General features: G+C 37.5%; 1 protein-coding gene across 1 annotated transcript; it reads right to left on the reverse strand.

The window, feature by feature from the left end:
• Nucleotides 1-11,683: 11,683 nt before the first annotated feature.
• On the reverse strand, nt 11,684-35,997 carry LOC134474728 (zinc finger protein 431-like). The gene is made up of 4 exons (XM_063243251.1): nt 35,866-35,997; nt 24,105-24,231; nt 23,845-23,905; nt 11,684-22,238 (listed from the first exon to the last, which is right to left on the reverse strand). The coding sequence occupies exons 1-4, from the start codon at nt 35,866-35,868 to the stop codon at nt 20,411-20,413; spliced, it is 2,019 nt and encodes a 672-aa protein (XP_063099321.1). The 5' UTR covers nt 35,869-35,997; the 3' UTR covers nt 11,684-20,410.
• Between the last annotated feature and the right edge of the window lie 36,092 nt (nt 35,998-72,089).

The following is a 72,089-nucleotide window of genomic DNA, read 5'->3' on the forward strand; positions in this document are numbered from 1 at the left end:
ACCGGTTTCCTGCAGGCACACATCCCTGAAAAGTGCTGTTCCCCCATCCACTGACACATTTTAAGGCAGGTGCTGAAAAACAATGGGAAACGCAGAGCACAGCCATATCTCGCAGCTCCCATCAGAGCTCTAAACAGCCTTCCCCAGAACTCCTATGACCAAGAATAGAGTTTTCTATATCACAGAATGCTGCACAAATTTTCAAGAGTTTGATTCACAATACTCTTTGAAGCAGGAATGAGCTGGGATCCTTGCTAGCCTCCACATAGAGTACGCACAAGGAGAGCTGTCTGGACGATGCTGTTCACTGCAGCTGGGGGGAACCTTGGCCTGGCCCCAGGGCAACAGAGGTACAGGGCTAAGGATGACAAACTCATGGCATGACAAGGTTTCCCCAGGGCCAGCCAGTACACTGGGCATCTCCACTGCAATCCAGCACCTCCCAAAGCCAGAGACAACACTGGACAAGGGTATTTGTATACCAGGGTGGCCAGTCAGGTGATGGAGAGCCCTGCCTGACACAGCTGTGCAAAATGTGTCCCTCTGGGGCTAAGCCTGCAGCAGATCCCACTCATTGCCTTCCTCATGTCTGGCAGTGAGGACATCACACAGAAGCACAGCAACATACTTGAAGTTTACTCAAACTAAATCATTTAGCTTCCATTCAAGAATGACTGATGACTTCCCTTCAAGAAATTCCCTTGAAGAAATGACTTCCCTTCAATAAATGCACCAGTCTGGAAAATCAAGGTTGAGAACACCACTCTGCATTTTGTATAAATAAACTGACCCTTTACAAGATATGGTGGTAATGCACGTGGGTGGGTCTGCTATGTCAGAGATGTGGATTTTCATGCATTCAAGTTTCATAACTGCAATAGAAATTTTCAAATAATCGATGCATGTTCATGACTTCCTGGTTTTTTTTTTTAATTTTATTTAAGAGGAAAAAGAGAAAAACACAAAACAAAGCAGTGTAAGGGTATACGCAATACAGAACTACAAAAAAAAAAACCAACATAACAGTAAGAAATCACTTGTTAATAGATTACATATTATCATCGTGAAAATAGTTGCTCAAATCACAGTATCAAAGAATACAAAGTGGACATTCAAACAGGGAGACTGCAAACAGCTGCGTTCAATGATCCAAAAACATTAATATAGTCAGCTATTTAACACCCCTAAACACACTTGCTGTTATATCTGTTAGAGATCTTTTTTCCCCCTCTCTTTTTTACAACAAAATTTACACATTTTGGATTTTGTTACTCCTTAGTTCTTATTACTTTTTTGGGGGGGAGAGAATACAGTCAAATATGGCAAAACAAAGCTATGACTTCCTGTTTGTACTGCACTGCAGGAATGGGGGATCCAGGCAGCAACCTAGATTTACTGAGCTGTCTCAGAAAACCTAGTGCAAAACCCACCACACAATTCCATCACCCAACACTGAAAGGTCAGCAAAGTGGTTCCTGCTTGTTGCAACTGGTAGTTGACAATTTTGAGGTGTTTCTATCTGTGCCAACCATCTCTGACTCTCTTAGCTTCTGTCGGCCAGGGTGTGGATCAGACTATATGTTTACAAGAAAGTTCTGTCATGATTTCAGGACCAGTGGCAGCCTTTCATGTACTGGAAATAATTTTTCAAGTTTGGCCATAGGAAAGCTATAACATGTGCTTCACAAGTTGAGGGGAAATGAGATTGTTTGAAATACATACATGAAACTCATTTTGTCTGTGGCAGACTCACTTGCTGCTGAAGTCCATATTTTTGAGGTAAAAAGCCATGAGTCAGCGGTTGTTGTACGATATGCTAAAATGCACAAAAACTTCCCCAAGTTCAGTTTCTGCTTTACTTCCCTCATTCTACCAAGCTGCAGAATGGATTCTGAGCATTGAAACATAGACGGTTACAATTGCAGTAGAGATCTGTAAAAACGTCAGTTAACTAGAAAGTGAAAAGACAAAGAAAGGTTTTTGGCAAAATGTACCTCTAAATATATGCTTAAAGCAACAAAGAAACCATGAAGAAGACAAAGAAGTCAAAGACAAAGAAGTCCAAGACAAGGACAAAGACAAAGATGAAGAGATGAAGAAGAAGAAGAAGAAGAAGAAGAAGAAGAAGAAGAAGAAGAAGAAGAAGAAGAAGAAGAAGAGGAAGAGGAAGAGGAAGAGGAAGAGGAAGAGGAAGAGGAAGAGGAAGAGGAGGAAGAGGAAGAGGAAGAAGGGGAAAGAAAAACAAAAAGTAATGCTAATGTGCGGGTTTTGTCTCCAATGCCTCAGCCTCATTTACAAAGGAAAGGATCAAACTTTGCAGAATGGAAGGGTCACTGTGTAAAATAGACTTAGCCCCAAGACACTGATGTTGTGTCTGACCCACTATGAATGTCCAACCCAGGGCAGGGCCTGGGGCCTGGTGGAGACTGAGGCCAGGACCCAGGAGTTGAGGCCCCTGGGGCTGAGGTGGCAGAGTCTTTGCTGTACCCTGGTGGATCTGCCTTATTGGGCCTTCAGGGCTGCAGCATGGATGCGGTGGTGGAAAAGGGTGTAAGGCAGGAGGTGCTGGCTCCTCTGCATGCTGCACACTCCCTGCTTGGCCTGAGCACAGGAAGATTCAAGTCTTCCATACTGGGAAAAGAGACAGTGAAGAAGATTCTGGGTGTCATCTACCAGACACAGATGAGCACAGTGAATTCTCAGGTAGGGAGGGCAGGACACCCACCAAAGCGGGATCCACATGGCTTTATGTGTTGGGGATGTAAAAGTTAGTCATGAATGATGTGTTGCATTTCTGAATAAAAAGACTCATTTTATATATCCATAAAGAAATGCTTGAATGTTCTTCTATATCGTTATCCTAGATTACAGATAAAAGAAAATTAAGTCATCCATTTCCACTCACCTATTCAAGAAAATACCAACTATTTATTCTTAAGTGAATTGAACAGGAGAGAAGTAATATTGAGTGGAGCACTATAAATAATGCAGTGGAAAACAAAATGGATAAACCACAAAGGCATCCATCCCAGGATGAGACATCTGCCATTGACCAGCACCTCTCTCCTGTCCTCACCTGTTGTGCAGGCCTGCATCTCTTCACTTCTGGGTGGAGAGAGAGCCAGGACACAAGCTCTCTTCCATCTCAGGAAAGATCAGGGACATGGCCTAGGATATGGTCTTCTTTCAACATTTTCAGTGGCTGTTATTTATAATTAACTCAGCAGCTGTGTTGTGGAACATTCATGGTTTCTAACTGTCCACACCTTAACTGATTAAGAAGAGAATATGGTGTCTATCAATATCATTTTTTATAATGAGCCTTAGAAGTGGAATATCCAGGTTAAATGTATGTAAGATGAATTTGAGGGTCGAAGATATTTCAGCTGAATCCTCAGCATAGAGTTAGAGCCTGGTAGAGGAAGACTGAGTCTGCTCAGATCTCTGTGGAGATCTGAAATCAGAGAGATGGTCCAGGTGGAGGAGCAGGACACCATGGCACCTAGCAGGAACCATGGCTAAAAAAGGCCCAGTCTAGGCTGCCTCATCCATCGCTGAGTTCTAAGGAAAGCGTCACACACTTCACACTGGACAGGAGAGAGCTGAAATAGTTCCAGAGCTCCTCCCCACATGCCTGAGGCCCCCTTTTCTCACTCAGGGGAGCTCTGTATGAGGTCAGTCTGTTGCAGAACTCAAATTGACTGAATGTTTTCCACCCAGCTGCAGATCTGAACTGCCACATGTGGGCTCACCATAGCTATGGAAAAGGAAAAGTGTTTACAGGGTGCAGGCCATCAGATGGAGGCACTGCAGGCAGGTCAGGGTACAAGACCTTAAATAAGAGACCAGGCCCTCACTAGCCCCAGTTTCCTCCAGCAGTAACCAAACCCTGCAAGAGTGTGCATTAAAAACTGAGTAACTGAAAGGAGTTACTCACAAAATTATATATTATGGAGATAGTTTGAAGATACAAAGGTAAATGGTAGCATCCGTAAATAAAATGAAATGTGACCCTTAAAGAATATGTGGTGTCCATTGATGTCCCCAAACCACACGCATCAGAAGTAAACAGTGTGATGAACAGAGCAATAAGGAGCACAGGCAATGGGTAAACATCACAGCTGCTTAATAACAACAACAAAGCTAGGATACAATACGTGCACTGGTGGATTTTATACAGTATGTGATAAAGAATGAATACTGATTGTTTTTCAATTCTTCCATCAAGTTGGAGAAAAAATCACCACCAACTTCTTTTAAGTGACAAGTCATCTTGAGAATGAAGCCAGACAATAATGTGTTAAAAATAAAATAAGTGAAAACACTCTGTTGGCAAATATTCCTAACAAACATACACAAAAGTATTCAGCTAAATGTTTGCCCCATTAACTCACCAGCATGTTCAAAAAAAATTTTTTTTTGTTCTTTTTCATTTTTATCGGTAACAGGGATCGAACTCACGACCACCTGCTTGCAAGGCAGGTGCTTATGCCGCTGAGCTAAATCCCCAGACCCCAGCATGTTCAAAATTAACCAACATGATCAACACTGGGCTCAGTCTCAGTGGTGCAAGAATGTTCCCTCTCGCACAAACTATTGTGTGTGTCACTTACCACATTCACAACATAAGGCACAGCTAACCCCTGAAGAGATTTGGAAAAACAGCTTTGAGAACCTCAAAAGGTCACCATTTTTTCATGATAAAAATCATTCATAGACTATAAGTAGGAGGAATGGACCTCAGCACAGCATGGCAAGCTCCATCCTTGACATGGTACTAAGAGGCTGACAAGCTGCAAGCTTTGCTTCTAGGGTCAGGAAGAAGACAAGGCTTGCAACTCTTTTCAACATACAGTACTCGAAGTCCTGGCCATAGAAGTTAATCCAGAAATAGAAAGCAAAGCCTTCCAAGTCAGAAAGGAAGAATTAAGTGTTGTCTCAGTTTTCCTGAGGGTGCAGCATTCTATATAAGAAATTTAAACTCCATTGACAACCTTATAGAACACATTCACAAATCACTTAAATTGCAGGATACATGAGTAACATGCCCTAATCAGTTCATTACTAGTACTACAAACAAATTGTAGCCTCAAATACAAAGAACACAATTCATTTCATAAATAATCAAAAATAACTATTGATTAGAGAAATTGAAGCAAACTCACATCTTCTTGGAATGCAATAAGTAGAAGAGCACTAACAGAAGAAAAGCCACACTGTGATGAGGGATGGGAAGAATTCATGTTATAATGTACATGCTACCCAGAGCAACCAGGTGTCTCAGTGCCATTCCTGTCAAAGTATCAGTGTGATTTTCCTAGAAACATAAAAAAGTATGAAAATTCACAAGGAAGTACAAAGAGTCATCCTATAGCCATAGAAAGAACATTAAAAGTAGAGGCATCAAAATACTAGTTTCCAGGTACTATAAAGTAACAGTAGTCAAAAGGGTTTTACACTGGAAGAAAAGGACACAGACTAAAACAGCTTGCGCAGATGCACCAAGAGACAAAATCAATAGTAATTTTATTTTACTTCTTCTTTCCTTTCTTTTCCTTTCATTTCCTCCCCTATTTTTTCATTTTCTTTTTATAGGCAGGGTCTCCCTATGTCATTGTAGCCTGAGCTGAACTCAGAATATGTTGCAGGCTTGTCTGGAACTCCCAGGAACCCTGTTGCCTCAGTCACTTGAGTATAGGCATTACAGGCATTTTCATCATTCCTTGCTCAGCCAATATGTTTTTAACAACACTATGATGAGACCAGGTCAGTGGTGTGGCTTGTAATCCTAGCAGTCTGGAAGGCAGAGTCAGGAGCATCACAAATTCAAGGTGAGCCTCAGCAATTTAGCCATTTATTAAGGACATGGCTCAAAACAAGAAAAGTGTTAAAAGGTGAAGACAAAGAAGCCAATGCAAAGCTCTGTATTCAAACCCTAGAAACTGAACAACAAAAAAACAAAAACAAAACAAAACAAACAAACAAACAAAAAAAACCTTGCAACTGACACCAGGAGGGTAAATAAATTTTTACACTGGCCTGGCCTTCTGGAGGGGAGTGTGCTCCAAGGAGCTTTAACCTTCCCACCTTTCTTGTGATTTGACTTCAAACAATCATCAAATTCCATGAGGGATCAAAGAAAAAGAGAATGTGCTTCAAAGACACCAAGCCTCAATCCTAGTGCTGAAGGCATTTGGAGTAATCTTCTGAAGTGCCTGCTGACCACAGTTAGAAAAGCAGAGAATCTACTAACAGTGTTAATGGGATTTTCAGTCCTACTCACTGTGAAAGAAGCTGCAGGCTAGGAAGGTGCGGACAGCTTAACTAGAGAGACTCCCTCTACAAAGTGTCTGAAGACCAAAGCCAAACATTTTATTGCATGAATACACAACATTGCTACCCATTGCCAACTCAGGATAATATACACCTGTAATCCCAGCACCCTGGGAGGGGGAGGAATGATGAGGAAAGGCTTAAGCCAAGCCTGGCACATTTAGAAAATTAGTGAGACCATGTCTTAAAATTTGTACCAAACAGAAGCTTTTACAAATGTATGAAAATATTGATCTTTAAGAAATCTCAGAAGTCACTGAACAAGGTACATTAATCACTATTGATCTATACTTATTTTATCTCTTTATAGACTTAAAAAGTGTATCTTTATATGATTCTTATTATTATTTCAAAATAAAATAGTAATCCTTTGCTCAAATTCTGGTATTAATATATATTTAGGACAGAAAAAAAAAAACAGAATGATCAAAATCTCTTCATACTGAACTACCCAAATCCTAAAAGGATATAGTTAGCAGCATATCTGCAGTCATCTAAGTAAAAAGCATTTAAAAATTGAAAGAGTACAAACACCAGGAAGCACATCAATGTCTCCATGATGATAAACCTTATGCTAGGTGTGCTGACTAAAGTACACATGCAAGAGAACCTCACAAAGATTTCTCACTAGAAAGTCTATTTTTGACTTTTCATTTTTATCATTTTTTTTGGTCTCATTCTTCTTTCCTTTTTCTTCAGACAGGGTTTTTCTATGCAGTTCAGTCTGACCTCGATCTTCCCTTGTAGCCCAGGATGACCTAAAACTCACCACAAACTTTCTGCCTCAGCCTTCGGAGTCCTGGAATAACAGGTGTGCACCAACATCCCTGATTGTGTTTTCCTCTTTAAATTTTCTCCAAAACAAAATTCCTCAAAGATTTGATATTCTCAAAGTTCATCAGGTTGGTTATACAAAACCAAATCAGAAAGTACTGAAAACACCCTGAAGGACTTTCAAAATCCTCACCAACAGATAACATACTATAACATAACAGAGCATAATATAGTATAGCAAAATAACACAAAACAAAATAAAACAGGAACCACATAACTCTGCTTTAAACATCTGCTTCCAAAGATACAGCAAGAAGTTCTAAGTTATTCATACACCAGCAATGTGATGCATTTTCTTTGAAATAAATATCAGTATGCACTCAAATTCTTGTGTAAGAATGAGTGTGGCAGCTTCCTTTTGAAGTCTCACCCAAAAAAATAAAAATTGGCCATCACAAGATGGGTGACAGGTGCATTTGCTTGGTTCAGCCACATAATAGTGGGTGGTTGCAGCACAGAGAGAGCCCAGCATGGAAACACTGCTTCAAGGAGACCAACCAAAGAGTATTACAACTGAAAAGGCTCAGCACCATCACCGCCAGGAAAGGGAAACTACCCATCAGGGGCAGAAAGCCCATGGTCTGATTGGGATGGGATGAAAGGAAGTGACAGCAGCAGCTAGGAGACAAGTTCCCCAGGAGTGATGCACATGTGTCCTTCATCAGTAGGGGGTGATGATGTCACCTCCCCTTGTACTCACCACGTGCTGTCCCCCCTCCCTGGAGGTCAGAGTTTGGAGCACTACAGTATATAGCTGAGTTGAACATCTAAGATTGAATAAATAATCATTCCTAAGCACGTGAGAGTAAAACTGGCTATGAATCCTCCTCCCCTGGATATATGGCGTTTATAACATGAGACCTTCACATTGTTTGGTAAAATTATTATGGGTATTCTGCTTCCTAATGGAACTGAAATGAAACTAATATAAGCCCAAGAAAGGAAGTCTTCCTAACATTTGACAAATCTTTAACAGAAGACAATGTGTCTTTCATCCTCCGAGACAATGGACCCTTTGGATGGGCATTTGTGTTTGGCACCTAGCCTGACACATCTGAAGCATTTACATGTTTGCTGCATTAAAATTTTCAAAGTGCAGCAAAGTCTAAATGTATACACTGTTTTCTAGCATTTTAACTTGTTGTTTTTAAGGAGGACATAGATTTGTTTCACAACAAAAAGAAAGGTGATATCACAGAGGAAGGCCAAACTGTGGACCCCAGTGCATGACCCCACTTCCTTGGCGATAGGTCCAAACAGAACTCTGAAGGCTCAGGTCACCAGGCACCTTGGTCTGGTGACAGTTGGTCTTTACAGACAGTTGGCTCAAGACAGTGAACAGGGAGGAGGTTATGGTGCTTTCCCAGGACACGAGACCCCAGCCTCAGGATCCCGCATAGGTAGACAATGTGGAAATGGCTGAAAAAATGGTTCACTCATCCCAGAGCCTTCAGGATGATTTCGGGCAAATGCCAAATGACAAGGGCATTAAAGGACAGGGCTCACTGTCCCCAGCCTTCTGGCACCCAGAGGCAGGAGAGAGATGAGGACAGGTGTCACTAGACTCAGCCACAAGCCACTCAGACTCACTGAGTCCAGCAGACTAACATTAAGGCCTGACCATCACTGTGAATCCCCCTACACAATTCCTGCCCTAAGTCAAGTGAGACTGGGTCTGACATGCCCTGAGGGCAGATCCTCATGGGCAGGTGCAGGTGCTGGGAGGATGCAAGCCTGGGCCACTGTCAGGTTCCCACCCAAGACCGGGCTGGCGGAGCAGAAGGGCAGCACCCCTGTCTAATCCACAGTCTCCAGATTCCTCTTCTGTCTTCCTGGGTCGAAATATGGGACAGAGCTGTCTGTCTTACAGACATATATTATTATCTGTGTTCACAAAGAAAAACCAATGTTGTCTCAGAGCCTTAGAGCCTCTGGCTTCCTGCCAGAAGCTGTGCTCTGCCTCAGCAGAGTGGCATATAGGACACCAGTCTAGAGGTGGTCACAAAGCTATGTGTTCCATAGCCTTGCAGCAGACTCTGGGACCTACAACAGGTGATGGCTCAGGCACAAAGTGTGTGTACAGACAGGAATATAGAGACTCTCAGATGATAGAGAGTATCTTTGGGTCAGTGCTACACTGTAGTTAACTGTCAGCATTTGCATGAAACTCTAGCCAGGGTTACTGATCCTCTGATTATCCATGGAAATTTTAAAAATGTTTTCTAAGGAAAGTAGAAAAAGAAACAGTTATGTACAGATATGTTTCACTGCAGTACACTGACAGCTCTGAACCCAGCAAACAATGTCATGAGGCTGGTGATATGCACATCACCACCTCAATAAGGCCGAAGTTTCTACAAATGCTGGAGGTAAAATATGGAAATACTTTAACAACAAAAACAGTTGAAATAAAATATCCTGAATATGCACTTAATATACCAAATATAAACTAGGCCTGGTGGCTCTTGTGTGGAGCCCAGCACTTGAGACACTAAGGAAGGAGAATTGTTTGAGACCACTCTGGGTTATAATGTGACCTCAAAGCCAGCCTGAACTTCATAGCAACATGTTTCCTCAAAAAGATAAATATATCAAATCTAATAAATGTAATAGTGTACTAGTGATGGCCTTGTGACATTAGTATGACTATCATATTTATACTGACCTGTAGTCTACTAGGAAAACCTAAGATACAGCCCACTTCACAATAAAATATCACAGTTTATCAAATGGAGTACACTAGTGAGTATTTGTTGTTCATCATTGGTATTTGGTGGTGATGGAGCAGTACTTGCTGCTGCTCTCCACAGAAAAATGACTATTGCTGCAGTAACAGGAATCTGCATGAATCACTGCAATATGTCCTTAACTCTTTGGGGAAGAGACCCACTAAAGGAGGCACTGCACTAATGAGAATTAGTAATTTTAGTCTTTTGAATACTTTAAAAACTGACTTCAGTAGTAGTTGAACTACTTCCCTAGATTTTCACCAACAAGATTAAATAGTTCCTTTTCTCCTGTAGTCTCCTGAATGTTCTTTAGATCTTATGGTGATTAGTTCTCTCTGCAATGAAATGATGTCCCTATTTGCATTTCTTTATTGTGCAAAAATGCTCAATAGTTCTTCAGGTATTTCTTGGCAATTTGTACATATTCTGAAAAATGTGCCTTCCTTTCACATTCCTATTGGTTTTACATGTTAGCTGTCAGGGATTAATAGGCAAAATTTCTCTCATTCTGTAGTTTATTTCTTCATCCTTTTGGTTTGACTTTTTGTGGCTTCTATGTTTATGCAGGAGGATTAATATCTTATACAGTCCTTTTTGCTTGTTTTGTTACCCCATCTTATTTTCTACACAAAACAGCAGCAATAGTATTAAAAAAATATTTTTTAATACCTCTACATTCAGAACATGGAATGCCTGGCTCTTTCATGTTTCACTATGTTTTACTCCAATAGAGGCATATTTGAGACTGCTGCACAAATTACCAAAAAAAGTACACTTCCTGAATAAAAGAAAAATCACTATTTGCAGTAGTGATTCTTTTACACTATCATGCATTTATATTCTTGACCTCAATGTACTTGTTTCCTTAAACTTCAAATGCAGGCATAAAAACAACTGTTTCACAATCTGCTAAACCATCTAGCAATTACCTCCCAAAGTCAGCTTTAAAGCCATTATCATCCCATCTCATTCTCTCCTGATGCTTGAACTAAAGAAATCATCTTTAGCCTAATCTTTATAGGTAACTCCTTACCAATGCAATTATTTAAATACAAAATGATCAAAAATTGCATACTTTTTGTTAGTTTTTATAAAATAACAAGGAATATAAAAGTGACAATTCTACTGTATTCAATACAAGAATGAATGTGTTAAATTGACAACTGCCCAAATGATGCTCATGATGGTCACTGCAAAAACAAATGTGTTTCCCAAGTGATTCTCTGGGATAACTGCTACATGGCCAACCGATAAAAGGACAACTACTGATGTGCAATTGTGAGTATTAAAAAATGTTGATGCTGGCGATGAAAAGGAGGAGATCTAAAGCATTAAGCAACATCTGCAGAACTTGAAGATATATTTTGAGACAAGCCACTCTAATTGTGTAGGTTAGACTCAAATTCCTCTTCAACTAATTTAAACTCACTGAGGTGCTAGGATTACAAGCATGCATCAATAGGACCAGCAAGACTTACTTTCATGGTAAAATGAGAAAGTGCATGTATTCAGGATAAATGTCTTATGGATTCAGTATTCTATTATTAGCTATAATACAAACTCCAAATATTCCCATTAATGCTAAGAAGAAATATGCTGCAGGGAATCTGGCCACATGGTGTAGTGCATAGAGGCCGACAATGTACTTCACAGTGTCTTTTACTTTGTGAAATGTATCAGGTTCTATAAGTACAAAATAGATATAGTTTTAGTGGTGGTTACATAAGAGGTGAGGAATTTATTTTACCAAGGATAATTGAGACTTGGGCAAGCTCTCTTCACTGGCTTAGGGGTATTTAATGCAATGTTCACTTGTGTCTTCATGACACCACTGTTTTTAACAACATAATTCCTAAGCAGATTTTGTATTCAACAACACTGCATTAAACATGTTACAAATTACATGAATGTTAAAATGGAAGTGAAAACCACAGGCGACAGGAAACCAACTGGGACTCGTGGCCCACTGTATGTGTTTAAATATAATCAGTACACACCACAAACATCATGCACTGGTGCTTATAAATAAAGTGATATGCCATTGTATAAATTCACAATTCAGTAAAAGAGAACACAATCTGAAACTTAATTTAGCAAATTTACTTTTTACTGTGTTGACAGCTCAAAATTTAGGTTTCCCTTCATGCCATTACTTCAGTATTTTAGGAAAAAAACAGTAATAATTACAAAATATATAATGCATTCACAGCATCAAGGAATAAAATAAAGGCATTTGCATGATACATCCCAATAACAACATTTTCCCCAAAAACAACTCCATAGGAAAGAAAAACTGATTTCAAAGTATGGTTACTCATAAATCATGCCAAATTTTATAATTTCTGGAGATACTGATATATATATATATATATATTGTGATGTGCTATTGGAGACAAGTTATGATTCTGTCAGTATGGCACAATCAGAAATTCACAGTAGTATGGTTTACATTTGGTACATGTGGGGAAACATTACTAGCAAATAAAGATGTAATATAAACATAACAAGTAAAATTCTGATGGTTAGAAAAACAAAGGTTTACTTAAATGACAAATATTGGCTCCACTGAGAAACAAAATCAGGCAACATAATTTATATGGTATAATATCCAGTGATGTTAGGAAATCAGCAGATGTCTTGTCACAACTTGGAAAACATAACATTCATTAATGTACAAGTTATGTGAAAAGAACACAACTTTGTCAAAAACACATACTCCAAGCCTCTACAAATGTATACCTTAATGCCAAATATTGCCTCAACTTCAGAAACATCATTTATGAAAGAGAAAATGAAGCATGTGCATCAAAAGATTAAAACAATGCCATGTTAAAATTACAATTCCCAAAAAAACTAGAGACTAGACTAATATCACTCTGAACAATGAATAATAGTATTGCTCAATTTTATATCATAATGCTACAGAATTAGCATTGGGTTTCTTAGTGTCACTTCTTCAGAGTATCTGTGCATTACATTATGCATTATATTATTTGTTTAAATAAATAGGTTAGAAATTCTTCCCATGTGTGAATCTCTATGTGTATATCTATCCTTTCTGTGTTATGAGGGAAAACAGATCAAAATAAGACAACAAAACAAATTCCTAGAAAATCCTGATATGAAAGAGACATATAAGAACACAATATTAGGTGATATACACTACTTGCTATGCTTTCTCTTGTTATTTTCAATTGAGTTGTCTACATCATCAGGGACTATACAAGTAAGCATAACATTATATAGCTATTTTTATAAAAATGCAACTTTGAAGATGTTGTAGGATGTGAAAGCAGTTAATAATCAAACCTGATGTAGAACCCGTGGTTTCCTGCCAAGACCAGCAAGTCAAGCCAATAATGATCAGAAGGGATGAAGAAGGTCACTACATAGTGCTTAGGGGAAAACTCCAAGAGGAAGAGAAAACTATCTAAAATTTACATGCACCAAACTCCAGAGCACCCAATTATATAAAGCAAGTACTAACAAAAATGAAAAATCAAATTAGTAGTAACACAATTCTAACAGGAGATCTTAACACACCACTGACACCAATGGACAGATCAACCAGACAGAAAATGAGCAAAGAAATAAAAGAACTGAATCACACCTATGAATAAATGGACTTAATAGACATATACAGAGTATTCTACCCAACAACAACAGAATACACATTCTTCTCAGTATTACATGGGTCATTCTCTAAAATAGCCCATATGTTAATTCACAGAGCATATTTAAATAAATGCTAAAGCGTTGAAAGTATCCCTTGCATGCTACGAGACCATACCACTATGAAATTAGAAATTAATGATAAAAGATACTGCAAAAATCCCACAAACACACGGAAACAGAATAACACTCTTGAGTAATCAGTGAGTCACAGGGGAAATTAAAGAATAAATTAAACAATACCTACAAACAAATGGAAACACAGATACAACCTACCAGAATCTGTGTGATGCAATGAAAGCTGTCCTCTGAGGAAAATTTATTGCACGAGTTCCCACATTAGGAAAACAGAAAGAATACAAATAAATAACCTGATGTTATACCCCAAACATCTAGAAAAAGAAGAGCAAGTCAAGCCCAAAGCCAAAAGAAAAGAAGAAATTATAAAAATCAAAGCAGAAATCAATGCAATAGAGACTAAAGAAACAATCCAAAAAACCAATGAATCAAAGACCTGGTTCTTTGAAAGAATAAATAAAATCGAAAAGCCCCTAGCCAACCTTATTTTAAAAATGTAAGAAAAAGTTCAAATACAAGCAATAAGGAATAAAAGAGGTGAAATTACTACAGACCCTATTGAAATACAGAAGACCATCAAACCTATTTCGAAAACTTCTACTCTCAAAGTTTTATAACACAGAGGAAATAGACAGATTCCTAAAGCATATGAAGTACCACAGCTAGGTCATGAAGATGTAAAACTACTGAATAACCCAAATTCAATTAATGAAATTGAAAACATAATAAAATAATTACCTACAAAGAAGAGCCCAGGCCCAGACGGATTCGCTGAAGAATTCTACAAGAAATATAAAGAAGACCTAATGCCAACACTCTGCAAACTCTTCAATGAAATGGAAAGGGAAGCAATCCTTCATAAATCATTCCAAGAAGCAAATATTACTCTAGTACAAAAACCAGAGGAGGACCCAAGTGAGAAAGAGAACTACAGACCAATCTGCCTAATGAAGGAGGATGCAAAAATCCTCAATAAAATTTTGGCAGATAGGATGCAGCAAATCAACAAGATCATATATCATGATGAAGGGGGAGTCATCCCAGGCATGCAGAGATTGTTTAATATATGTAAATCAATAAATGTAATACACCATATCAATAGAGACAAAAGTTATAATCACATGGTCATTACTATAGATGCAGAAAAGGCTTTTGATAAGGTCCAACATTCATTTATGATAAGAGCCTTGCAGAAAATTGGAATAGATGGTCCTTACCTCAATATAATTAAGGCCGGCAATGACAAAACAACAGCCAGTACCATACTAAATGGTCAAAAATTGAGGGCCTTTACTTTAAAATCAGGCACAAGACAAGAATGTCCCTTATCACAGCTCCTATTTAATATACTACTGGAAATACTGGGCAGAGCAATTAGACAAGAGAGAAATAAAAGGCTTAAATATAGGAAAAGAAGAAGTTAAATTATCATTATTTGCAGATGACATGATTCTTTATATAGAAGATCCCCAAAGCTCTATTGAAAGACTCCTAGATATAATAAATTCAGTAATGTAGCTGGATAGAATCAATACTCAAAAATCAATAGCATTCCTATACACTAACAACAAAGTCACAGAGACAGAAATAAGAGAGGCCACACCCTTCACACTAGCAACCAAAAAATGAAATATTTAGGAATTACTCTCACAAAAGAAGTGAAAACCTATACAGGGAAAATTATAACACACTGAAAAATGAAATTGAAGATGATCTCAGAAAATGGAAAGACATCCCTTGCTCATGGATACGAAGAATAAATATTGTGAAAATGGCCATTCTCCCAAAACTGTTATACAGATTCAATGCAATCCAAATAAAAATACCATCAACATACCTCATAGAACTTGAGAATTCATCCCTAAAATTCATCTGGGATGAGAAGAAACCCAGAATAGCAAGGACAGTGAGAAGCAGCAAAAGCAAGACAGGAGGTTCCACAATCCCTGACTTGAAGTTATACTACAAAGCAACTGTAGTACAATCAACATGGTACTGGAATTGAAACAGAGCCAAAGATCAGTGGAATTGATGAGAAGATACAACCACCACTACAAACACACTCAAATACCTTATCTTTGATAAATGGGCCAAACATGTTCACTGGAAGAATGACATTCTGTTTAATAAATGGTGGTGAAAAACTGGCTCTCCATATGCCTAAAACTAAAACTAGACCCATGCCTATCACCATGTACTAAAATAAAATCTAAATGGATCAAACATCTAAATATTAAAACAGAAACACTAAATCTATGGGAAGACAAATTGGGTAAAAACCTTGAAGACATAGGGGTAGGTAGAGAATTGATGAACACGACTCAAACCGCATGGGAAATGCTTCCCAGAATCAATAACTGGGATCACCTCTTATAAAAAAGTTTCTGCACATCAAAAGAAATCTCCAGTATAGTGAAAAGAAAACCCACAAACTAGGAAAAAGTCTTAGTGAACTGCTCCTCAGACAGAGGACTTCTGTCTATAACATATAAAGTATTTTTAAAAATGAGACCACCAAAATTCAAAGACCCAATCCAAAAATGAGCATCTGAGATGAATAAACAATTTTGAGATGAAGAAATATAAATGACAAATAAATACATGAAAAAATGTTCACCATAAATGGTCATTAGAGAAATGTAAATTAGAACCACACTGAGATTTTATCTCACTTCTGAAAGAATGGCCGAGATCAAGAAAACTGCCAACAACACATATTAGAGATGCTGTTGGGAAAAAGGAACTCTTCTGCACTGTTTGTGGGAGTGTAGACTGGTGCAACCATTGTGGAGGTCAGTCTGGAGATTTCTCAGAAAGCTGGGCCTGGAAGCACCTTTTGACCCAGCTATTCTACTTCTAGGCATATTCACAGAAGAACTGAAAGCATCATTCCACAGTGATATATGTGCACCCATTTTTATAGCAGCACAGTTTGTAATAGCCAGATCTTGGAAACAACCTAAGTGTCCATCAACTGAGTAATGGATAAAAAAGTTATGGTGTTTTTATACAATGGAGTACTACTCAGCTATAAAGAATGATCACATTGACATATAAATAAATAGATGCAGATTGAGACCATACTCATATGTGAAATAAATCAAACTCACATGTATAAATATTGAATATAATCCCTAGTATAAGAAATGATAATACATAGAAGTATGTGGTAATCATGATACCTAATCATATTGGTTTGAATCCATATAATGTTTTCACTCATTATTAAGTGCAATGCAATCCCGATAAAAATACCATCAACATACCTCATAGAACTTGAGAAATCATCCCTAAAATTCATCTGGGATGAGAAGAAACCTAGAATAGCAAGGACAGTTAGAAGCAGCAAAAGCAAGGCAGGAGGTACCACAATCCCTGACTTGAAGTTACACTACAAAGCAACTGTAGTACAATCAACATGGTATTAAGTGCAATGGTTTTACCCTGGGTTTTTCGATTTTAGTATTGGTGATAGTACGAATAGCTATTCTGAAGAAAATAACACATCATAAAAGCTGGTGCTGATTTAATATCATCTTCTTTGGAACTCCCATCAAGCTGTTATACATGTTACCACTGGTTTTAACATGTTGTATCTTAATATATTTTACTGTATGTGATAGTATAAATAAAATTTTTCACAGGCAAAGAGATAATATAGAAATTGTTGTCCATTTTCTGTTAACTGGCTCCAAAACTCTGTAATTCTTTCATTCTCTTGAATGGCTTCACACTGTCTTGATATGATTGATTCTATAGTATACGACATTATATTCAAACAACTCAAGGAAAGAGGCACTATGGTGAAAATATTATGTTAGATTATCTGGTGGTGAAACAAAATGCTTTAATTGTACAGTTGTGACCTGTGTTGTTCTATGACAATGTCTCTTTTATCTCGATCTCCAACCTTTTAATAAAATTATTGTATGTTTTATTATTTTTTTCAAGTAAAATAAAACCAAATTAAAAAATATCGGGATATATTATAGTAACTTTTTTTGTTTTCCTATTAACCTGATTTTAACCCCAGTATTGCTCTCCCCATCTTGTTCTGCCTGATTTTACTGTATTCTATTTTGTTTGATAGTATCGAGTTTGAGGGTATAGGCAACCACTTTGTAGGCAATAAGATTTACTATGATGCCCATTAGGGTTTGAATATTATCTTCTTTTCAAATCCTGTAAGGTCTCCAGTGTAGTTTTTATTGGTCTTGTTCTGTACTGTTTTGATCAATTCTATTATACCTGATGATATAGCAACTTTTTTTAAAAATAGCAAGAGGCACAATGGTAACCATTTTTGATCACCTGATATTCTATTTTTGCATCAAGTACTATGCCCATCCTTATGTTCTAACCAACTCTGTTTTTTTTTTAACTCACTTTAGGTTTTATTCTCTTCAAAAAACAGTAATAAGAACTATGGGAGTAAAAAAAAAAAACCTCAAAAGTGTAAATGTAATTTTGAAGAAGAGAGGAAAGGAAGGTAGTCTAAGAGATATAAGTGCCTGTTTCAGTGTGTAGGAAGGAAAACCATATTACTGAGCTTTGTTGGTTCATTGAATGCAACTGTCTGGACTCTCGCTGTAGGAATGTTCACTTTATATGCTTTAATTTTATAATTTGGACAACTGTTTCTAAGAAGACAATATGTAACCTATTAACTAGTGATTTCTTACTGTATTTTTTCTTGAAATTCTGTATGATTTGTACCCTTTTACTGCTTTGTTTTTATGTTCTTTTTTTCTCTTTAAATAAAAAAAAATAAACCTGGAATTTATATCTTGTATTTATTTTTTGGTACTGGGGATCAAAGTGATGACCTCACACTTGCCAGGCAGGTGCTTAAGCCACTGAGCTAAATCCCCAGCCCCCCAATATATATGTTTCACATCTTATTATCTTCAGAGTAGTGGCCTCTACTCTTGGACTTGATACCAGCAAGCATACCAAATGTGAATAAAATCAGTCAAGGCCAAATAACATTCAAACAAACCTGATTCCAATAAGATCAGTTATAGTACGACAATGTAAGTAATACAGGGTTTCAGTTTTAGTTAATTGGAAATTAAGGACAGTTACCATCATGGTATAACCTGCTATTTTGGGTTACCTCTCTGTGCCCTCAAATCTAATATGAGTAGACAGACCAGAACAAAATATAATCAAACTAAACAGCGCAACAGAACTACTGTAGCTTTTAAATCCTGATACACTTTTAACAATGTCCTCTGCCTTCTTTTTTTAGGCAATTCCTCACCTTTTTCCTTCTCAGGATACTATTATTCACTGTTCAGAGTGATATTAGTTTAGTCTCTTATGTTCAGTTTCAGCATACATAAAAATAAAGAGGTCTACTATGAAGAGAATGAGACACATTATGGTAATCATTATCAACTTCCCCAACATCAGTCTTGAACATCAAAAAAGCCATTATCATCCTGTAATTATTTGATTAGTTCTATAATGTTCAGTATATATTCAATGCTTCTGAAGATGGGAACAACTATTTGGAAGAAAACTAGAGACATTAAGATAGAAAATGAACATCTCAGTGGACTTGCTTTGAAATCTGTTTCCTTAACTTGTTTCCTTATGAACTGTTGTGTTTTGTCATGTTTAACTTTACCGTCTTTAAGATAAAAAACAAGTTTGTAGAACAGATAAGCATATTAATAAGTTTTTTGATCACTGAGGTAAATTGTTCACAGCGTCATTATTTGAATATCACTTTGTATGCTTTAATTTTGTAACTTGAACAATTACCTCTAAGATGACAATATGTAATTAATCAATTAGTGATTTCTTATTGTTTATTTTTCAGAAATTTTGTATTATTTCTACACTTTTTGGATTTTTTCTTTAAATAAAAATTCACCAAAAATATGAAAATTAAGTTTTAAAAACAAAATGTTAAGTACATAGACACTATCCATACTTGAAAGTGAAAAGCCCATTTCAGTTTACCATGTTTAATTACAAGATGCCATGTCGAAGCACAAAGACACATTAAAAAATCTAAAGAGGTATAAGTGATTAACTGAAACCCATATAAAATGTGTACTTGAGTAGAGCTCCACTTCAGATTTGTCATTTCTGGAAAATTCATGAAGAAATATTGACATCAAACTTCTGTATCAATTATTTCTTCAGGTCTACTTGGAATTTTTAAAATAAACTTAGATCTAAACTATCCGAAGAGTGCTGCTTTTTCTATGTATTTAACAACAAACATGGATTGCCATATGTTCCACACTGTTAATACACATAGGATCCAGTGAGCTCTTTCAGATATGTAACAATGATCATGTGTGCTGAGAGTATTCCCATAACACATAGGATTTATCTCTTGTGTGAGTTTCTTCAGGTATTTCACTTACAATTTGGATGCTGAAAGTGTCTCCACTTGCTTATGTAGTGAGTGATTAATCCCAGTGTGAATTGTTTCATCTGTTTTGCAATGACTGTATGTGGTAAAAGTTTTGCCACATTGTTATATGCATAAGGTTTCTCGACTAGTGTGGAGTCATTGATGTATTTTACAAATTCCATGTGTGCTTAAAGCTTTCTCACATTCTTCACATAAACAGGGTTTCTCAACAGTGTAAATCTTTTCATGTATTGGACAATGAGCATTTCTGCTGAAACCTTTCCCACATTCCTTAGATATATAAGTTTTCTGGCCAGTGTGACGTTTTTCATGCATTATGCAATATGTAATTGTGGTCAAAAAATTCTTAGGATGCTTATATACACTGGTTTTATCTTGAATACGAACTTTTATGTTGCTTACCATGTCCATGTTGGGTTAAAACTTTCCCAAATTGCTTACATACATAGGGTTTCTGGCCAGTGTGAATTCTTTCATGTTCCTTACACTGTCCATGTGTGATAAAAGCTTTCCCACATTGCTTACATACATAGGGTTTCTCTCTAGTGTGAATTCTTTCATGTTTCTTACAATTTCCCCGTGTGTTAAAAGCTTTCCCACATTGCTTACATACATATGGTTTCTCGCCAGTGTGAATTCTTTCATGTTCCTTACACTGTCCATGTGTGTTAAAATCTTTCCCACATTGCTTACATACATAGGGTTTCACTCCAGTGTGAATTCTTTCATGAACCTTACAATATGCACGTGTGTTAAAAGTTTTCCCACATTGCTTACATACATAGGGTTTCTCTCCAGTGTGAATTCTTTCATGTATTTTACAACTTGCCTGTGTGTTAAAAGCTTTGCCACATTGCTTACATACATAGGGTTTCTCTCCAGTGTGAATTCTTTCATGTTTCTTACAATCTCCCCATGTGTTGAAAGCTTTCCCACATTCCTTACATACATAGGGTTTCTCTCCAGTGTGAATTCTTTCATGTTTCTTACAATCTCCCCTTGTGTTAAAAGCTTTCCCACATTGCTTACATACATAGGGTTTCTCTCCAGTGTGAATTATTTCATGTGCCTTACATTGTCCATGTGTGATAAAAGCTTTCCCACATTGCTTACATACATAGGGTTTCTCACCAGTGTGAATTCTTTCATGTTGCTTACAATAGTTATGTTGCGTAAAAGCTTTCCCACATTGCTTACATACATATGGTTTCTCGCCAGTGTGAATTCTTTCATGTTCCTTACACTGTCCATGTGTGATAAAAGCTTTCCCACATTGCTTACATACATAGGGTTTCTCTCCAGTGTGAATTCTTTCATGTATTTTACAACTTGCCTGTGTGTTAAAAGCTTTGCCACATTGCTTACATACATAGGGTTTCTCTCCAGTGTGAATTCTTTCATGCTTCTTACAATTTCCATGTGTGATAAAAGCTTTTCCACATTGCTTACATACATAGGGTTTCTCTCCAGTGTGAATTCTTTCATGTTTCTTACAATCTCCCCGTGTGTTAAAAGCTTTGCCACATTGCTTACATACATAGGGTTTCTCTCCAGTATGAATTATTTCATGTGCCTTACAATGTCCTTGTGTGATAAAAGCTTTCCCACACAGCTTACATACATAGGGTTTCTCTCCAGTATGACTTCTTTCATGTTTCTTACAATTTCCCCGTGTGTTAAAAGCTTTCCCACATTGCTTACATATATATGGTTTGACTCCAGTGTGAATTCTTTCATGTTGCTTACAATGGTCATGTCGGGTAAAAGCTTTCCCACATTGCTTACATACATATGGTTTCTCTCCAGTGTGAATTATTTCATGTGCCTTAAAATGTCCATGTGTAATAAAAGCTTTCCCACATTGCTTACATATATATGGTTTCTCGCCAGTGTGAATTCTTTCATGTTTCTTAAAATATCCCCATGTGTTAAAAGCCTTCCCACATTTCTTACATACATAGGGTTTCTCTCCAGTGTGAATTATGTCATGTTGCTTACAATGTCCAGATTTGCTGAACCCTTTTCCACATTGCTGACATACATAGGATTTCTCTCCACTGCAATATTTTTCATGATTCTGAATATTGTGGTGTGTTTCTGCTTCTTTCACATTCACATTACCTTCTGCAGTACAAGGGAATACTTCTTTACACTGATTCCAAGATGTACGTCCATAGGATTTCCCTAGCTTGTCATTTCTGTAAAAAAAAAAAGCACATATCAGATTGATAACCATATTACTAAGTTTTTATTGGAGATTTGAACAAAACTGTTTGCAGTCTCGCTCTCTGAATCCCCACTTCATATGTTTCACTTTTGTATTTCATTAACTATTTCTATGAGTAGCATATGTAATCATTGTCTTTAGATTTCTTCCTGTTTATTTTCACTTTGAAAGTGGTATCATTTCTACTTATTTTGTTTTTTTAGTCTTTTCTTACATTAAATTAAAAAAAAAGAAACACTCACAGTGAAATGGGTCTCAGTTTTATGACTGCATTAATGTCAAGTTCTGTTTTTAATGCCTTCTAAGAAATTCTGACCATGAAGTAACAGAATGGCCTTATAAGACATGTTGAAAACAACCATTCCCAAAAGACTGGCACACATTTGGAAATCTTAAAATTTGGTACGTTTTGAAATGCAGAATCTTTAGCTTCACTTTCGGCATGGGTACATATGTGTATCACATACAGATCAATCTGATTATGTTTCCCCATCACAATCTCCCTTCTGTCCTTAACCTGCAGTTCCCTTTTCCATATGGTCAGTCTTACTTTTCTCTATTAACTCTTTCATTTCATTCCACAATTTATATTTTGGTTTCTCATCTAAAAGGTAACCTGTGAACTTTTAGGTTTTTTTTTTTTTTTTTTTTTTTTTTTGTCTTTTTTTTGTCTTTTTAGTTTTTTATCGGTACCAGGGATCGAACTCACGACTGCCTGCTTGCAAGGCAGGCGCTTATGCCGCTGAGCTAAATCCCCAGCCCCGAACTTTTAGGTTTTATAGCTGAGCTATTTCACCGAATTGATGGGAGAAAGAACCACCTATTTCTTATGGCAAATGACATTATATTATTTATTTTTTGACATTATATAAGACATTTTTTTCTTTTCCATGCTGGGAATGAACAACAGCTATTAGCATAAAATCTATAGCTTTTAAAATGTGTTTTAAGAGATTTTCACTGATCATTAAGCCGTGAAGTTTGAACTTGAATTTGCCATTCTGCAAAATCTGATTCCTAGTGTGCTGGATTTACAAGAATGCACAATCACAGAGAGTTGATTAACATTTTCCTTCTCCACAAATCCAGTGATAGATAGCTAAGCTTCTTCAAGGCCTAATCTATTATAACTTGATTTGCTTTGTAAATGAGTAAGCATGTACCAGTATTTTATGTGCATCTTGAATTTTAAAAAATATATTCAGGACAAGTATGAGGGGGTCAATTTATAGAGACAACTGCACACTGATATTCAGAATGAGTGCACTTAACATTCTACCAGCCTTCTAAGAATTTTAGTCAGAATGGCTGATTCTTTAGAGCATGGCTTGGAAACACAAGAACTCCATTTTATTTCAAATTCTATTGCAATCTTAGTAATGTTTAGATGAGGAATGTGTTGTATTCACATGTATATATGGGTAGAAAAACTGAAGGGAGAATGTCATAACTCCTTATACGTCTTCGGAGAATATTACTGACAATAAATTGAATGGTGCCTCATTTCTTTGGCGGTATTTTTCTGCTGACTCACTAATTACTCAGGAACATTCCTTCTCCTTATGAGTGTGAATTACCTTAAGTATCTCCAGTAAATTTTGCATTCTTTTTCAGCTTCCTGGATCTCCCCAAGTCCTCCTGAATTGTAGATATAGAAATACCAGGGCTCATTAGAATAATACATACAAATTAATAGATTTTGTTTAGAGTTATGATATAATGTGTCCAGGTCTGAGGTATTTTTAAAAATATGTTCACATTGTGTTTAATGAAACAGCACTGATGAGTGACATACAACATTCTGACAGCATGAGTGACAAAAGTAATTTGTCCTTACCTGTTGCAGCCATGTTCCTAAAGGTTTCGCCCATCACATCTCTGTAGAGGTTCTTTTGGGATGGACTCAGCAAAGTCCACTCCTCATGGCTGAAGTTCACAACCACATCCTCAAAGGTCACCACCTCCTAAAGGACGACACATATATTTCTCACACAAAGGTTGAGACACCAGGTTTGGGATATCTTAAATTCTCTCCTACAAATCTGAATCAAAAGCAAAGTGTGGTGGTATATATCTGTAATGCCAGCACTCAAAAGGCTGAGGCAGGATGGTTTCAGTGAGTTCAGGGCAATTCTAGGCTCCATAGGGTATTCAAATCCAGCTGACATACATATAGAAAGCTTGTCTCAATAAAACAAAACAAAACTAAACAAATACAACCAAACAAAACAGCTGAATGAAGACTGATGTCTTCAAATTTAAATCCATGTCTTTGTCAATAATTTTGTATATATACACACGTTTTTGAAGACAGCAAATTTGATGATAGATTGCAACTCACTGCTATCGTAACAGTGAAATAGGAGCACTGATTCTTGTGCTGAGTCACTGCAAGATTCCCTGTGTACTATCTCTAATGCAGAGCTCACAGTGAGAAGCCTGCAGGACCAGCATCCACAAAGCACAGAGACAGATAAATATCCCATCAATCAACTGAGAAACCAAGCAAGCACCTCCCTTCCCTGGTAAGTGGTGGCAGTGTGGCAGACTGTGGCCCATCCAGGGGGCAAACCAGCAGCAGCTCCTGAGATCCATGCCATGCTGGATTTAGGACACTTGGAAGGCAAGCAACCACCACTTCTCCCCCGTAAGCAGTGGTGGTCTGGCAGAATGTGGCCCTTCCAGGGGGAGAACCAGCAGCAGCTCCTGAGATCCACGCCAGCTGTGAAACCAAACAACCAGCCTGTCTCCCTATAAGCAATAGTGAACCTACTGATGCACGGCCTAGAATCAGACATCCCACTTCCCTACCCCTCTTCTCCTGTCACCCCCTGTTAGCAAATGGGGAACAGAAATCTGAGCATCTCCTGGGAAGCAGACCATAACAAATAAGGCGAACTTCCTTCTACTATCTCTTCAAAGGCAAATATTTTTATTACTGTTTTACTCTATTCTGATTAATGGTATTTCTCTATTCAAAATTCTACTTTGATAAGTACTATAATGTTCTGTATTTCATCTCATTTTGATATATGTGTTTGAAAGAGCAACTATTATAAAGATAATAAAATATACTGTGATACCTATTACTGTCATTGCAGTAACCTGTTGTGAAGTTGTATACCAATTTCACTGTATGATCTTAGTTGGCCTTATTCTGCCTTGTTCTGTTTATGTTACCACTTTCAAAATTTGAAAAAAGGAAAAAAATCTCAGCAATCACCTTGATAGGCTGCAGAGAATGTCTCTTCAAATCTCATTTAGGCTAGTGAGTACTTTGTTCTTAATATACTTCAGCAGCGTTTTGAAACACGAATTTGGTTTCATAGAACAAAACATAAATAACCTCCAATATGGAACACAAATAATAACTCAAATGTTAGTGGAAAATGCTGTTTTTTAAAAATATAAGTATATAAAATGGAACCAGGCCAAAGCTGTAATATATAGCTCACTGTCACCAAGCGATCACTTTCAATTTAGATATAAGTAATATATCTTGTGAGGCTGGTGAAGGACTTCTTCCTTGAATTTGGGACTATCCTAAGTTACAGAGCTGTCTAAAGTAGAGAAACCCTGACTGAGACACCCCACAGACAAAGTGAAACTTGAAAAGAGACTGCATAAGACACCTTTAGTTTGTTTTTAAAAATTATAGCCATACAATATGGAAAAATTCCAACAATACTCAACACTTTAGGAGAAACAATGTGGATATCTTCCATACAACAAAGAGAAAGTTGGGTATTTAGCTCAGTGGCATGAACACCTGCCTGGAAAGCATAGGGCATGAGTTTGATCCTTGGTACAAAAAGAATCCAAATTTTACCTGCATGACACTGGGGCATAATTAGAGATAATCCAAGTTAGATTTTAAGTATGGAACACAAAATTCATGGGTTGACAGGGATGTGAAATAGTGATTTTTGCCAGAGCTGGTGTTGATCACCTCAATGAAGCAATCAGAACCCAACTTTAACTTCACGCTTACTCTAAGATCTACCTGAATTTCAGTGAAGACCCTCTCAGTTGTATGTCCTGCTATAAGCTTCCTGAATCCTGTCAGTCACTTGCACATCCTTTCCACACTCCTCTGTTCCATCCTCATCAGGAAACCCTTCATGCCTAACTATTGATATCACTGCAAAATTTCTGTTTAAAGCTTCTCCTTTACACCACTTACTAAATTTCATTGCAGAGCATTTCCATATTTAAACTGTCTATGAATAAGCAAGCCACTAAATCAGCTCTTAATTCAGAGATGACACACCTATTCCTTTCCATTCAGAAGAATATCACGTGTATATGTCCTTGCAAATGCCTAAATTTCAGCATTTTTTGATGAGAATTTAACAGATAGCCCTTTCTGGAATTTGTCCTTCACAAAATTTTACCCTGTCCTTGATAACACTTTCATATTTGCTTTATCTTTCTCAGACTTCAAAACTCTATGGCTGTGCTCACAAACTTAGTCTGTGAGCAAGGGTGCCACCTAAATAATTAAATATGTTCAGAAATTATTTTGCACTGATCTGTATAATACACAGGAGTTCATGTGTTGTTTGGGAAGCCTTTTTCCACTGAGGCACACTACTACACTTCTCTGAATTCTCAGGACCTTTGCCACTACCTGTCATGAGGATGGAAATATGAGAACATACTATAAATTGAGGAGATCACTATGAATACAAAAAAGCCCAAGTTTAAGTTGAGCCATTGTGGCTATGAAGCCCTGCATTACAGACACTAATAAACTCCAGACATTCTAGATCTGCTACTCTGAGGAAAGTGAGATTAGACCTAGCTCATTACTGTTCTACAAGCCACAAATCATCATAGTCAGAGTCATCCCAAGCTTCTTCCAATGCCTAAGATGGTGGATTTTCCAGGCCAGCAGTGAATTTTAAAGATGATACTTGAGTCTGCTGCTGTCATAGTGAAGCCATGGTTCTGGGGACCCCAAATCACCCTTGCCAACAGCAAAAGGCAAAAGGGACAGGGAATGACCCATGGCCAATGCTGGAGGACCTCAGGAGCTGAAGCTAACTAAATACCTGAAGCTCCAGACACAGGAATTACTTCTAAATACTTGTAACTGGTTTCGCCCAATCCACCCTATCTCTGGGCTCCCATCCACAACCTCACCATTCCATGGCTCCAGGATCTCTCAGGTTCTTTGCTAATCAGGCCACAGGACATCGAAAGTACTAAATGAGATGCAATAAGCGTTTTGCTACCAGTATTGTACTCAGAAAAGATAAATCATGCTGAGACACCAGAAGAGACAAAAGTCACAGCCAGGAATGGCCTGAAAATTGGACAGTTCATATAGCCTGCCCCTTCATCACTGATTGACTCCTGCTCTACAGCTCTCCTTCTGAGTCAAGAATCAACAGGGAAAGAAACCCCTCCCTGCAAGAGAGGATCTCAAATGATAGACTGTAGTGCAGAGACTTCTGGAGCTGCCGTTCTTCTACAGTGGTGATCTCAGCTTGACCAGAGGAGTGTTTGTACTGAAGATCTTTACCTCAGGCTTTTAATTTTCAAATCCATTCTATTTCACTGAAAAAAGAACACTTGTAGATACCATAACCAAAATTACAAATCATTTCAGTTTCAGAAAACAAAAGTAGCACTTAAAGTCAGGGATTAAATTAAATTAAATTAAATTTCAACTAAAATTAAATTTCAAATTAAAATTAAATTTAAAAACATGTCAATCAGGGGGCAACACTGGTATATACACTGAACACTGTAATCCCCAGATCATTCACCCACAGCACAAGACATCTGTAATCAATTATCCAAACAGTACTGTTACAGGCACCTGAGTTATTTAAATAGTATTGGCATAAGGCAGGACTAGGTCCTCCAAGGAGTCCATGCAGGAGAGGAGATACTGTGCAACTATGGGGAAGGCTGACACCTCATGCTATGGGCCAAGTCTCAAGACAAATGATAAGCAAATTCATCCATACATAAAAGACTGATATTCTAAATAGTCCCATAGCACTCTGAGGAGGTCAGGAATCATTCAAAGAAAAGTATGCTTATCCTAAAAACTGACATTTTAAATATTTCCTATCATCCTGACGAACTCAGGAGTCACCCTACTAAAACCCTAAGGGAAAAGACACTGCTGCCTAAGAATGCCTGCTTTCTTTGTGACTCCCTTTCCCCTTTTTTCCCAAGTTAATCAACTTTACATGAACTTATAATCTTAGGGGCTACCATAGCTCTGTCCCGTCTTATGGCCATCTGGATTGTGAGTTCTGATTTTTCCCCACCTTAAACTCATCTCACCACATGATTTTACTCTATAAATGTCCCTAGAAGGACAGCGTTTGGCATCCCACTCAGGACCCCTTCTCTCTCTCAGGTAGCTTTCTTTCTCTCAATAAGTATATTGTGCTCTTAATTTCTATTGTTCCTAAAATTCATTCTTTGACTTTAGAGAACACAAACTCATACCAGACATATTAGACCAGGAGATTCTTACTCTATAGGAGTATCATTATAAATTTTTCTCTTTCCTGAAGTCAGATAAATCAGTAGTAGTTTGTATTCTACAATGTTGATCTCACATTTCCAGGGATGCTTGCCCTGAAGGGCTTTATCCCTGACTTTAAGTGCTACTTTTGTTTTCTGAAACTGAAATGATTTGTAATTTTGGTTATAGTATCTACAATGCATTAAGGAAATGACTAACAGTATTTCTTATGAATGGTTTACTACCAGCAATAGAGGAAGACAGGTGGCAAAAATTCATTATTCTGATTTCTTCCTTGAAACTGAAGGATGTACTTGAAAGAGTTTTGCCCTACAAACAATTACAGTAGTTCAAGGTGGAAGAAGGCAAAATCAGGGATGCTTACTCATATGGCCACTTCCTCTTTTTCCTTGATTACAACTTCCTCTTTCTTTCCCAGGGCCCTAACGAAAATTCCCATCAGCTCCTTGCATGACATCAATGTCCCCTCCAAGCACCATGTCCACTCAAAAGTCACATATACCTCTGTCGTACTCTAGAAAAATGCCTTCGTTATTTTTGTATCATAGCAAAACCTGTAACTTGGCCTTACTGTATATGTGTTTTTCCTTCCCCCTCTGGATGACCTAATTAATATGTTAATCAATGCTCTCCTGTGTAAAGAACTGTAAATACCTAATTGATATGTTAACCATTGTTGCCCTCTACAAATCACACATGTGATGCTAAGATAAGCTAACAGAAATTGTTAATCACTGCTAGACTTCTAGGCTCTGCTGAGGAAAACAGGATTTCTTATTATCTAAACTTGCTTGTTTACAGGAAAACTTGCTTGTCACCCAAATCTTGCTCTTCCCATAAAATGTAAGGCACCCATGTTTCTGTTTTGTAGTGCACCACACCCCATCCCCCTCCTTGCATTGTGTGACCAGCAGCTGTGTGTTGATGTACAAGATAAAAGCCCTGACTTATTTCTGTCAGGTGCCCAGTCTCCAAATTGGCTCCCAGAGACTCCTTGCCAGGTCTGGCCTACAATAAAACCTTTACTCCCTAAATTTTAATTTCTTGCTTCCTTGGATTTTATTCCAGGGTCTGAGTTATCACAACCACAAAACCCCATAGTTAGTCCAGGGAGAGGGGAGCCAAACCCTTGGTTGCTGTTGGCTCCTCTCCACATTGTTTGAATAAAAGGCCACTTTTACATTTCTTATATTCTGCTTCTCTATTGTGCTAATTTACCTCCTCAGTAACCTCAGTAATCTAACCCACTTTAAACCTATCTCACTGTTGTAACTTAGTTCTAACCGATCTGCCTCCTTCCTGTTCTATATGCACCATTTCAATAGAGATTAAATTTCCATCTCCAGTAAAGACTTAAGTTTCAGCTCCTTGTAAATCTCCCTCCCCTCCCCATTCTTAGGTTGTCTTCATTTCCCATAAAAGCTTTAAGTTTCAGTTTCTTGTATTCCCCCCCTTCAGCCTATCTGCAATACAATGTACTGTCCCTAAGAAATGTTTAACTATAAGAAAGTTATCAAACTGGGTCAAAGTTCACAACATTCCTGTGGTTTTCAGCTTTAAAACCCAATCTTTTTAGCTGTAAGGCACACAATCTCCAAATTGGCTCCCTGAGATTGCATCACCTGGCCTGGCCTAAAATAAAGTATTTGCTCCCCAAATTTTAATTTCTTGCTTCCTTGGGAAATATGCTGTGGTCTGAGCTATCACACTCACCACATGATTTTATTGTATAAAATCAGAGTCCTTTGCTACTGGCTCAGAATTCCTCCTGTTTTTCTCAGACAGAAGCTTTCTGATACAATTTTTGGTGTAGTAAAGAAGAGAATATAAAGTCAAAATGGCCTTTATTCTAAGACCATGGAGAGAACCCCATGAACACTGGGGGTCTGGCTTTCTTTTCTGGAAATGTGTGGGCAGCACACATAAAGTTTTTGACTTGGGTGCTGCTTAAATTTGGCATTGCCAATATGCAAGTACCTGATTGAGATGCTTTTCTGGCCACAGGTAGGTTGAATAAGGGAGAGGAAAGTGACTTCAAGGTAAAAGTCCTCTGGTTCCACCTCCCACTTTCAAAATATCCTATTTAGAGCAAAATACTTTCATTTTCTTTCTCTCAATATATATATTCTGCCTTTCAACTCTGTTGTTCCTAAAATTCATTCTTGCATTTTAGAGAACACAAACTCATACCAGACATAGAAGGTCAGGAATTTCATTTCTCTATATCATGGTATGGTTGCCTCTCTTTCTAACTAACTCAGCGGCCTGTAAATTTAAGAATTGTTTATCAATTTGATTTGGAGTAACTGTAGTAAATAAAATGTTCTTAATGAATATAGGGAAATATATCATTAAATTGAAAAAATGATTATCACAGTTTTTCCACCTAGCACCAGCCAACATTTTCAACTTTCAAATATGTGGGAAAACAAAAAATAAAAACAACTCAGAAAATAGCAATCCTATAAGGGACAGTATATCATTCACTGTAATTGTCATGTTATCTGCAGGTTTTTCATATACAACAAAAGAAATATTGAGCCTATTAAATACCAAGTATCCATTTCAATAAATGTGCTCACAGCACTGCATCGTTGACAACTGTGATTTTTTTCTGTATGAGGGATTGAACTCATGACCTTGTGCTCTCCAGGCAGCTCCTTGTATACCTCAGCTCAATCCCCAGACCCAACAAATTTAGATACTAAATATGACTATTAACAATGTTTAATTTGTCATTGACATATTTAGTTATAAATTTTATAAGCCTACATTTTCACAAATGAAATTATTTTCTTTTCCTGTGGTTTAAATTACTTTTTTTTTTAGGTACCAGGGATCAAAGATACAACCTAGCACTTTCCAGGCAGGCGTTTCTGCCTCCTGAGCTAAATCCCTGGCCTGTATTAATGAATATTTCAGTTTATTCATTCAAATAGAACTGTGATTTTAGCAAAGGATGTCAAGGTAGACAGAAATTGATATACAATCAGAGAGGAACTGGAACCTCAAATAGTCAATGCAAAATACTAAATACAACAATCACTGTTACAGGCACAGCTGAAGAAAGCCTGACCTGAAGGTGAAGATGCAGTGACTAGGTCTACATGCTCCTGAAGAGAAAAACAACAGCTTGAAATGTACCACAGTTACCACCACCCCCTCCAGGAAGTCCTGAAAGGCATCAATTAACATACTCAATGACCAGAACAACTGGACTATTGTTCCCACAAAATGCCTTGGCTCTTTCCACATACCTTTTCTGGCTGACTTTTTCCTTGTTGAATAACATTAGTTAAGCAGCTATAAGCTTATAGGTTGATTGTAGTCTGAGACCCACACTGTAATCACATTGTGACTTTCCTGTATAAATGATCCCTGACAATAGGTCTATGGCCAAAACACCAAAGACCACTCCTGATAATTCAGGGCTATAGGTCTCTCTTTTTTTCTAAGAAAATTTTTGAAATTCTTTTGGTTTATGACTTCATTTGTCAATGTTGTGAGCCATTAAACTTGATGTATTTGATATCAAACATGGCAGGATTATATTTCTCTTATCTCAATTTAAATATGAAATGTCTGCAAAAGGCATTGTTCCAAAGCCAGAATTTCAAGCTGCTTGTTTGCCCTGAGTTTAAAATTTCAATGAGCTTTTAGAAGTCCTCAGTCTAATGAACTGCATATGTATTGGAGGAAGGAGGTCACTGTTGTCCTGTAGCACAATAGGTGCCATTCCTAAGTATGTGTTTGTCACTGACTCCTGGATGCCACTACATGGCCTTCTTTCCTCTGCAGCATCAATCAATAATTCCCATTTTACATAAGTCAAATTTCACTCAGCTCTATTATTGTTTGTTTTCAATAGTCTTTCTGTCTAATTGGTTGTTTTTTTTTTTTTTTTCATTTTAGTTTTTTGATTTAAAGACATGGTCTCACTTTGGAGTTCTGGGCAGCCTTGCACTCACTATGTAGGTTAGCCTGTCTTTGAATACAGGGCCATTCTCCTGTTTCAGCTTCTTCATTGCTGGGGAAAAGAGGTGGGCATTATAGCACATGGCATTTGTCTTTTTCTTCTCTCCTTTTCACTACTATTCTTTCATTTCAGGGGCACTGTCATTTAATCCTGAGGTTTGCTTGTGTCAGTAAGGTTTCTGCAGCTCGAGGTGATTTTGTGAACAATAATATAGGAAGCCAAGCAACCCAATTGAGAAATGTGGAATTTCATCAGCTGGGCTCAGCACCACTTGTATACAGAAACCCTAACCCCATTTCAGGATCTAAACAAGAGGCTCTGAACTGGAATGTTAGAGATGTTTTAAAGATAGAATCACAAAAAGATCCTGTTGGAAATCATTTAGCTAGAATCTTATACTAATTTTTGGATGACAACTGTATTCTGCTTCTTTTGTTGAGCAGGTTAATTTTTTTCTTTGGGTACAGCTCATTTTGCTTTTCTCCTGGGACTAATACCCTCAGTGATTTTCCATTTTTCTGAGTGAAATACAAGGGCACTAGTTAAATGCAAAGCTCAAGATGGCATCTATTAAGCCAACCTACAACACAGCTAAGTTACAAGTCTCAATATTTTTTAGGGTAAAAACACACATATCTATAATCCCACACTCAAGACGCTGAGATAAGAGTGCTGCTTTGAGGTTAGGGCAATTCTGTGCTCCATAAAGGGTTCAAATATAGCTCATATACATAGAGAAAACTTGTCTCAATAAAACAAAACTAAACTAAACAAATAAAACCAAACAAAACAGCTGAATGGAGACTGATTTCTTCAAATCTTAATTCCACATCTTGGGGATTAATTTTTGTATATACACATTTTTTGAGACAGCAAATTTAATGCTATATTGCAACTCACAGCTAATATAACAGCCAAATAGGAGCACTGATTCTTATGCTGTTTCACTGCAAGAGTCCCTGTGCACTGTCTCTAAAGCAGAGCTCATAGTGAAAGCCTGCAGGACCAGCATCCATAACACAGAGGTAGACAAATATCTCATCAATCACTTTGATGTACTAACAATGATATCTCTTCAAATCTCATTTAGGCCACTGAGTCATTTGTTCTTAATATACTTAAGCAGAATTTTGATATTTAAATTTAGATTCATAGAACAAAACATAAATAACATCAAATACAATACATAAATAATAACTCATGTTTATTGAAAACTGCTGTATGTAAAAAATGTATAAACAATGAAACCAGGTACAAGTTTCAAATTATAGCTCAGTGTCACCAAGTGATCACCAAGTGATCACTCTCCATTCAGATATAAGAAATATATCTTGGGAGGCTGATGCAGCAGGAGACCTTCCTAGAGTTGGGGCTAGCCTAAGTTACAGAGCTGTCTGAAATATAGAAACCCTGACTGAGACACCCCAAATACAATGTGAAACTTGAAAAGTGACTGCATAAGATACTTTTGGTTTGCTTTAAAAATTATATCCATACAATATAGAAAAATTCCATAATATTCAACATTTTCTGAGGAACAATGTTGATATCATACATAGTATACAGAAAAAACTTTCAGAGCTGGGTATTTAACTCAGCAGCATGAACACCTACCTAGCAAGCTTGAGATCATGAGTTCGATCCCTGTTAAAAAAATTCAAATTTCACCTTCATGACACTGGGTCATAATTAGAGATAATCAAAACTAGATCTCAAGTGAAGAACAAATAATTCATGGGTTGACAAGGATGTGGAATAGTGATTCTCACCAGAGCTGGTGTTATCCCCCTCAAGGAAGGAATCATAAGCCAACTTTAACTTCATGCTTACCCTAAGAACTACCTGACTTTCAGGGAAGACCCTCTCTGTTGTATGTCCTGCTATTGGCACACTGTGTCCTGCTAGTCACTTCCACATCCTTTCCAAGCTTGTCTGATCCACCCTAAGCAGAAAACCATTCATGGCATAACTACTGATATCCCTGCACAATTTCAATTTAGGGAATCTCTTTACATGAATTAGTAAAGTCCATTACAGAGCATTTTCATATTTAAACAATGTATATGATCAACCAAGCTAGTAAATCACCTCTTAATTCAGATATGACACCCATATTCCTTTCCATTCAGAAGGATATCACATGTACATATATGTTTATGCAAATGACTAAATTTAGGCATTTTTCAAGGAGAATTTAACAGGCAGCCCTTTCTGGAATTTGTCTTTAGTAAACACACTTTTCCCTGCCCTTGATGACACATTTATATCTGCTTCATTTTCTCAAAATTTAAACCTCTATGCATGTTCTCCCAAACATCGTCTATGAGCACATGTGTCACATCAAGTATGTTCAGAAATTCTTTGCATTGTTCTGTATAATACACAGGAGTTCATCCGGTGTTTGGGGAGCATTCCTCCACTGAGGCACATCACTACACATCTTTGAATTCTCAGAACCTTTGCCTCCACCTTTCATGAGCATGGAAATATGAGAACATAGTATAAATTTAGACAATCACAAAATACATAAATGCATAAGTTTAAGGAGAGCAGTTGTGGCTATGAGGTCCTGCAGCACAGACATTTATAAACTTCTGGCTTTCAGATCTGTTGTTGACAGGAATGAGAGCAGAGACCTAGCTTATTACAGCTGCACCCAGCTTGAAACCACTTCGGAATCAGGGTCTCCTCATACCCTGTCCTGGGTCCAGACTGTTAGAGGAGCAAGGGCAGCAGGCGATTTCAAAAATGGCATTGTGGCCTGGTGGTATCACAGTGGCAATAGCGTTCAAGGGACCCAGAAATATCCTGACCCCAGCTAGAGGTAAAAGGGACACAGGATGACTCCCTTCTAGCACAAGAGGACCTCAGGGTCTGAGGCTAAGAACACAGGCTCTAGACAGCACAGCAGCTTCTCACCACTGGTTTTTTTTTTTTTTTTTTTTTTTGGTCTTTTTCCTTTTCATCGGTACTGGGGATCAAACTCATGACTGCCTGCTTTCAAGGCAGGTGCTTATGCAGCTGAGCTAAACCCCCAATCCCTTCTCATCACTTCTAACTGGTCTCATCCAGATTCCACCCCATTTCACTGCTCCCATCCCATAACATCACCATTGCGTAGTTTGGAGGTCTCCCAGGTTCTTTCTAAGCAGTCCACGGAGAACAGAAGCAAAAAACAGTTGTCTAGCAAACATCTAGCGCTCCCTTTTTTGCCCTGGCCTTGCAATTGATGCCATGACACCGGAAGAGACCGCCTACGTTGGCCCTCCTGATTGGACAGTTCTTACAGCCCGCCTCTTCATCACTGATTGGCTCCTGCTCAAAATCAACGAACCTATGAATTTGAAGCTTAGCTAAAGGAATGCCCCTACTGTTTAACAAAGAGGAAATAACTTGTTCAAAAAGTTCCCGTTCTGATGATTGGGAGTTACCCATTCTCAATCCCTGCTTATATGCCACTCCCTGCTACTTTCACTTTTCACTTACCTGGGTCGTCTGTAGCAGCGGTCTTCTCGCAACCCCTGATTCTCCTTCCACTAGAAAAACGCTCCGAATGCTTATATTCCAAGCCCCAAGTTTGGGCGCCAGGTGCCAGGTGCCGCGGCCAGCTGCGGGGAAGGAGTCAGGCGAGAGACTGAAGACACAGGGAGACCAGTTGCTCAGGAGGCAAAAGGCAATTTATTGAAGGACTACAGAGTTTTTATAATGTTTCAAAACAAAGAGCAGTACAAGTCACTTCAGGACACATTCTTGTGCACACAGCAAAGGTAAACATGCTCCTGGGCCCATGAGAAACTTCTATGTTGTGCAGCCCAGGAGGTAAACATGTTCTTGGGCCCATGAGAAACTTCTATTTTTTTATGTTATGAAGCTATTCCCAGGTTAATATCAGCGCGATGCTTTGTCTAGAAGGCTGAGGTTACTGCAGGACCCCTGGCTCCCGCTCCCAACAGTGGTCCAGGGATTTAGCTTAAGCACCTGCCTCGCAAGCTAGAGGTCCTACATTCCATCCAAGATCTTGCTACCACAAACTGTGCTGCTATAAACATGGGTGCACATATATCACTGTGGTATGATGATTTTTATTCTTTTGGGTAGATACCCAGAAGAAGAATAGCTGCGTTGAGTGGGTCTGTAGACCTAGTTTATGTGAAACCTCCACACTGATTTCCACAGTGGTTGCTTTACCACCAACAGTGGAGAAGAGTTACTTTTCCCCCCACAACCCCTCCAGCATTCGTTATTGTTTGATTTCTTGACAGTAGGCATGTTTTCTGGGGAAAGGTGACATATCAGTGTTATTTAATTTGCAATTGTAAAGTGATAATTTATGCAGAACAATTTGTCATGTATTTATTTGCTGTTTCTATTTCTTCATCTGAGAACTGTGTATTTCACCTCAGATGCACATTTTGGGATTGGGTCTTTAAATCTGGGAAGACTGAAATTTTTTAGTTTTCCATACTCTATTATAGTAACACTTTGTCTGAGGAACAGTTGGCAAACATTTTCTCCCACGTTGTGGGGTGTCTCTTCACTCTGTTAGTGATTTCTCTTGCTGTTAAAAAGTTTTTCAGTAGGGTGAATTCTCACTTAATTCTCTTTGATTTTTGCTGTGCAATCCAAGTTTTCTTCATAAAGTCTTTGCTTACATCAATGTCTTCAAGAATTTTACTTACTCTATCTTGCAGCAGATTTAATGTTACTGTTTTAATATAAGATCTTTGATCTATTCTGATCTTAGCTTAATACACTTTGAAAGATAATATTCAGAACATATAGAGCCAGTTTTTCCAGCACCATTTATTAAGGAGGCTGCTTTTCTTCCAATGACTCTGTTTGGCACCTTTGTCAAAGATAAGATGGTTTAGTGGTCTGGGGTTGTTTCTCCATCTTCTAATTTGTTCCTTTGATCTTTGGGTCTGGTTTTGTCTGTTTTGTTTTTTGTCAGTACCACACCTTTTTTTAAAATCACAATACCTTTATAGTATAATTTCAAGTCAGGTATTTTGATGAACCCTATCTTTTCTTTGTTGCCCAGGATCACCTTTGATACTGTAGGTCTCTTCTGGTTCCAGATGAATTTTAGGATTTATTTTGTGTAATTCTTTGAGATATGCTACTGGGTTTTGAGTGGGATTGCACTAAATCTGTACAATAGCTTTGGAAGTATGGTCATTTTCACTATATTGAATTTCCCTACCCAAGACTATGGGATAGCTCTTCATTTTAGAATATCATCTTCAATCTCCTTGTTGAGAGTACTGTAGTTTACAGTATAGAGGTCATTTACATCCTTTGTTAGATTGATTCCTAAGTATTTCATTTTGTTGGATGCTATTGTAAAAGTTATTGTTTCCTTGATTTCTCTTTCCATGAGTTTTTTATTCTTGTTTAAGAAGTCTATTGATTGTTGAGTGTTGCCTTTGTAACTGGCTATATTACTGAATTTCCTTCTTAAACTAGAAGTCTTTTGGTGGAATTTTTAGGGTCTTCTAAGTAGAGTATCATGTCTTCTGAAAATAATGACAGTTTAAGATTTTCCTTTACTATCTTTATACCTTTTATTTCTTTCTCTTGTCTAATTGCTACAGCTAGTTTCCAGGACTATATTGAGTAAGAGTGGAGACAGTAGACATCCTTGTTTTGTTCCTGATTTTAGACTGAAAGCTTTCAGTTTTTGCCCACTTAGTATGAGGTTGACTGTTGGTTTTTAATAAAAGGGTTTTATCAGATTGAGATATAGATCATCTCTCCCAATTTTTATAGGTTTTTTATTATGAATAAGTGATGGACTTTGGCAAAATGTTTTTCTGCATCTATTGAAAAGATCAAATGATTTTTGCTTTGGATTTGTCAATACAGTGTATTATATGTATGGATTTATGTATGTTGAACCACCCCTGCATCCCAGGGAATAATTCCACTTAATCGTGTTGTAAAATCTTCTTAATGATATTCTGCAGTCTGTTTGCTCATATCTTATTGAGGATTTTTGCTTCAATGTTCACTAGGCAGAATGGTCTGTAATTCTCTTTCTTATTTGGATTGTTCTCTGGTTTTGGTATCAGGGTAATGCCTGCTTCCAGGAATGAATTGAGTAGTACCATTTCCCACTCAATTTCATCAAATTTTGAGAAGTGGTGGTGTTAGGTCTTCTCTAAATTTCTTATTAATCCCTGCCATTTCATGGCTACCCCTGCTTTATTTCAAGGATCAGTGGACTCTTTCCATAATGGGCTGCAAATGTTTTCAGGATTCAGGTTCAATCCTCCAGGAATAAAAAATCCCCTGATGTCAGAAAATATTCTGAGAACAGGCCAGGGCAGGACACAACAGAACAGAGTCAGAAGTCTGTGTTAGAGGCAGCAGACTTTATTTTAATGATTTTCACTGATTTCTATTAATTTTCCACCTAGAAACCCAGTATGTGAACACAAAAGGAGCACAGTTACTGTGTAAAGGGAAGACATTACATTTAAATGATAGTAATGGTCTGCAACAGAGTAAAGATGAAATAAAAGCAAGCCTCGGTTCTCGAAGACAAGCTTGCTACTCATTCAGACTCATAAAAATGCTTAATTCTGAAAGTCATCATGTTGCCAAGCATGGGGGTGACAATTATTGCTGAAATGGAACAAAATTCCTAATCCAATTGAACATTTCCTTCTGATGAGACAGGGATACCCGAGGACTTCACACGCTAAGTTCCCTTTGCCATATAGTTCCCTTGTCACTAATCGGCACTCAGCTGTTCAGGATTTTAACATTCCTAGGAGTCATATATTTCCTAAAGCCTGGGGATCCATTTTTAACACCTTTTTGGCTTCAGAAATCTGTAGGATATTACTATGATCGCTTCTATATGTATACACTGCAGCCATGTGTGTTGGGACCCATGTACCAAATCTGGTCCCTGGATCCTTCCTCTCAGGTTCTGAAACTGTTCTCTGGCTCCTTGACCTCAAAAAAAGTTGCCTTTTCGTTTTCACTTTTTTCCAAGATATTTATGCTTTGGAAACACTCAAAACCAAACTTCTCTCATGGAAACAATGAGATAAAGAATATATTTATTTTAAATTCTGTAAGTCAGGTATTTTGTACCTGTATAAAAGTAAAGAAATAAATATCTAATATAATTCAGCTAGCTGTAGGTTCTGAATAATCTTCCAAATGCATCAACTCATTCTTCAACTAATTATGTAAATGAGTTTTTAATCTATGAAAACCCTCACAGTTTTTTAGCTTTTACCTGTTTCAGTTTGACTCCAGCAATTCTTTGGAGATCAAAACCACATAATTTCCTGTACAATCCATTCTCTTTCAAGCAGGCATAACTGGCATCTGGTGAGGAATTCATGGTTAAAACAAATGAACTGCTAGAAACTCCGAGACTCATGTTACATAGTACTTAGCCAGTTGATGGAGGCCTCCTTTATTATCTACCAATTTCACGTATAAGTACTGACTTAGAAAAGTTATGCAGAATACTCACAATGATGTAAAGAGGTGTATAATCATGATTTCTGAGAAATCACTATAATACCCCTCAATATGTTAATGAGGTAGCATATGTTGATAACTTAGCAATATATTTGTTGATAATAACACTTCCATCTACAGGTAAATAAAATTTACATGCAACAAAATCTTCAGGAAAATGACAGTTATCCTATCTGAAAGTTAATTTTCTGTTGGGGACTATGCCTAAATATCTAGCCCCCCAAAAAGTGCACAGCAAAGGACCAAAAGAATCAGAAAAATGGCATTGTCTTGAGGGCAACAGGAAGAGTGAAATCTTCTTTAGAACTCATAAATCTGCTAACCAGCCAGCCACCTGTCACTAGGCAGTCCATATTTAATCAGAACAAGCAGTTTGAGTCCTGTTCATGAATTCTCTACCTACTCCTATGTCTCCAAGGTTTCTACCCAATTTGTCTTCCAATAGATTTAGTGTTTCTGTTTTAATATTCAGATCTTTGACCCATTTAGATTTTAATTTAGTACATGGTGATAGACATGGGTCTAGCTTTAGTTTTCAGCAAATGGAGAGCCAGTTTTTCCAGCACCATTTATTAAAGAGACTGTCGTTCTTCCAGTGAACCTGCTTGGCTCCTTTATCAAAGATAAGGTGGTTGAATGTGTTTGTAGTTGTGGTTGTATCTTCTAATCTATTCCATTGATCTTCAGCTCTGTTTTGATTCCAATATCATGTTGATTTTACTACTGTTGCTTTGTAGTATAATTTCAAGTCAGGGATTGTAATGCCTCCTGCTTTGTCTTTACTGCTTAGAATTGCCTTTGCGATTATAGGTCTCTTCTGGTTCCAGATGAAATTTATGAGTGATTTCTCTAGATCTATAAGGTATGTTGATGAATACCGAATTGTTTCCCTAATGTAAGTAATGATTCAAATGTATAAAAATATGGGGTAATCATGATTCCCCATTATGTGGCCTTGAAGCCTAATAAAATTTTCACTTATTAATTTGAAAGGCTTTATTCTGGGCTTCTTGATATGGAAATATTTGAAGCTATAGTATATGAAGTTTTACCCAACTATTTCAAGGAAAAAGACAGACACTATGGTAACTACTATTCTTTAAAAAAATTATTTAGTTATTTCTTATGTTTATTTTAATTGAGGGAAAATTTTTAAAAAATAGGATATATAATAGTAACTCTTTTTGATTTCCTGTTAACTAGTTTTGAAGTCCTGTAATACTCCCACGATCTTGTTTTGACTGATTAGACTCTGTTCCGTTCTGTGAGGGTATAGGCAACTACTTTGAAGGCAATAAAATTCACTAAGATGCCCATTCTGGTTTGATTATTGTCTCCTTTGGAAATCCTGTAATGTTTACAATGCCTAACTTTTATTGGTCTTGTTCTCTACTGTTTCGTCCAACTTTATAATATCTAATGAGATAGACAATTCTTTTTAAGGAAACAAGAGACAACGTTGATAACCATTGTTAATAACCTTGTACTCTGTTCTACACCATGTGCTATGTTTATACTTGGTTTTGACTGACAGCTTTGTTTTGCCATATTTGACTTTATTCTCTCCCCCCCCAAAAATTAATAAGAACTAAGGAGTAATAAAATCCAAAATGTGTAAATTTTGTTGTAAAAAAAGAGAGGGAGGAAAAAAAAAAGAGCTCTAACAGATATAACAGCAAGTGTGTTTAGGGGTGTTAAATAACTGACTATATTAATGTTTTTGGATCATTGAACACAGCTGTTTGCAGTCTCTCAGTTTTAATGTCTACTTTGTATTCTTTGATACTGTGATGTGAGCAACTATTTCCAAGATGATAATATGTAATCTATTAATAGGTGATTTCTTACTGTTATGTTATTTTTTTTGTAGTTCTGTATTATGTGTACCCTTACACTGCTTTGTTTTGTTTTGTGTTTTTCTCTTTTTCCTCTTAAATAAAAAAAAAAGAACAAGCGAGGAAGTGAGTGGACAATGGTAAAAACCTGAGCAGACCCCTTGTCACAGGTTCAAGAAACCCACAGAGCTACAGATGATTCTAATTAAGAAAAATTTCCCAGGAAGTCTCCAGGTGGCCTCAGCTGTAGCCTATCTTGTTCCTTACAGTGTCTCCTCATTATCAATTCAATCATGCCCAGGCCACATCACAGCCCTGCACATGTATTCATCTTCAACCCTTTCCAACATCTCTCTCTTTTTTTGATTTGTTGACTCCCAGGATGGGTAGCCAGCTTAAGGTGGGTAGGCATTGAGGAGAACTCCAATTTAAACTATCATAGTCCATCAGTTCATATCAGTAGTCATTTACCAGTATAGCCAGCAATTGTTCAGAAGATGTTAGTGATCCTAGATTATCCCACAGCCAAGCTTTTACATTGCACCATATCTTCAGAGGCCAGGCTTTTCTGAAGGACATCCAAAGCCAAGCTAACATGAGACCTGCATTAACTACTGTCTTAGTTAGTTTTTACTTGTTTCTGAGACAGAATACCTGAAGCCCAAGTTGAGAAAGGAAAGGTTTATTTCTTCAATTTTTGGAGGTTTCAGTCCACACTCAGATGGCTCCAAGACAGTTGTGCATGGCTAGGCTGAAGTTCATGGCAGCTGCAAACAGCAAGCAGGAACCAGCAAAAAGCAAGACACACTTTCTTCCTGCTATTATATTGCACCCTGGCTCCACCCCTATGTGGTTGTAGCACTAACATTATCAATCCATGTACTACACAATGAACCATCACAAATGCACAATGCAAACTCATGAAGCCTGGGGGACACAGGCATAAACGATGACATTCCACCCCTGGCCCCCAGGACTCATGTACATCCATTATACAAAAGACATTTAGTCCACATCCAAGAGCTGCCAACGTCCTATGTTTCAGCATGGCTGAACAGTCCAATTGCCAATCTCCTCCAAGATGTAAGGCAAACTCTTAACTGTAACCCCTGTACAAATGAAACAAGGTTAAACATTTCTCAAATGCAAAGGCACAAAGTAAACATTACCATTCCAAAATTTACAAGAAGGGGAATATAAAGCATTGGAAACAAAAGAAGTCCAGCAGGGTGAACATTAAGTCCTAGAATTCCATGTTCAGCATCAAAAGCAATCTGGTTACAAACTCCAATAGGCTTGGGTAATTCCACCCCCATGGCACTCCAGCAATTTTAACTCCCGCAGCTTTTCTCTTAAATCTTCTCTTCTCTCTTTTTGCAGCTTCCCTTGAATCATCCACATTCCTGCCTTTTCCAATCTTCTGCAGTCTCCATCACACCTTTGGCTTCACCCTTATTTCTTCACAAATTGCCCTCTCAGGGGCACACTTTTTGGCCTCCCATGCAATTTGCAAGTGAGGTGGATGCTATCTTGCCTCAGAATTTGTGCATTTTACTTGCACCTAAAATCAGCACCTTGTGGATGCTACCAAGGTTTGCTGATGACTGGAGCAGTACCTAGGCTTTTCTGTCTTTTGGCTATAGGGGTCAGTTGCCTGGATTGCAGGACTCTGTTTACCTGTTTTTTCAGGAAAAGCTTCTCTAAGTTGCCACCATTCTGGAACCTCAAGTGGTCTCTCTCGCCTTTCTGGAACATGACACTCTGCGGCTTTTCCCTCTGAGAAAATTCTTTCACTTTTGCAGTGAGGCTGCACAGGGTGATGACCCCCTTCTTATGATGCCCTGGGGCCATCTTTCTTATCTCGTTTCTCCTCAGGAATCAAAATCTCAACTCTGTCTTTGCAATGCACAGTCGTTCTGGAATTTTCCTTCTGGCCAAACTTCCAGCATTGTACACTATCCTGCTGATCTCTTTGCTTTTGATATGCAACATAAATCTGGCTAACAGCCCCCAACAATAGCCATGCCACAGCCTCAAGGTTTGATTGCTTTTTAATTTCTTTTTCAAGATTAATCAGTCCATTGTCCTTTGTCTCAGCCTCAGCAAAGGCTCTGGGCAGGAGCAAACCTTGAGGTTTGCAGACAAACCTTCTGCCAAGCCATAACACACATCATGTGGAGTCCAACAACAAATGCAGTCCTTCTTCCCAACAAAAACCTCCCAAGCCTGTTCTTTACCATCAGGCCCTCTATCAGCCTTCTGGTCTCCAGAGCTCTGACCAGAATCCCCTCTGCAGAACAGCCTAAGCTGCTCCAACTCTACCCAGCCAGGCAACATGTCCAAACTTTTCCAAACTCTGCCCACAAGCCATTTCCAAAGCCTCTCGAAAAACATGGTCAAGTATAGTCACAGCAAATGACCCCACTCCTAGGTACCAAATTCTGTCTTAATTACTTTTTACTTGTTGCTGAGATAAAATACGTGAAACCCAATTTGAGAAAGGAAAGGTTTATTTCTTACAGTTTTTGCAGGTTTCAGTTCACACTCAGTTGGCTCCAAGGCAGGCAGGTATAGCTGGGCCACAGTTAATGGAGGCTGCAAAGAGCAAGCAGGAACCAGCAAAAAGCAAGACACACCTTCTTCCTGCCATTGAGTTACATCCTGGCTCCACCCCAATGTGGGTATAGCACTGACACCATCAATCCAAGTACTAGACAATGAACCATGACAAATGCACAATGCAAATGTATGAGGCCTGTGGGACACAAGCATAAACCATGACAACTGCAGTCAGTTACTTACTTCCTATCAAGGTCACTTGGGTCTTCTCAGGAGTTATCTTAGAACCATGCATAACACCTCATGGCTCTTCTGTCAGTGTCAGCCACTTAGAAGAGTCATAATCATTGCTTGACCACATTGCTCTCTGTGAAAGCTTGGGAGATTTTTCTCCTGGTGACTCTTCTTAGGCACAACTTGCATTGAAGGTGACTTTCTACTGTGGTCTCATCATCTTCTTGATGAGACAAACAGGGACTCACTGAATATCTTAGGATGATGCAATCAGAGGTTATTTTATATCCTGGGTCTCCACCACCCTTGAAGACCTGGGGCCAAGATATTGGCTATCCATTTAGCCCGTCACTGTCTCTAAGTTTTGGCTTTCGAACCTTAGTTGTCAAACATCCAAAAGAAGTTTTTGGTAACAATAGAGTATATTAGAGGCAGTAAGTTTAACATTACTATTTTATCTAAACATGAAACAACTTAGAACATTAAATGAATCCTATTTTCTTCTATCCATGGACATTTTAGCATTTGAATACCTACAGTATTAACAGTTTCATATTTTACATAATATATCAGAAATCAGAACCATACATAGTATTGCATCATGACAATCATGAGATTCTTTTAATAATCTAAATTCCTGTGTTGACATAAAATATCCCTTTTAGTCAATCACCCTTATCTAATACACAAGAAGTTTTTTTTTGTATTATTGAACAACGTATTGATCTTTAGTTGAATGTGAATCTCACAAGTCTTTGTTATCAGCAAAGGTGTGCACATGAGACAAAAGTCTGTTACCATAAGTAATCCCCACTTTACAATCATGGGGTCTTATGCATCCAGAATTACCAATATATGCAATACATCATATAGTTGATTACAATCAACTGTCATAACCATGTGAAACCTTTATATAGGCATCATCAAACCAAAAATATGTATTATTTCCCTTGATAATGACCAATGTCAACATTTAGGAATACATTTCATAAATTTGTTTGAGGTGTCTCCTATAATGCTCTGGAGATCATTGAGGTCTCTAATCAATGGACAAAAACTGGTTAAAAATGTTACCAGAGAGTTGCTTTCTTATTTATCAATCAGAGCTTGGTCCCTCAGTCTCACTGCTAAGGAACTTTGTTTATTTATCTTTGTAAATTTATTTTTATTTAAAGAAAGACAAAACAAAACAGAAAGCAGGCATAAATAGTACATACATTCAAAGAAAAGAATAAACAGTGATAAATCACTAGTTTGTGTTTACATATTTTCCTCTTACAAATAATTGTTCAAGATACAAAAGTGGAACATATAAATGGGAATTCAAACAGGGAGACTGCACATAGTTCTGTTCAACTATCTATTAAAAAGTAAGTAATATGGCAATCAATTCTATACACTTAAACATGTATGTATTTATCCATACCTTCATTTCTGTTGAGTTTAAACAAACCAAAGCAGATTAAAATCACTCTAATTGAAGATTAATATTATTGCTTGATCTCACATCATAACACTATGTAATCAGCACTGGGTACTGTAGTCCCTTTTTTTCTCCTTCAAAGTACTTGTTCATTTCATCATGTGTCATAAGTTCTTGTAAATTGTTGATAGGTTTTATGGAAGCATGCATCTTAACATGTGTTACTATCCTTTATATATTAGAGGGAGAAACAGAACAAATAAGGACAGAGCAAAACATAATCCTAGAGATACATAAAACTAAAAAGACATATAAAACTGCTGTACAAGGAAGGTGTGGTTACTGTGTTGTCTCTTGTTATCATCAATAAAAATGGCTATATCATCAGATAAAGTATAATTGAATATATCACTCCATAACAGTATTAACAGATATAGAACTTTGTAGATAGTGTAGAGCTACAAAAACAGATATTAATCAAGTCAGAATTGGTATTATAATGAATAATTGCTATTTTCAGTATAGTTGTCTACACTCTGACAATACTACCAAACTAACAGTTTGGAATAAAATAGGCAATAACAAGAAGCAATCAAACAAATCAGATTTAACTAAAATCAGTAATGATATAACAGTATAAGTTATAGAGGGATCCGGTTTAAGTTAACAGGAAATTAAGGATGATTACTGTACTATATCCTGATATTTTTGGGATAGCTGTCTGTGCCCTCAGATCAAGTGCTTGTATAAAAACTGGGATGGAATAAATTCTATCTAAGCAGAGTGGTACAAGTAATATGGGTTTTAATTCCTGATACACTTATAGCAATATCTTCTTCTGTCTTTTTAAAGACTGTTCTTCCCCTTTCACTCCCCTAGGGTGTACTGTGTATTTTTGGGTCTCCCCAACACGCTCGGCTTTATATTGTGGAGGGCAACCTGCTATTTATCTAAGTGTTTCTGAACTTTCTCGCTCCTGGACTTGATCTCTCTTTGTATTTTTTTACTTATTAAAGCCTGTCTTTCCAACCTACCCATAAATACTGGTCCAGTTGCCCCTATCACTCTCTCATTCCCTATCACATCGAATTCTATTGTATCATATTCAATTTTGGTCCAAATACCCTTTCTCAGGTCAATTATATTTCCTATAAAGATCATCTCGCTTGGCCCTATTTTTTGATCCACTCTGCCTGTGGTTCTCGCTTTTTTTCCCCTTAATTTAGTGTATATAGAACATCTGCATTAGAAATTAAATCCAACTTTCTCTGTCTCATTTCTGCTCTTGTCTTTTTATGTCATCAGTTGTCTATTTGTCTTCTTCACTTTGCTTTTTGCTCCATTCATTGTGGCCTCTCTACCACTGTTCCTGAAATCCTGGTGATTTTCTTTCTCTTTTGAATGTCCTATAGTATTCTCTGTAGGGCTGGATTGGTGGTTGTTAATTTTCCCAGTTCCTCTTTATCTTGGAAGCATCTTGTTTCTCCATTAATTTCTAGGAAAATGTTTCAGGATACATCAATCTGGGCCATAGGTTATTTTCTTTCACAGCTTGGAATGATTCACTCCATTTTCTTCTCGATTTGATGGTTTGTGCCGAGAACTCTGATGTAATTCTGATGGACTTTCCCTTATAAATGATCTATTTCTTTTCTTTGACAGCTTATAATATTCTGTTCTTATATTGGATTTCTGGGATCTTGATTATTATATGCCTATGTGTAGTTCTGTTTGGTTTAGGTGGCTGGAGTTCTGTATGTCTCATACACTTGAGTATCTTTTCCTTTTCCTAAGCTTGGGATGTTTTCCTTATTTTTGTGAATAGCCTTTATAGTTCCTTTGTTTGTACTCCTGCTTCTTAATTAACATTTGTTATTCTTAAGTTATACATCCATTTGTCATCATCCAGCCTTTGTATTGTTACTACTTGTGTCCTTGTTATTTTTAAGAAATTTTTTATTTCATGATCCCTCAGTGCAAACCTGTCCTCTAGTTTGGATAATCTATCCTTAGTTTCTTGCAGTCAATTTTGCCAGGTTTCAAAGGAGTTTTTAAATTCATGGTTGTCTCTTTGAACCAGCTTCTTTCTTCTATTTTTTCTCTATTTTCCTATGAAACATTCTCCCATTTATTTGTTTTCTTCCCTTTTTCCATGTTTTTTCTTGAGAGGTGCTTAGCATTTCTTAAATTATCCTATTTATAACTTGCATTACTCAGTTCAATACTTCACCTTTCAAATTATCTATGCATTCCTGAAGATACTGCTTTATGTTTACTGGGGCCATGTCTGATATTGCATGTTTGCTGTCTTCATTTCTTATGTATTTACCTTTCCTGGATCCATGTTCTCATGATTGGGGAATGGGAACCCTTTCTTGTTCCTTCCTCTTATTATATTTTGTTCCTTCCATACAGGTGTATATGGGAGGTCCAGGTTCTTTCTTTGTTGGTTACAGTTTGTCTGAAGTGCTGATTGTATGTTCCCACCAAGTGCTGTGTACTATGTAGATACAGACCAGGGAAGCCTATGTTGGGCCAGCCCCTCTGGATTAATCAGACTGCTGAAGGCTTCACTGCATTAAGTTGAACTTTCAGGCATTGTGACTGGTATGGGCTAGCCTATTAGTCTCAGCCTTAGGCATGACATAGGTCAGGTGTTCCCCATCAATCCCACTTGAGAAGGGAAAAGCTGACTGAAGTCACTGCATCCCATTGTTCTGGCCAATTTGCCCTATCCCAGAATGTCATGGCTTGGAGCTCTATGGAAAGGGTTTATTCCCGTCACTCACCACAGGTCAATGCAGGGTTCCCTGCTGTTGGGAGCAGGAACCAGGGGTCTGGCAGTGAATGGGTATGGAAAACCACACACTGAAGCTGGACCTCAACCAGTTCCTCATCCTGCAGTAACCTCAGGCTTCTAGGCAAAGCATCACGCTGATATTAACCTGGGAATAACATAAAAAGAAGAAGTTTCTCATGGACCCAGGAACATGTTTACCTCCTGGGTTGCACAACATAGAAGTTTCTCACGGGCCCAAGAACATGTTTACCTTTGATGTATGCACAAGAAAGTCTCCTGAAGTGACTTATACTGCTCTTTGCTTGAAACATTATAAAAACTCCTCAGCCCTTCAATAAATCGCCTTTTGCCTCCTGAGCAACTGGTCTCCCTGTGTCTTCAGTCTCTTGCCTGATTCTTTCCCCGTGCTGGCTGCAGCACCTGGCACCGTGCCAGCTCAGCTGTCAGTTAAGAGCACCGACTCCCCTCTTCAGTGTGAATGCATCTCCAGTGACATGAAACTGATGAGCTTTTGTGTAGTTCCATAAATCTTGGCTGCATGAAATGAAGTGTAGGAGTGGCAGCAAGTTCAAGTGGCAGCACCGAGACTGTAGTTGCTTCAGTAGTATCACTGGGACTGTATTTTTAAATGGTTTCTCTCAGCTTAATTTGTTCCAGGCTTGGGAGGGTCTGTCTCCTGCCTGGGTCTCACTATGCTGTATTATTTTTGGAATCTAGGTTGACATCTCAGAGAGTCTCTGTAGTGTGCTGTTACCTATCACCATCTTTTCTCCTCCAGGACTTTGTTTATTCATCCTAATAATATAATTTCTAAATAATGAGACTATAAATCACTGATGAATAACAACATATTGCATTCATATACCCAGTCTTTGTGACATTTCGAGCAGCTGGAAACCAATGTGAAACCATGCTTCGTAAATTCACAACCCAATCATATCTTTGATCAAACAATGCAAACTTGGAAAAAGAGAAAAGTTAGTGAGCTTAAAATGAAAGGAACAACTGTTCACAGAGTCGACAAATGGACAAACAGACAGATGATCATTGTGGATTCAAACAAACACAGAAATCAGCACACAACTTTTTGGGTCTGTGAGAATATTTAAGTTCCCCAGAGGCCATTTATGTACTTGTACCATGACTCTTTGTTAAACTAGCTGCCTTCTTAAACCCCATGCTCCCAGTGCTGGAACAACTGTTCACCTCAAGCATTCCATGCCCTCAGCGTGTTTCCCAGATGTTCTGTGCCATTGAGCACGCCTGTATTAGTATTTTTGTTTTCTTCTTTACAGGTGTGAACAATCACTAGCTCAGCAACTCCCAGCAACTGCTTAAAAACGGACTGGGCAAATAGACAACTGATATATGGACAGATTTATAAACATCTTACAAATTCGGAGTGCACTCAAGCATATCCTTAATCAAGCCAAATTACAATACCTTCTTACAAATTTCAAATCTACAACTATGAATCAACCAGTTGGATTTGCTTTAGACCAACTAGCAGAGATCTTATAAAAAGGATCAAAGGCCTGATTCAGGGAGAGTTGAAATGGTGGAATTACTCTTTGTAGCTTGTGATGCCAACTCATTCCATACAGGGCAAACACAATTAGCAGAAATCCACACAAGACCTTAGCAAAAACACAGAGGATGCCCCTTCCCTAGATCAACAGAGGCATCAGCCCTCGGCCACATGGATCTTGGGGAGTTTTGTATCATACAAAAAAGTTTGTAAGAGGTATATATTGGCAAGAATGTATTTGAATCAGGGAAGAAAACAGCCTCATTGGGACAGACACCTGACCTAAAGTAAATAGCACCCTTAAGAGAATAGTAAAACCTGTGCAGGTAGTGCATTTTTCTTTTTTAATTGTTTAAAGAGAAGAGATATTCTTTTATTTTTTATTTAAAATAGACTAAACAAAACAGAAAACAGGAAGAAAAGATATATGCTTTCAAAGACAAATGAAACTATAAGAAATCACTGGTTGTTGTTTACATAATGTCCTCTTACAAATAAGTGTTCAAGATACAAGAGTGGATTATATAAAGTGGGGATTCACATGATTCCCCATTATGTGGCCTTGAAGGCTTACAAAGTTTTCACTTATTAATTGGAATGGCTTTATTCTGTGATGCTTAATATGGAAATATTTGAAGCTATAGGATATGAAATTATACTCAAATATTTCAAAGAAAAAGACACACACTATGGTAACTACTATTAAGTCGGGTTATTTGTGCTGAAGCACTAGGTTGCTGAAACTGTCATGCTTTGACTTGTATTGTTATGTTGTTATATCCTCTTTTATCTCAATCTCTCTGTTATTCATTAAAAATTATTTAGTTATTTTTATGATTTTTTAATTAAGGGGAAAAATTAAAAGAAATTAGCAAGAAATATTAGAGTAACATTTTTGATTTCCTATTAACTTTATTTGAAGTCCTGTAATACTCCCACTATCTTATTTTGACAGATTAGACTCTGTTCCATTCTGTATGATAGTATCAAGTTTGAGGGTATAGGCAACTACTTAGAAGGCAATAAGATTCACTAAGATGCCCATTCTGATTTGACTATTATCTCCTTTGGAAGTCCTGTAATGTTTACAACGTTTAGGTTTTATTGGTCTTATTCTCCACTGTTTAGTTCAACTTTATAATACCTAATGAGATAGACAATTCTTTTTAAGGAAGCAAGAGGCATTATGATAACAATTGTTGATAACCTTGTACTCTGTTTTACATCATGTGCTATGTCTATCTTTGGTTTTAACTGACAGCTTTGTTTTTCCATATTTGACATTATTCTCTTCCAAAAAAAGTAATAAGAACTAAAGAGTAATAAAACTCAAAATGTATAAATTGTGTTGTAAAAAAGAGTGGGAAAAAAGTGCTCTAAAGGATACAACTGCAAGTGTGTTTAGCGGTATTAAATAGATGACCATATTAATGTTTTTGGTTGGATCATTGAAGTCAACTGTTTACAGTCTCACTGTTTCAATGTCCACTTTGTATGCTTTGATACTGTGACTTGAACAACTATCTCTAAGATGATAATGTGTAATCTATTAACTGGTGATTACTTACTGTCTTTTTTTTTGTAGTCCGTATTGCGTGTACCCTTACACCACTTTGTTTTGTTTTTTCTCTTTTTCCTTTTAACTAAATTTGTTTTTTAAAGTGGGGATTCAAAGAGCAATGGATCAAAATCATGACTGCACTTTCAAGGCAGGGATTCATGAAACTGAGCTAATTCTACAGCCATGTGTTTGCAGAGGAAACAGCAGATGACAGCAAAAAGAAAAGTTAGCCTTGGTAAGCGGCAAGATAGTAGTGATTAAATGAATTCTAAGGACTATAGGGGTTCCAGTACATCTCAAGAGATGAGAGGGAATAGCATTGACAATGGAAATAAAATATCACCAAATTAGTGAAGTAAAAGAGAAACATCAGCTCCAGTAGCAAACATGAAAAGGAAACGTTGTCAATAGTTAAAGAAAGGCTTCGCCATGCATCTCCTATGGGAATAGCAGCAGACACCAAATTGCAGTCAAATCCTTGATTTCCACAAATAACATGGCAAGCTTTAGAGGAGACATAAGATAAGACAGTTGAGCTACATATTCAGAAACATTTATTTGAACTGGTAAGAGAGATCACAATTGAATCAACAATATGCCTGTATAAGCAGAATCAATGACATCAGGAATCACAAAAGTGCCTAGTTTTGATGCACGTGAACAGGAAAGAACCAGGCCAGCTGTCCCAGGAGGTAGGGGATCATGAAAAGTAGTAGGGACCTTACCAAACTTATCAGGGATTTCCAAAGTAGAGTCAGGTTTCATAGAAATGTCTTTCTAAGCATTTTTGTAGTCTGGTTTGCATTTTTGTATGTTAATTGCTTTAACAAGATAGACACTGCTGCTGTGTTGTCCACATGGCATTCACTAGCTTAATTTATCATTCTATAAAGCTAAGGCAAGGTTCAGTGGCCTCCTGTTTAACAGTGCTAAAGGAACCTTGTGTGTGCACTGCTTCAGGGATTATTTTTAAAGCCTTTAAAACAATTTAAGCCATTTGAGGGTAATAGTTTGAGGGTGGCAATGAATTTGTTGGCAAATTTCTGAGAAAGCTCTCTCCCCATAATTCAGTAACTCCTATAGCAATATTGCAATCTAAATTATTTGTAGCTTGCTTGACCACAACATCAGTATATTCTTAGAGCCACACCTGATGTTGGGTTTGAGTGACAATAGCATGCATTAAGACTTTCCACTCCAAAGTGGTCATTTCATAGCCATGACTAATATCCCTCAATAATGCCAATTACAAAAATACTTTTATATCCATATTCCGGACAGCCTTTTAAAAGGTCTTTATCTTTTTTTTTTTTTTTTCTCCTTTGGAAGACGAGATTCAATTTATAATCTTGAAGTTGCCAGGCAGGTGCTTATGCCGCTGAGCTTAATCCTCAGCCCCCTTTAACTCTTTAAACAGTTACTGAAAATCTTCAAATTGTGGCTTTTGTCACTGATGCAAAACAGGACAAGCAGTTAATTCCCCATGTTGTTTGGCTTCTTGAGCCACCTTTTGCATAGGGGTTAGAAAAGGTAAGGTGTTTCCCAGAGATTTTACAGGGCTTGCATCTTGTGGAGGCAGTGGCGAATGTCACCTCAGCAAAGATACCAGGTGTGCAAGACACAGATCAGAGCTCGAGAGTCCTCAGTGCAGCAGTTTACCTGTTTTTTCCCAATCTCTCACACTGACCACACCCACCTCAAACACAGTGATCATGAATTCCCACAAAAGCTGCACCAAAATATCACTGGAAGTAACAGGGCTCACCTTCCTAAAGAAAAGCAGTTCTGTATTATGTTTCTGTTGTATTTCAGATATAGGATTCATCATGACCTCACAGGTGAAGGGATTTTTTTTTCAGAAAATGAGGTGGTTTTCCAAATAAAATGAAATAGACATGCTTTTGGGGCCGTTTTCTACCCCAGGAGCACAGCAATGATAAGTCACCATCCACAGCAGCAATCTGCACTTCAGAATACCTGTTTAGGTAGCAAGCTGTTGGCATCCATGCCTAGATCCCCAACCCTCAAACATATGCATGGTGAAGGCCCAAAAGGATGAAACAAGTAACACAATCTTTAGGGATGCAAGAGGATTCAATCCTTGGCAGAGGTCATGACTCTTCTAGCTGGCTGGCTGACTGATGCTGAGCAGCCCATATTTAATCAGAACAAGCAAAGAGTTGAGTGGACAATGGAGGAAACCTGAGCAGGGTCTTGGGATGGTTTTAAGGAACCTTCAGAGCAACAAATGATGCTAATTAAGGAAAACAATCCAGAAAGTCTCCAGGTGGCTTCAGCTATGACCTATCATGCCCAGTGAGTGTCTGCTCATTCTCAGATCAATCATGCTCAGGCTATGCCAGAGCCCTGCACATGTTCTCAGCTCAGCATCAATGGCTCCAACAAGTTTCCAAACAACTGTATGAATCACAAGTACACATCACTCGGGTCTCATTCAAACACTGTTGCCTTCTCTCACTCCTAGACATAGCCTTTCTATTTTACTGAAAACTGATAGATATTTGCCCTATCTCATCCCATTCATGCTTAGTCACCATGCTCACCAGAAAAGAATATGGCAGTCTAAGCCATGAGATGCTGAGGACAGAGTAACACTTTTCTTTTGGTCAAAACTGTTCATACCAAATGAGTATGAAACTCACCGTTGTGATAATAATGAAAAATTAAAAGTAAAAGATGCTGTAAGCAAATGAGAAAAGGAAATGTGAAACTCATTACCTTAATTGAAGAAATGACATTTTACCTACAGTTGTTTGAATAACACAAGGAGGTTACCTCTACAATGTTAAAGCAGTATTGATGGAAGAAGCAGTAGTTTGAAGCAAAGACATGAGGCTCTGTTGAGCACAAAGACAGGGCATTGTTATGCACTGTCCAAATGTGAACTGAAAAGGAGGATTGAAGCTCTGAGAAACTTATCTCTCTTGTGCTTGTAGAAGTCTAGTAAAATGTTGCAGAGCCACTTAGGTTCAAGGCAAATCCTTGATGGAATAAGCCAGCATATAGATGAATTTTCATGAGTTTGGATAAGTCTATACTGCTATCATAATTATTTTTGGGAACTCAGGTTGTGCAACCTACATTTTTCTTCACACCAGAACATCAGTAAAAGACCTGAGAGACTTGCAAATTATTTGCCAATATAAAATGACTGCCTCTATGAGTGCATCCGTTAGTGAAAATTTAGGTACACAGAGGCCAGACAGCATAGGCTGCAAAGGCTCATGTTAGGGTGACTGGAAGCACCATGCAGGTTCCTAACACACCTACTTCTTGCCCTTGCAACACACAATGTAATGGCATGATAGTGCTGGAGAAGCTATCAACAGTCCTGAAAAATCAAGCTATTGATATAGGTGGGTTTCTCTCCAAGAGAAAAATGGCATATAACATTAGGTTACTAAAGAAATTTCTCCTATCTCAAAAATGTCACATCTTATCCTTTCCCATCTGTTGAAGTCAGGGTTTGTGAGGAAAAGACTTAACATGGAACTTATAATTGATAAGATAATTTAAAAATATTTATCCCAGAATGTCAGATTTAGAGAGATGTAGAGCTTTTCAGATACTACAGACCAAAAAATCCAACTGAGTACTTGAATGCTATGACAATATCCAGCACAAGTACAACTGAAGAATTCGAGCCCATTGCAAGGACAATCAAAAGTTTACCTGGAGACTTAGCAGCATTTACAATGTGACATGAAAGTCTCTGTTAAGGTTGTACACTAGGAAGGCTCAAAGTTCAGTGTTGGAAGCTAGAAACTCTGTTCCTTTGGCCATAGAATCTGTGCCACAAATTTGAGTGATCATTACTGGAGCCAAGGCATGAAGCTCAAGATAAGAGCCAGAAATCCACAAAAGAGAACAGTAGCCATGCACAGCAATAATGAGGACCTGAGCTTCTTTGATGATGATGATGATGGCTGAGTTCATATCTGGAAAACCAGTGCTACCAGCTTCTCCATGAGCATCAACATCCCAGCTCCTTTCCCTCTAGTTCTCCTTTAATGCTGTTTTAAACAATCCATCAATGGATATTCTGTCCCAAAACCATAATCACTTCATTAACTGGGTAATCCAAGTTGACCATTACTAAGCAGGCCACAGCACCAGAGCAGTTCTTTAGATACTTAAAATTTAAACAGGGTTTATATCACTTCATATATTAAAGTGGTCATTTGGTGTGCTTCACATAACCAACAGTGAGAAAACCTGAGGCTCATTCTAATGAAATAATCAGGAACACAAACCTTCACAAAGTAGTCTTCACATTTGCTTTGACAAACCTCTCACTGGAACTATGTGATATGTTTCTATCTGTGTGTCCTACACACTACATAACTGTGGGCATTTGAATGAAACTATATTCAGGGTAATTGACCCTCTGATTATCCATGGAAATTTTAAAAATCTTTTTTAAGTAATGTATAAAAAGAAACAGTTATGTACATCTATGTTTCACTGTAGTACCCTGACAGCACTGAACCCAGGAGAGAATGTCACAAGGCTGGTGGTATGCACATCACCACCTCAAAAAGGCTGAGGGTTCTTCAGATGCTGGAGGTAAAATAGTGCAAATACTTTAAAAACAAAAACCGTGGAAGTAAAATATACTGAATGCACTGAATATACCAAATCTAAACTAGGCCTGGTGGCTTGTGCATGGAGCCCATTACTTGATACACTGAGGAAGGAGACTTGTTGAGACCACTCTGGGCTGTAAAGTGATCTCAAAGCCAGCCTGGACTTCATAGCAACATGCTTCCTCAAAAAGATAAATATATCAAATCTAATGAACATAATAGTGTACTAGTGATTGCCTTGTGACATTAGCATGGCTATCATGTTTTTACTGACCTATAGTATAGTAGACCTATAGTCTACTAGGAAAAGCTAACTTACAGCCCATTTCACAATAAAATATCACACCGTTTACCAAATGGAGTACACTGGTGAGTATTTATTGTTCATCATTGATAATGGTGGTGATGGAGCCGTGCTTGCTGCTGCTCTCCACAGAAAAATGACTATTGCTGCAGTAACAGGAATCTGCATGCATCACTGCAATATGTCCTTAACTCTTTGAGGAAGAGACCCACTAAAGGAAGCACTGCACTAATGAGAATTACTAATTTTAGTCTTTTGAATATTTGACAAACTGACTTTGGTAGTAGTTGAACTACTTACCTACATTTCCACCAACATGGTTAAATAGTTTCTTTACTCCTGCAACCTCATGTACATTCCTTAGATCTTGTGGTGATTTCTTTTCTGTGCAATGAGATGATGTCCCTATTTGAATTTCTCTATTAGTCAAAAATGCTCAATAGTTCTTCAGGTATTTCTTGGCAAGTTGTACATTTGCTTAAAAATGTGTGTTCCTTTCATGTTCCTATTGGTTTTACATGTTAGCTATCAGGGAGTAACAGGTAAAATTTTTCTCATTTTGTAGTTTATTTTGTAACTTTGTTTGACTTTTTTTGTGGCTTCTATGTTTATGCAGAAGGATTAAAATCTTACAAAGTCCTTTTTGCTTGTTTTGTCACCCTATCTTATTTTCTACACAAAACAGCAACAATAGCATTAAGAAAAAATGTTTTTAATACCTGTACATTCAGAACATGGAATGCCTGGCTCTTTCATGTTTCACTGTTTTACTCTAATAGAGGCATATTTGATAGTGTTGCACAAGTTACAATAAAAAGTACATTTCCTGAGTGAAAGAAAAATCACAATTTGCAGTAGTGATTCTTTTGTTCTATCATCCATTTTTATTCTTGACCTCAACTTACTTGTTTCCTCAAACTTAAAATGCAGGGATAAAAAGAAATACATCACACTCTGCTAAATCATCTAGCAGTTGCCACCCAAATTCAGCTTCAAAGCCATGATCATCCCATCTCATTCTCTCCTGATGCTGGGACTAAAGATATCACCATTAGCCAGTCTTTACAAGTAACTTCTTAACAATGCAATTATTTAAGTACAAAGTGATCAAAAATTACATACTTTTTCTTAGTTTTTATAAAATAACAAGTAATATAAAAGTGACAATTCTATTATACTGAATACAAGAATGAATGGGTTAAATTGACAACTGCCCCAATGATGCTCAGGATCGTCACTCCATAAACAAATGTGCTTCCCACGTGATTCTTGGGGATAACTTCTAGGTGGCCAAGTGATAAAAGGACAACTATTGATGTGTAATTGTGAGTATTAAAAAATGTTGATGCTGGGGAGGAAAGGGAAGAGATCTAAAGCATTAAGCTACATCTGCAGAACTTGAAGATATATTTTGAGACAGGGTCACACTAATTGTGTAGGTTTTACTCAAATTCCTCTTCCACTAATTTAAGCTCCATTAGGTACTAGGATTACAAGCATGCATCAACAAGACCAGCAAGATTTACTTTCATGATGAAATGAGAAAGTGCATGTACTCAGGATATATGTATTATAGATTCAGTCTTCTATTATTAGCTGTAATACAAATTCCAAATTTTCCCATTGATGGAAGCAGAAATGTGCTTCAAGGAATCTGACCACATGCTGTTGTACATATAGGCTAACAATGTAGTTTACAGTGTCTTTTACTTTATGAAGTATGTCAGGTACTTCAGGTACAAAATAGATATAGTTTTAGTGATGATTACACAACAGGTGAGTAATGTATTCTTCCAAGGATAATTGAGACTTGGGCAAGCTATCTTCACTGGATTAGGGGTATTTAATGAAATGCTCACTTGTGTTTTCTTAACACCACATATTTTCAAAACATAATACCATTGGAACCTAAGCAGATTTTGAATTCAACAACACTACATCAAACACTTTACAAATTACATGAATGTAAAAATGGAAGTGAAAACCACAGGCCACAGGAAACCAACTGGGACTCATGGCCCAGTGTATGTGTTTAAAGATAATTGGCACACGCCATAAACATCAGGCACTGGTCCTTATAAATAAAGAGATATGTCATTGTATAAGTGCACAATTCAGTAAAAAACAACACAATCTGAATCTTCATTTAGCAAATTTACTTTTTACTGTGTTGACAGCTCAAAATTTAGGTTTCCCTTCATGCCATTACTTCAGTGTTGTAGGAAAAAGCTGTAATAATTGCAAAATATATAATGCATTCACAGCATCAAGGACTAAAATAAAGGCATTTGCATGATACATCCAATAGCAACTTTTTCCCCCAAAACAACTTCACATTTAAGAAAATTGATTTCAAAGTATCATTACTCATAAATCATGCCAAATTTTATAATTTCTGGAGATATTAATATATTTTGTGGTGTGCCATTATATACAAGTTATGGTTATGTCAGTATGGGCCAATCAGAAATTCACAGTACTATGGTTTACTTGGGTACATGTGGAGAAACATTACTGGCAAAGTAAAAATGCAATATAAACATAATAGCTAAAATTCTGATGGATAGAAAAACAACAGTTTAGTTAAATGACAAATATTGGCACCACTGAGAAAGAAAATTAGCCAACATAATATACATGATATGATGTCCAGTGATGTTAGGGAATCCGCAGATATCTTGTCTCATCACCACAAGGAAAACATAACATTCATTAATGTGCAAGTTATGTGAAAAGAACACAACTGTCAAAACCACATGCTCCAAGCCTTACAAATGTATATCTTAATGCCAACTATTGCATCCACTTCAGAAGCATCATTTATGAAAGAGAAAGTGAAGCATGTGCATCAAAAGATTAAAGCAAATGCAGTGTTAAAATTACAATTCACCACCAAATAGGGGACTAGACTAATTAATAGTATTGCTCAGTTTTATGTCACAGTGCAACAGAATTTGCATTGGGCTTCTTAGTGTCTTTTCTTCAGAGTATCTGTTCATTACATCTTTTATTATATAACTTGTTCCCATAAATAGGTTGGAAATTCTTCACATGTATGAATCTCTATGTATATATCAATCCTTTTTGTATTATTGGGAAAAACAGATCAAAACAAGACAACAAATCAAATTCGTATAAAATCATGATATGAAAAAGACATATAAGACCACAATATTGGGTGATGTATAGTATTTACTATGCTTTCTCTTGTTATTATCAATAGAATTTTCCACACTATCAAGCATTATATAGTTAAGCATAAGATTGCATAGCTAGTTTTATAAAAACAACTTTGAAGACATTGCATGATGTGAAAGCAGTTAATAATCAAACCTGGAATGGATATCTTTTATTTATTTATATTTTTGGTACTGGGGATCAAAATCATGATCTCACACTTGCGAGACAGGTGCTTAAGCCACTGATCTAAATCCCCAGCACCCCAATGCATATCTTTTACGTCTTGTCATCTTCAGAGTAGTTACCTCTACTCTTAGACTTGATACCAGCAAGCATACCAAATGTGAATAAAATCAGTCAAGGCCAAATAGCATTCAGACAAACCAGCTTCAAATAAGATCAGTCATAGTAAGACAATGTAAGTAATACAGGGTTTCAGTTTAAGTTAATAAAAAATTAAGGATAGTTACCATGGTATAACCTGATATTTTTGGGTTATATGTCTGTGACCTCAAATCTAATATGAGTAGACAGACCAGAACAAAATATAATCAAACTAAACAGAGCAATAAATCTACTGTAGCTTTTAAATCCTGGTACACTTTTAACAATGCCCTCTGCCTTCTTTTTTTAGGCAATTCCTCACCTTTCTCCTTCTCAGGATACTATTATTCACTGTTCAGAGTGATAATAGTTGTCATGGTTTCTGTTTGTGTCCCCCAGGCCTCATAAATTTGAATTGTGCATTTGTTATTCGTTCAGTGTCTAGTGCTTGGATTGCTGGTGTCAGTGCTCCACCCACAAAGGGGTGGAGCCAGGATGTGATGTAATGGCAGGATGGTGTCTCTTTCTCTTTTCTGGCTTGAGCCTGCTGTTGGCAGCTGCCATGAACTGTGGTCCAGCCATGCCCGCCTGTCTTGGAGCCAACTAAGAGTGGACTGAAACCTCAAGGAATTGTATGAAATAAACCTTTCCTTTCCCAACTTTGGGCTTCAGGTATTTTGTCTCAGTGATGAGTAAAAAGTAACTAAGACAGTAGTCTGGTCTCTTATGTTGAATTTCAGCATACGTAAAGATAAAGACAGCTACTACGAAGAGAGTGAAAGTCCTTATTGTAATTATTATCAACTTTCCCAAAATCAGTTCTTGAAGACCAAAAAAGCCTGCATCATCCTGTAATTATTTGATTAGTTCTATAATGTTCAGTATATATTCCGTGTGTTTGAATATGGGAACAACTATTTAAAAGAAAACTAGAGACAGCAAGATAAACAGTGAACATCTCCAGTGGACCTGCTTTGAAATCTGTGTTTCTTTAACTTGTTTTCTTATGAACTGTTCTGTACTGTTTTTTCATGTTTAATCTTACCCTCCTTAAATTAAAAAATAAGTACGTAGGACAGATAAGCATATTACTAAGTTTTTATTGGATCATTGAGCAGCACTGTTCACAGTGTCATTATTTGAACGCCACTTTGTATGCTTTAATTTTTTAACTTGAACAACTATTTCTAAGATGACAATATGTAACTTATCAACTAGTGATTTCTTGTTAATTTTATTGAAATACTGTGTTATTTCTACCTTTTTTCTGTTTTTTTCTCTTTAAATAAAAACATTACAATTCACCAAAAAATATGAAAATTAAGTTTTAAAGACAAAATATTAAGTACATAGATACTGTTTTGCATTAAGAACTGGTGGTCAACTTAATGTCAGCTGGATTACATCAGCATGGCATTCAGCAAAGATGTTCCACCTGAGGTAAGTTGCCAGGATAAATACGAGGAGAAGAAGGGAGGTGATGAGGGTTGAGGCATTAAGGAAGCATTGTGGGTTGTCCTATGAGTTGCTGTCTGAGCTGTTGGTTCTCCTGAAGAAGCCTTGGTCCTCACACTGAGCATTACTTCTTGGCTGGGAAGGGCTTGGATAGGAAGACATGTGCTGCTTGGTCTCCAGAATGAGCTCATCACACTGCTTCCAGGAATGTACTCCACTGTGCTTCTCATCGGAGGAGCCCTGAGTCTCTGTGTCACTGAGGACGGCTGTGGTGCCTTTCAGAATAGACCTGTTCTTTGTGAGTTTGACTTCTCAGCTCCAGCATAGAACACTCATTCCACTAGCACAGCTCCATCATCCAGCTGGCATAGACTTTCTAGCTTCCACCGCTGACCCTTGAGTCTTTCCAGCATAAATCCATAAAAGACAGTTCATGAATCCTTCTTTTGTGCTCTGGACCTCCAGTTGGACTAATAGTAGGCATTGTTCTGAGCTCTGGATTTTTATCTGAACTCATGTGGGACATTGCTATGGGGTTTAGGCTCTTGACTAAATAATATATGTCTTTTAGCAGTAACATTCATTGTCAAATACATGAAAGAATTCACACTGGCAAGAAACCCTATGTCTGTAAGCAATGTGGAAAAGGTTTCACCCAACCTGGAAATTGTAAGCAGCATGATAGAATTCACACTGGAGAGAAACCCTATGTATGTAAAGATTGTGGATAGACTCCCTGCAGTTTTCTGTGCTAACTCCCGGTGACTATTATAAAAATAATATTATAAATATTTGTCTTGATCCAGTTGTTCTCTGTGCACACCCCTGACTACAACAGTAACTATCCATACTTGAAAATGAAAAGCACATTTCAGTTTAACATGTTTAATTACAAGATGCCATGTTGAAGCACAAAGACACTTTAAAAAAATCTAGAGAAGTACAAGTGATTAACTGAAAACTTTACAACATGTGCACTTGAGGAGAGCTCCACCTCAGATGTGTCATTTCTGGAAAATTTGTGATTATTTCTTCAGGTGTCCTAGGGAATTTTAAAGTAAACTTAGATCTAAACTGTCTGACCAGTGACACTTTTAATAGGTATTTAACAACAAATATGGATTGCTAATACATCACACATTGCTAATCCACATAGGATCTCAGCCCACTGAGCTCTTTCAGATATGTAACAATGATCATGTATGCTGAGAGGATTCCCATAACACATAGGATTTATCTGTTGTGTGAGTTTCTTCATGTAAGTGAAATACATGGCTCTGGCTGCAGAAAGTGTCTCCACTTGCTTACATAGCCAGTGGTTCTTCCCAGTGTGAATTCTTTCACATGTTTTGCAGTGACTGTATGCATTAAAAGCTTACCACATTGTTATATACATAGGGTTTCTCACCAGTGTGAAGCATTGATGTCTTTTAAAATATCCACATGTGGTGAAAGCTTTCTCATGTTCTTCACATACATAGGGTTTGTCAACAGTGTAAATTTTTTCATGTATTGGACGATGAGTGTTTCTGCTGAAACCTTTCCCACATTCCTTACACATATAACTTTTTTGCCCAGTGTGAAGATTCCATGCATTATGCAATATGTACATGTGCTCAAACCATTCTCATGATGCTTATATACACTGGATTAATCTTGAGTGTCAACTTTCATGTTGCTTACAATGTCCATGTAGGGTAAAAACATTCCCACATTGCTAACACACATAGGGTTTCTCTCCAGTGTGAATTCTTTCATGTTCCTTACAATGTCCGTGTTTGGTAAAAGCTTTCCCACATTGCTTACATACATAGGGTTTATCTCCAGTGTGAGTTCTTTCATGTTGTTTATACCCTCCACGTGTGGTAAAAGGTTTCCCACAGTCTTTACGTAGATAGGGTTTCTCTCCAGTGTGAATCCTATCATGTTGCTTACAATTTCCAGGTTGGGTGAAACCTTTTCCACATTGCTTACATACATAGGGTTTCTCGCCAGTGTGAATTCTTTCATGTATTTGACAATGAATGTTACTGCTAAAAGCTTTCCCACATTTCTTACATATATACAATTTCTGCCTGTGAAGTTTTTCATGGATTGCACAATAAGTACATGTGCTGAAAGCTTTCTGACAGTGCTTGCATTTATAACGTTTGTCTCCAGAGTGTAGACTTTCATGTGCTTAATAATATGTACATGTTGTAAAAGCTTTCCCACACTCTTTACATATGTAGGGTCTCTCTCCTCTGTGAATTCTTTCGTGTTTCTTACAAATTCCATGTGTGGTAAAACCTTTACCGCATTGCTTGCATACATAGGGTTTCTCTCCACTGCAATATTTTTTTATGGATCTGAACATTGTTGTGTGTTTCTGTTTCTTTCACATTCAAATTACCTTCTGCAGTACAAAGGAATACTTCTTTACATTGATTCCAAGGTGTATGTCCATAGGATTTCCCTAGCTTTTCATTTCTGTAAAGAAAAAAAAATCACATATAGGATTGATAACCATATTACTAAGTTTTTGTTGGAGAGTTGAACAAAGCTGTTTGCAGTCTCGCTGTTTGAATCCCCACTTCATATGTTTCACTTTTGTATCTTGATTAACTATTTCTATGAGCACATAAGAAATCATCAACTAGTTATTTCTTACTATTTATTTTCACTTTGAAAGTAGCATTATTTCTACTTATTTTGTTTTGTTTAGTCTTTCCTTACATAAAATTAAAAAAAATCACAATGAAATGGGTCTCTGTGTTAATGACTACATTAACGTGAAGTTCTGCTTTTAATGCTTGCTAAGAAATTCTGACAATGAAGCAACAGAATGGCCTTGTAAGATATGTTGAAAACAACCATTCCCAAAACACTAGTACACATTTGGAAATCTTAAAATTTGGTACCTTTTGAAATGCAGAATATTTAGCTTCACTTTGGGAATGGGTATATATGTGTATCACAGAGAAATCATTCTGATACATTTCTCAATCATAGTCTCCTTTCTGTCCTTAACCTGTAATTCCCATTTCCATACAGTCAGTGTTACCTTTCTCTATCAATCTCTTTCATTTCATTCCATAATTAATATTTTGGTTTCTCATCTAAAAGAAACCCTGTGACATTTTAGGCTTTATATCTGAGCTATTTCACTGAATTGATGGGAGAACGACTCACGCATTTCTTATCATAAATGACATTATATTATTTATTTTTTACATTATGTAACACGCTTTTATGTTCCATGCTGATAATGAACAACAGGTATTAGCATAAAATCTCTAGGTTTTATATTTATTTTAAGAGATTTTCACTGATTATTAAGCTGTGAAGTTTGAACTTGAATTTGCCATTCTGCAAAATCTGATTCATAGGGTGCTGGGTATACAAGAATGCAGAACCACAGAGAGTCTATTAACATTTTCCTTCTCCACAAATCCAGTTATAGTTTGCTAAGCTGCTTCAAGGCTTGGTCTCATAACTTGATATGCTTTGTATATGAGTAAGCATGTATCTGTATTTTATGTGGATTTTGAGTTTTTAAAAATATATCCAGGACAAGTATAAGGGGATCAACTTCTAGAGATAACTGCATACTGATATTCAGAATGAATGCACTTAACATTCCACCAGCCTACTGAGAATTTTAATCAGAATGGCTGATTCTCTATAGCATGGCTTGGAAACATGAGCACTCAGTTTTATTTCAAATTCTATTGCAATCTTAGCAATTGTTAGATAAAGAATGTGTTGTATTTGAAGTATATATGGATAGAAAAACTGGAGGCAGAATGTCATAACTCAAAGTGTATGCCTTTTGCACACATCTATAAGCAATGTCATACATTTTTATTATTTAATTCCCTTATTATACATACCCTGGCTTATACATCTTGGGAGAATATTACTGACATTAAATTGAATGGTGCCTCATTTCTTTGGCTGTCATTTTTCTGCTCACAAACTAATTACTCAGGAACATTCCTTCCCGTTGTGAGTGCGAATTACCTTAAGTATCTCCAGTAAATTTTGCATTCTTTTTCAGCTTCCTGCATATCCTGAAGTCTTCCTGAATTGTAGAAATAGAAATACCTGTATTGATTAGAGTAATATATACAAATTAATAGATTTTTTTAGATTTATGATATAATGTGACCAGGTCTGAGCTATTTTTCAAAATATTTTCATATTCCTTTTAATGGAACAGCAGTGATGAGCAACAAACATTCTAACAACATGAGTGACAAAAAGATGTCATGCTTACCTATCACAGTCAAGTTCCTAAAGATTTTGCCCATCACCTCTCTGTAGAGTTTCGTTTGGGATGTACTCAGCAAAGTGCACTCCTAATTGCTGAAGTTCACAGCCACATCCTCAAAGGTCACCACCTCCTAAAGGATCATACATATATTCCTCAAAGAAAGTTGAGACACCAGGTTTGGGATATCTTAAATTCTCTCCTACAGATCTGTATCAAAAGCAAAATGTGTTGGTCTATATCTATAATCCCAGCACTCACAAGGCTGAGACAAGGGGGCTTTGGTGAGGTCAGGAGATTTCTAGGCTCCATACAGGGTACAAATTCAGCTGATATACATACAGAATGCTTGTCTCTATAAAACAAAACTAACCTAAACAAATAACACCAAACAGAACAGCTGAATGGAGACTGATTCATTCAAATCTTAATTCCATGTCTGGGTCATTAATTGTGTGAATATACACAACTTTTGGAGACAGCAAGTTTGATGCTAGATTGTGACACACTGCTAATTTAAGAGCCAAATAGGAGCACTGATTCTTGTGCTCAGTCACTTCAAGATTCCCTGTGTACTGTCTCTAAAGCAGAGCTCACAGTGAGAAGCCTGAAGGACCAGCATCCACAAAGTACAGAGGCAGATGAATATCTCATCAATCAACTGGGAAACCAGGCAAGCACATCCCCTCCCTGTTAAGTTGTGGCAGTCTGGCATAATGCAGCCCTTCCAGGGGGAGAACCATCAGCAGCTCCTGAGATCCATGCCATATTGGAACTTAGGACACTGGGGAGCCAAGCAAGCACCTGCCATCCCTGGTAAGCAGTGGTGGTTTGGCAGACTGTGGCACTTCAGCGGGAGAACCAACAGCAGCTCCTGAGATCAACGCCATTTTGGAACTTAGGACGCTGTGAAACCAAACAACCACCCTGCCTCCCTGTTAAGCAATAGTGAACCTACTGATTCACAGCCTAGAATCAAATATCACACTTCCCCAACCCCTCTTCTCCTATCATCCTACTGTTAGCAAATGGGAACCAGAAAAATGAGCGTCTCCTGGGAAGTTAACCAAAGCAAATAAGGGAGACTTCCTTCTACTATCTCTTGGAAGGCAAATATTTTTATTTTGCTCCATTCTGAATAATGGCACTGCTTTATTCAATATTTTGTTTTGATAAGTTCTATAATGCTCTGTATTTCATCTCATTTGGATATATGTGATTGAAAGAACAACTATTATAAAATAATGAAATATACTGTGATACCTATTATTATTATCCCACTAACCTGCAATAAAATTCTGTACCAATTTCACTGTATAATCTTAGGTGGCCTTATTCTGTCTTGTTCTGTTGTATTTCATCACTTTCAAAATTAAAAAAAAATAAAAATATATCATCAATCCCTTTGATAGACTACAGATGATGTCTCTTCAAATCTCATTTGAGTACTTTGTTCTTAATATAATTAAGCAATATTTTGAAATACAAATTTGGTTTCAAGACAAATGATAAGCAAATTCATGCCTATCCTAAGGATTGATATTCTAAAGAATATCCTCTGACTTCCTCTGAGGAAGTCAGGAGTCACCATTCAAAGAAATGTATCCTTATCTTATAGGCTGACATTCTAAATAGTTCCTATCATCCTGATCAACTCAGGAGTCACCCTCCCAAACCCCTAAGGGAAGAGTCACAGCTGCCTAAGAATGCCTGCTTTCTTTGTGACTCCTTTCCCGCTTTGTTCCCAATTTAATCAACTTTACCTGAACTTATAATCTTATTGGCTACCATAGCTCTGTCCCATCTTATGCCCATCTGCACTGTGAGTTCCTAGATCTCCCCACCTTAAACTCATTTCCCCACATGATTTTACTCTATAAAGTCCATAGAAAGAACAGTGTTTGGCAACCTCCTCAGAAACCCTTCTGTCTCTCAAGCAGCTTTATTTCTCTCAATAAGTGTATTTTTCCCTTAATCTCTTTTGTTCCTAAAATTCATTCTTTGACCTTGGAGAACACAAACCCATATCAGACATAGTAGACTGGGAGATTCTTTCCCCTATAGCAATATCAGTATAAACTTTTCTCTTTCTTGAAGTCAGAGAAATCAGCAGTAGTTTGTATTCTACAGCGTTGATGTCACCATTCCAGTGATACTTGCATTGAAGGGCTTTATCCCTGCTTCAAGTGCTGCTTCTGTTTTCTGAAAGTAAACTGACCTGTAATTTTGGTTATGGTATCAACAATGCATTAAGGAAATGACTCAAAATATTTCTTATGAATGGTTTACCACCAGCCATGGAGGAAGACAGATAGCAAAAAAAATTTTTTTTTGATTTCTTCATTCAAACCGAAGGATGTACTTGAAAGAATTTTGCCCTAGAAACAATTACAGGACCTCATGGTTGTAGTCCAAGGTGGAAGAAGGTGAAATCAGGGATGCTTACTCATATGGCCACTTCCTCTTTTCTCCTTGATACAACTTCCGCTTTCTTACCCAGGGGCCTAAAGAAAATTTCCATCAGCTCCTTGCATGACATCACTGTCCCCTCCAAGCACCACATCCAGTCAAAAGTCACATATACCCCATAACCCCATAGTCAGTCAGAAAAAAAGAATCCAAATCCTTGGTGGCTGTGGGAACCTCTCCACATTCTTTAAATAAAAGGTCACTTTTCCATTTCTTATATTCTGCTTCTCTAATGTGCTAATTTACCTCCTCACTAACCTCAGTAATCTAACCCACTTTATACCTATCTCACCACATGATTTTATTCTATAAATTCCCTAGAAAAGACAGAGCCCTTTGCTACCTGCTCAGAACCCCTCCTCTTTCTCTCAGACAGAAGCTTTCCAATAGGATTTTTGGTGTAGTAAAGAAGAGCATATAAAGTCAAAAAGGCCTTTATTCTAAAATCAGGGAGAGAACCCCATGACCACTGGGGTTCTGGCTTTTTCTTCCGGAAATATGTGGGGCACACATATAGTTTTTTATTTGGGTGGTGCTTAAAGGTGGCATTGCTGTATGCAGGTGCCTGATTGAGACTCTTTTCTGGACACAGGTAAGTTGCATAGGGGAGGGGAAAGTGATCTCAAGATAAAAGTTTCCTGGTTCCTCATTCCACTGCCAAAATATCCTATTTAGGGCAAAACACTTTCACCTTCTTTCTCTCCATACATATATTCTGCTTTTCACCTCTGTTGTTTCTAAAATTCATTCTTTGATTTTAGAGAACACAAACTCATAACAGACATAGAAGGTCAGGAATTTCATTCTACTATAACATGGTATGGCTGCCTGTATATCTAACTCAGCTGCCTGTAACATTAAGAATTGTTTATCAATTTCACTTGGAATAATTGTAGCAAATAAAATGTTCTTAAAGAATATAGGGAAATATATCATTAAATTTAAAAAAATGATTATCACAGTTTTTCTACCTAGCACCAGCCAACATTTTCAACTTTCAAGTAGGTGGGAAAACAAAAAATAAAAACAACTCAGAAAATAGCAATCCTATAGGGGACAGTATATCATTCATGGTAATTGCCATGTAATCTGCAGGTATTTCGTAGACCACAAAAGAAACATTGAGCCTATCAATTAACAAGTATCAGTCTCAATAAATGTGCTCATAGCACTGCATCATTGACAACTGTGAATTATTTTTTTCTATGAGGGATTGAACTCATGACCTTGTGCTCTCCAGGCAGCTCACTGTATCACTGAGCTCAATCCCCAGCCCCAACTACTTTAGATACTAAATATGACTATTAACAATGTTTAATTTGCCATTTACATATTTAATTATAAATTTTTTAAACCTACATTTTCACAAATGAAATTATTTTCTTGCAGTTTAAATTACTTTTTTTTTTTTTTAGGTATCAGGGATCAAACTAACCACCTAGCACTTTCCAGGCAGGTGTTTCTGCCTGCTGAGCTAAATCCCTGGCCTATATTAATGAATATTTTTAATGTATAAATATCACTTTATTCATTCAAATAGTATTGTGATTTTAGTGAAGGATGTCAATGTAGACAGAAATTGATATACAATCAGAAAGGAACTGGAACCTCAAAGAGTCAGTGCAAAAAATTAAATACAACAGTCACTGCTACAGGCACAGCTGAAGAAATGCAGAAGGTGAATATGCAGTGAACATGTCTACATGACTCCTGAAGAGAAAAACAACAGCTTGAAATGTACTACAGTTACCACCACCTCCTCCAGGAAATTCAGATAGGCCTCATTTACCATACTCAAAGACCAGAACAACTGGACTATTCCCACAAAATGCCTTGGCTCTTTCCACATACATTTTCTGGCTGAATTGTTCCCCCGCTGAATAATATTAGTTAAGCAGCTTTAAGCTTATATGTTGATTGTAGTTTGACACCCACACTGTACCCACATTGTGACTTTCCTGTATAAATGACTCCTGACAATAGGTCTGTGGCCAAATGCTGAAGACCACTCCTGAAAATTCAGGGCTATACTTCTCTCACTCTCTCTTTTTTTTTTTAGAAAACTGTGAACTTCTTTTGGTTTGTGACTTCCTTTTTCAGTGTTGTGAGCCATTAAACTTGTTGCATTTGACATCAAACAGGGCAAGATTATATTTCTCTTATTTCAATTTGAATATGAAATGTCTGCTAAAGGCCATGTTTCAAAGCCTGGATTTCAAGCTGCTTGTTTGCCATGGATTTAACATTTCCATGAGCTTTTAGAAGTCCTCAGTCTAGTGAATTGCAGATGTATTGCAGGAAGGAATCATTGTTGTGGTGTAGCACAATAGGTGCCATTCCTAAGTCTGTGTTGGTCACAGCCTCCTGGATGCCACTACATGGATTTCTTTCCTCTGTTGCATCACTCAATAATTTCCATTTTAGAGAAGTCAACTTTCACACAGCTCTATTATTTTTTTTTTCTTTGAATAGTCTTTCTCTCTCTTTGGTTGTTTATTTTTTTCATTTTAGTTTTTTGATTTAAACACCTAGTATCACTTTGGAGTTCTGGCCAGCCTTGCACTCACTTGTAGGTTAGGCTGTAAGAACTCCGTCGAGAAGAAGGCCCCAAGGATCCAGCTCTCATGAAAAATCAAGGGGTTTTTAATGTCTGCGCATGTGAGGGACCCTCCGACCGCACTCCAGTGGGAGAGGGGAGTTGGAGAGAGAGAGCCCTGAATAGGGGAGTGCAAAGTATATAAAGTATATAAAGCCGAAGACCGGAAAGCAAGCATCGGTTACAGAAGCAGATGGCATTGCTTAATAGGGGTCCTGTCATTTGTTTACTGGTGGGTGAGCTATCTGCTGCAGGTGGCTTGATATTTTTGAAAACTCATATCCTGTCTGCAGGGTTGATAGTTCACAGTGCCCTTATTTTTGGGGATGTCGATCACAACTTCCCTATCAGGTCAGAACATCTGGTTGTTCTGACAGAGTGACAAGGCAAGAGGGGTTTCCTGAATGTTTTAATTCTTCATCCCCCTCCCCTTTTTGTGAGGATCTCTAATCCTAGAGATTATTAGTAGGTACTGGGTCTTATTGGTATCTCAAGACCATCATCTTTACCTGGGAGACCTGTGATCACACCAGCTGTGTGATCTTGTTTAGAACATAAGGGCCAATGGTAAGGAGTAGGAGCAAAGCAGCTAAAGGGCCTAGGAGGGGGACAACATAAGGAGCTAGCCCTTGTCATAGGGAAGTGAAGGATGTCTCCGAAGAGTATTCTTTTTCTCTAGTTTTGATATTTTTTCTGAGTTTGGAC

This window comes from Cavia porcellus, unplaced genomic scaffold, assembly GCF_034190915.1.
Source record: "Cavia porcellus strain 051 isolate PalLab524CR breed Dunkin Hartley unplaced genomic scaffold, mCavPor4.1 scaffold_37, whole genome shotgun sequence".
Taxonomy (NCBI): domain Eukaryota; kingdom Metazoa; phylum Chordata; class Mammalia; order Rodentia; family Caviidae; genus Cavia; species Cavia porcellus.

What these genes read in the sequence shown, in the direction of transcription:
- LOC134474728 (XM_063243251.1), bottom strand. An exon ending in TAGGAACATGGCTGCAACAG is followed by an intron (nt 23,906 to 24,104) that starts GTAAGGACAAAT and finishes TCTACAATTCAG; the next exon opens with GAGGACTTGGGGAGATCCAG. An exon ending in ATTTACTGGAGATACTTAAG is followed by an intron (nt 22,239 to 23,844) that starts GTAATTCACACT and finishes TTTTTTTTACAG; the next exon opens with AAATGACAAGCTAGGGAAAT.